The following is a 72089-nucleotide window of genomic DNA, read 5'->3' as shown; positions in this document are numbered from 1 at the left end:
ATAATCATTCTTCAATCTATTAATTTTTGTTCACAAATTCAAAAAAAAATATATTATTAAATTTTAATTTTAATTCCTGAAGTATATGTGGCTACCAGCGCAAAAACGGCCTAATCCACTAACTCCGAAATTTGAGCTGTATGATATTTATTTAATTAAATTCATTTTGTATATGTATTAATATTAATAATTGCATGAAAACTATTAATGCAGCAAATTTTGTAGCTTAAAACTTTTATTTTTATTTAGATACAAAATGAATTTAATTTAATACACACCATACAGCTCAAATTTACGAGTTTGTGTATTAGGCCGTTTTGCGCTTGTAGCCTCATATATGTTTGTAGAAATGTGTTAAACTAATATAAAAATTAAACATTTTATTTATTTTTATCACACCCCAATAGTGTCAAAAGCAATGTGTGTTTAAAGTGAATAAAAAAACTGGTTTGCAAAAGCTCGTTATTTACATCTACCAAAATTAATTACCAGTTAAAGCTTTTCAGCTGATACATAACTTTAATAGATATAACATAAGGCAATATTTAAAACATTGAATTATATTAGAAAATAATACCTTTTAGTTTATAGTATAGTCTCAATGAACGAATATCCACGTCTATTCACTCTTCGCACATTCCCGCATTTCGCATTTATGTGTCTAAGATAGGTTGACATCAGTATTTTACTCAGAAGATCTTTAAAACTTATTAATTAATATTGTAAGAAAAGTTGTAAAAATCTTAACCTCAGAAATAAAAAAACTACATATTCTTATTTGTTTGTAACCCATAATTTTTTCACACTCGCGAGCCGCCACTGCTTTACGATATAGGTAGATATTTAAATAACAGGAAATTAAATATAAATAAAAAAAAGTTTACTTATATTTTTGGAGCTTTATTCCCTTTATTTCTTACTTAATATACTGCGTATTTTTATTAAAATTGTCCATAATCATGAAAATGTTCAGTTCAGGTAGTTTATTCGAATCAGCTGTATGTAGCCCTTCTCCTACCGAATGCCATTTTTTGAAAATAAACCAACAAATTAGCTTTAATGAAGATAAAACACCAAATCATGTTAATTCAAACTACTTTTGCCGTTGCGAACTGATTGACGGCAAGGCACGAGCCGGTCTCGGCTTTACAAAATTTAAGATCTCATACATATAAAACGCCAAAAGATTTCGTTTTGAAATTTTAATGGTGCAATTATTATAATAAGTAGTAATACAAAGACGTTTAAAAAACATATAAATAAAATATGATGGAACAAGCATATTATAATTTAAATCAATATACAGGGTGGTCCGAACTGTATTCCGGAAATTTCAGTATCATATTCTGCAGATAATAATAAGTAAAAAAGATAGTATAAATGTATGTCCTAAAATGCTTAGTTTCGGAGAAACAGGGTAGTGAAGTTTCATTTTTATTTCGATTTCTGAAGTAACGTCAACATTTGCATGAAAATTGGTGTGTTTTTTTGATATGAGAAATTTGATTTTGATGTAAATAAGACTACTTTTAGAGGGTGCCACCTACATGTGTTTAAACCGGTTTGAAAAATTATAACTTTTCATCCGTACCTGTATAGAAACAATTGAGTAAGAACTATATATTTACGACGTTTTTTACGCAAAAACGTCTCTTGGTAAAAATCGCTACGATAATAGTTCTCGAGATATTTGGAATCGAAATTATCAATACCTATCAATTAAACATGCTGACTAAATAGTTAGTTATTTGACTGAGATCATAAATTTTAAATGTTTTTGTGCCAAATGTTGAAACTATTTTAACATAATTTTTTCGAAGAAAAATTTATGATTAATTTAAAAAAATAAAAAAGTTCTCAAATTTATGATTTTAGTTAAATAACTATATACCCAACAAGATTATTTTTAGTCAATAATGACATGTATTGACTATTTCCATTCTAAATATCTTGAGAGGGGTTGCTCGTAGCGATTTTTACCAAGAGAAATTTTTTACGTAAAAAATCACGAAAATGTATATTTTTCTACTCAGCTATATTGAGATTTATATTGACATCAAAATCAAATTTTTCTTGCCCAAAAAAACCCAGATACCAATTTTCATCCAAATAATGACGTTACTTCAAAAATTATTTGAAAACAATCGCAATAAAAATGAAACTTCTACACTCTGTATCTTCAAAACTAAGCATTTTAGGACATACCTTTATACGAACTTTTTTACTGATTTTAATCTGCAGAATATGCCGGCAAAGTTTCCGGAATACAGTTCGGACTACCCTGTATATCAATATATTTCACATAATTACTAATACGACATCGATTTTTTTTTATTTTTCTCGTTAAAAATTAATTTGGATATTAAGATACGAGTACTTTCGTAGAAAAACGAAACGGAAGAAACGGAAGGTTAAGGAAAAATAACCTTTACAACGACGTTGTATTATTCAAAACTCTGGATTTTTTGCAAAACCTTGGAGCTTTTTCTCCCACCGGAAACTACTGTTAAAATAACATTTCATAAATTCTTCTATTTTTATTTTCAAGTTCCGCAATTTTCCATTTGTTTTAATAAATACGTGCCGCATTAAAAATTAATCCGGCATTCCCCGACGCGGGCATTAATTAAGTAATTATAACTCCAAAAAATCTCTGTGTTGACTTCCGAATTAAAAGGGGCTATAATCAGGACTGTTCGCAGGAAATTAAATTGTATAGCAAGAAAAAATACGACCATTCGGGTCGGAGTAGGGGTAAATACAGAAATGATTTATTGTGGCGCACGGGGTTGCGACCTTTATACAAGAGGAATAGGGGTAAATGTTTAGTTTATTCAGTATAGGACTGAGAGTATAGCAATATGTATAAAATTATTGAAAATTAAAATTATTTTTAATTATAAACTACTCAAAACAATTATCGCATATTTTCTAAAAAAAATATTAATTTGAAAAACAAGACACTTGAAATTCCCTGACTTATGATTTTAAATAGTTTGGACACAAAAAAATAGTTGTAAAGGGAAATTCGATAAAATAAGCCTATGCTAAGGATAATCAAGGTACGCACTGATATGTAATTTTTAGTCGGACTATATAGTTGCAAAAGTTAAAACAATACGTACTTTTAAAGTCGATCGGCCGACTATTTGATTGCATGTGAGCGCGGCTCCATAAGGATACATCGGTTACAAATATACAACCAAATAGTCGGCCGATTAAAAATTGACAGGCAGCGCATATACTAAGGCTGTGCAATGTAATCAAATATCGAGCCGATCGGCTCCATAAGAATGTATTGTTTTTCCTTTTGCAACTAAATAGTCGGCGAACTAAAAATTACATAACAGTGCGTACCCTAATTATCCTAAAAAAACTTACAAGAGAAAGTCAGTAAAACGCATGCTTCATTTAGAAATATGTAATAATTACTTTTATTCAAATATGCGATAATTTTTTTGAGTTGTGTATTTGGTAAAAATTAATTTATTATTTCTTATAGAATGAAAATAATTATTTATATGTATATTCAGTTCAAAGAATCTATTGTTTTATTAAAGAGAAAAAATTATTAAAAATGAATTCCTAATAAAAAAAATTAAGTTATTCCATTTATGTGTAAGCTCTTAGCAATTAGTCTCAGTTTAGCTTATAGTTAGTAGTCTAGTGTAAGTTTCTAGTCAATTAGTCAGCGAGTAATTGTACTAGTATTCGTATATTAAGTAAAAAAGTAAGTTATTATAAAGATAGGTAATTGTCCTTTAAATAATTTAAATACTGTAAATTATTTATGGTAGTTTGTTTATTTTTTTAATGTAAATGATAGACAGCGATAGTGTACGTCCAGTTAGCCGGTTTTGTTAGTAACAAGGATCATTTGGTTTTATTTGTTCATTTGTTCCACCCTACACAATGCCGAGTATCATTTTTACAAATTTGGCACCACATTTTTAATCATTGTAATATGAACATGTATTAATATCTTACAGTATTATCGAATATCCAAAGCTCTAAACATATATTTTTTGGTATGGGTTTACTGCGGATTCTTAAATTCATGTGGGTGAAGTTTATTTTCAGTAATTAATTGAAAAGTAAGATTTAATTTATCGTTCGTTTATAGGAATTACGAAGTAATTATACTTAGAAATATATTTGCAAATAAGTGAAATTTAAATGTGAGGCGTTTAATAAATTTTAGACAGTCTGTGTGAAGAAATCAAATTTCTTATAACTAATAATGTTGCGAGTTAAATTTTTATACATCTTTTTAATTATTACTGTCATCGCGTCCTTCTGAAATTATCAATCATAATTTTTTGGTATATGGAATGCATATTATAAAAAAAAGTAAAAAGGCTAGTTAGGCCAATTGTTGCCTATTGTTGACTGTGCGGGCCCAATTTATTCCTGCTAATATCCTAATATCATGGTCCCATCTCAGTGTCGGTCTTCTTTTGAATTTCTTAATTCCTCGTGGGTACTATTCTGTAGTTTTTCTGCTCCATCTGTTGTCCATTCTTTTTGCGAGGTTGTCCATTCTTCATTTGAGGAATTTGACTCTGTGGATGACATCTATTACACGTCACATTACGGTCTTTTGTCGTATCCATTCTATTCTTTTACGGTTTCTCTTGATTATTTCCAGCATATTTCGTTCCATTGAGCGTTGTGCAATTTGCAATTTTCTTTTGATATCCGTTTTAAATGTCCAGGTTTCGCACACATAGGTCATGACTGGTATACACATTGGTCGAATATTTTCTACTTTAGATAGAGTGGCATTCTAGATTTGAATATGATTGAGTTTCGTCCATAAGTACTCTATGCTAACTTAATTCTTCTGTTGATTTCTGGTAGTAGATAGAGATCCCGTGCTGTGTATTAGTTGTTCCAAACATATATTCTTCTACTATTTTCAGTGTTGCGTTATTTATTAGATTGTCTTGACAATATGTTTAATCTAATATATAATCTTCAGTTATTCAACTTCCTCTTTCCTCTTTTGAATAGCAAAGATAATAGAGAGGGAAAATTATCCGGATTATTAATGTTCGAAATAATAAATGTATTACTCTTCGTGTCAGACTAAATAACCCGAACCGTTCTGTGATAAATTGATGCCGCGATAAACGCTAATACGTAGGCCCCGGGACCCAGACCCGGACCTGTAATCAGTTACGAGGCCGTCAGCCGTGAATGCGGATTGATGTCGAACAAACAAGTTTGTCGTATCAAACGATGCGCGATATACTCTGTTTAGTTTATTAAGGATTTTTTACGCGACCGGGGTAGCATAATAGGATGGGGAGAACAGCCTAAAGAATACAGGATGGAAATCTATTCGTATTAAACATGACGTTATTCCGGTGAAATTTAATTTAGCTGAAATCAAACTTAGCAAACGTAACAGCATAAAAAACTCTCTGCGGTAATACATCATTTTCTTTTTTCCGACTTAAAATAACTGAAATCAGTTACATAAAAGTATGTTTCTGCCCTACATTCTAAATTCTTTTCTAAACAAAAACAACACAAAATATCTTGAAATAAAATAAAAAAAAAATTGAAAAACATAAATACACCTGTTTTATATTTTAAAAGTTTTTCTAAACATAAACATGCAAGAAATTCCTTGCAGAAATTCATCGGTTTCATCTTATGAAAAGATTATGTTAAAATAAATTTTTAGAAATATTAATAAAAAATAATCAATATCCTCCAATGAGGGAATAAAAGACATAGTACCTTCACACTCTATTCCCCCATTGGATGCTATTTATATTTATTAATATGAACTCACACTGGGTCAGTGGACGTTTGGTAATTAACAAAAATGTAGAGAATCAAGAATGAAAGTGTTTAAATCAAAGCATTTAAATTCGTATTAAAATTATGAGAAAAAAAACAAAATCACAACAAAAAAGGCTAAAAACAAAGCAATCTGATTAGTATTAAAATTAAGAGAGGAAAAAACAGAATCACGCCAAAAAAATAAAAAAAAACAAAGGAATCTAATTTGTATTAAAATTAAGACATAAATACAAAATATCAATAAGATTTAAACTAACACACTGGCTAAAGAACGGCATTATTGTTAGTGTATACAAAAAATACCATCATCCGGCATTGTCCATGATATTTCTGTATCTGTATATGCCGGTGGAAAATTGAATTAATTTGTCATTTTGAGCGGTATGAAATTAACCTGGTAGATAAATGTCGGCGGCATACTGTAATTTAAACGACAAATACCATAAATAAAAAATAATAAAATAAATAATACAATAAAGAAAAAAAAAACAGTTAAAACAAAGCTATCAAAAAATTGCTGGAGCAATAGCTAGACATTAACCTAACTTAAAAAAAGGGAGACTATCTTGACGACATAAAAAAAAACTATCGAAGGTGTTTGTTTACGTATTCCAATTGCCTAGTGCAGTTAAAATCTTGCTATATTTTACAATATTTTATCGCTGAATGAAAAAAGTATACTTCCGCAAGAAGTTGTTTGCGCGTTTATCTTTAGAAAAATGTCTAGAATGAAAAACAGAAATTTGTTTTCATGTAACTGATTTCACCTAATCTAAAGCTGAAAAACTGAAAATTATGCATTTCTGCTGAAAAACTTTCATGGTTTCCTATTTGGAAAGGCTTCCAAATACCGAATAAACAAATATTTCTTAAATAACTAATTCCAAATAAATGAAAGTTGAACCATTTACTTTAGTAAGAAAATAGAAACACCAAAAAAATACAAATGTTTCATTCAGAGCAAATATCTGACAAAGCAAAGCAAGGATAAAATTAAACTTAGTTTGTAGAAAAATTGTGCTCTATTGAAATTTGTATAACAAATATCTTAATACAAGTCGGTCGTTTCTTAATAGCTGAAAATAGCATTTTATGTTTAAATTTATATGGTAAATATCATCGATTGTTATTTCCAAGCCTACTTGTCTTTATTTTTTTTTCTGATATGTTATCTGGAATATAGGGTTATATAGGGTATTTTGTCACTGAAAGAAATATCTTAAAAAGTGATTGTTTTTGGAAAATGCTACTGTCTTAAGGTGCCCATTCACATACAGTTTTCCGGCAGTTCTAGGGCTGTACGATTTGAACTAAACATATAAACTTTGTCAGGCCTCACACTTTTCAGTTATGTTGAACGATTCGACCTTCAGTTTTGGAACTGTCAGTTTCCGAACTGCAGGAAAGCCGTGCTTTCGCCACACACACACAAACGTTTTGTCAGTTCTAATCGAATGATCTACTGACTCTGAAGTGAATGTTTTTAAATCATAACACCAGGAAAAAAGCTAGGGGCGCTTCTGATGTTTTTTTTTATTGCGCAAGAGCCAATTACAAAGGCAAAAAATATTTCTGGGTAAAAGACTAGTTGGTGAAAAAAAAAATTTGTCCTGAAAAACTAACTCAGACAGAAAGTTGAAACGCAAATACCATAATGTAAGTACATAAATACTTATTATCTTATATATGTAACGGTTAAAGTCCCATGTCCGGTTAATGTCGACATTAACATGTTGATGTTTGAATTTGGTTGTTTTGTTGTGTGTTAGAGATTAACCGGGTAATGTCGACATTAACCAGACATCGGACCTTAACCGTAACATATATTATATGCTTCAAATGATCGCTTTCATTTTCGCACATTTTTAAGTTTCTTTCGGAAAGAAATTTTGCAAATTGTTTATTTTTTCTATACAGACACAATTATGGCATTTTTAGCAAGAGTTTGATAAAATTACAACAATTTTTCATAAGCTTTATTTTTTTCCTGTCTGTTTGAATAAACATTACGTTTAATTTTCCACAAACCGGAAAATTGCCAATAAAAATCAATAAAACCGGTTAAGTCGCATTATTAATAAAATCACTCATCTTGATAATAAAAAGACTTCCAATTTGTCTTCCAAGATGGGAACGTATGGTTAGAACTGTCTGGTTTTTTGCCATACACTTCAGTCGACCGTGAGATTCAAGCAATCTGCAGATTCAAATCTGTCGACGCCGACGGCCTGTATTTGTTCTGGACAGCCGGCGAACTGTATGCGAATGGGCAGTATTGGCACCTTTATAGCCAAACAAAAACCAACTTGTGAAACCCAACCTTTTTTTATAAAAGGGAACCTGACTCAAATTTCTGAACCGAAACTCGAGACATAATGTTGATACACAGTATATATGAATTAATCTAATTTACAATCAAATACATAAATCAATTTTAATGTATGATCAGGAATACGACGAATTAAACAATTTTTAGTTCTAACAGATTTAATATTTTTTAAATGTTAGGAAAAATACAATACTATAATTTCGCTACAAAAAAAAAGTTGTTATTAAAAAGCAAAATAAACATTTCAAACGGTGTTAAAAAACTAATCCTCTTTCAAAAAATCCTTTATTCTCTTCTGCTCATAAATAACTAGAAAATGAAATTAAAAAATTTAATTTTCAAAAGGACATAAACGGAAAAACAACAAATCAAATAAAAAATAAATCTATATCTGTCGCAGATGCTGCCGATTATTAAAATCGTCAGATCGTCAATTGTTTTTATGGCAAAATACTAGTCCTCTTTTTCACAAAAATGCGAAATATTTTCAGTCAATAGCAGTGTTTTTTTTTTGTTTTCTAGTTATATTTCAGTTGGCAATAATTCGTACCGGATTTAGTTAATCGCTGTCTATGTTTATCGATAGAAATGTATTCTCATTACATTATTTTTTTTTATATTAAAGTGTATTTTTTTGTATAATTTTGTCAGTTTTTTTTAAAGATAGTTATTTTGTGTTCAAACTCCTTACTATGGGCATAACGATTCTTTTTGAGTCGAATCACTGGACTGAATTTCTCACAATGAATCGACTCTTACGTTCAAACTTGTTCAAACTACGTACATATTTTATTTATAACAGTATAAATAGATTTTTTTGTAAAAACTTTGTTTGCATTTTATATCCATGATGTTTGTTTAGTGATTTTGTTTGAGTCTACTGATGTTTTATGACATAAATACGCTTTATGCATAATTATGAAGATAACATTAAATTATAGTTTATTTTATTACTATTATATAAAATTGGTATAATATAACATAAAATCTTATTTCGAATATTATATTTTTTTATCTATATTTATATCATTGCGTATTACCTATATTGCAATCTCTTTATTGCAATTAATTCTCACGATTTTTTGTACAAACGAGCCGCATTCTGATCCGATTCAATTCTTACGGCTCTTTTTTGTGACAAGTCCGTTCAAATTTTATGGATCCGTGCTGGCCACGATTCAATTGAACGAACCGTATTGTAAGCAATGAATCAATTCTCACGATTCTTTGAACGAACGGGTGTACCGTATTTTAAGGGGTGAATCAAATCTCACAATTTATTTTTAATACTCAAATATTCAAATGAACGACTCGCTCAATTTTTTTCACCTTTAATTCAAACAGACTCCATTGACAGGTGCTTCACGAGTACTGCACTAATTCAAAAATTAGATTATCTAAATTTAGTTCCACATTATAGCACAGTTTAAAATTTAAAAATACAACATTGGAACATGTAATTGGAATATTGTATAATACTAGAACAACTTAAAACAGAACATAAAAATCAAAAGTATTTTCAAAAAAAAATAACCAACATGTCTAAATCAGTATAATTCGCAAACAAATAAATCAAGAAATTCTAAATTTTATGTTCCCCACAGAATTCAATTTGTATTTTTTGAATCCGCAATGATTAAATGTACTAAGTAGAAAAGAAGTATAAAATATGTCATTAGTAGCAGTAATTGTTCCGCATACCTATAATTATTGCAGAAATTGTTCGGAACCAGTTCATTTCAGAGTAAAAATTACACTGGTCTTCATGAAAATCTGCCCTGACACCATTCTTGCCGATTATTATGTAAAATGACCTCCTAAATCCAACTATTACCTCCGTATTCCCACATCACCCACCACCGTTTTATGGGCGACCCTCTACCTATCCTTAGTGCTTTTTTTATAGTTTGGTGCGATGAAGTGTTAATTTTGGCATTTAACAATAATTATTGTATTAAATATAAAATACAATTTTATTTGTGAGGTACTAGAGGTATTAAGTGCTTGATTTTCCGTTTTTTTTAAGTGAAACTTCTTTACGTGCGCTGGGAGTAAAAATTCAAGATCGTGACACCACACGCGATACGACATACGACAAGCGACACAACAGGAGAGAGGAAAAGTGATAAGGACAGCTTACAGCTTAGAAAAAATCGTCCGATTCAAATGAAATTTGGTATGTCGATAAAGGTATGTCGACCAAGGCCAACTTGATCGTGTATGACACGTGTTACTGTGACAGTTAGTTTTGACGTAATAAAAATCAAAATTGATGTCGTCGACGGTTCAGAGTGACGGTGCGCACGGTCCCAGCCTGCCAAGTTCAATACGACGCGACGTTTCGTCTACATCTTCATCATGGTGGGACTAAGGATTTGATATTGAAGAAAAATGTAGGTCGATTTCGGCATAATTGGGGTCGGGCTACAGGATGACGCCTCGACGTTTCGAACCGATGCCTCTAAATGGACGAAATCATCAGGATTTTTCTTAATTATGGGTCAAATTTATTGGAACTTTATTTTCTTATTTTTATTTTTCTTTATTATGGGTCGTAATTATTGGAACCAACCTCGGCACGTGGACAGAGATACCAGAATGGAGTCCTGAGACCGACAGACGGTCATTTTATTACACATTTTGTGAAAGTGAATCAAATTATTTATTAATTTTTAATTTATTACTTTTGTCAAACTACACTTTTACTAATAATACCTACTATTTCTAAAAAAAATAATGTTTCTTAATAGTGTTCATTTCAAAAGTCACAGGGCTAATTCACATTTGATTACACTACTATGCATAATATCTTAGAAAATTAGTTATTAAATGCACTTATTTCACAATATATCTTAGTATTAATACGAGTATAAGAACATCTCTTAAAAATAATAACGACATGTGTATCTAAGCCTAATCGAAATTTTTGTATGATATCCGGAAATCGTTTGAAGTTTAATGTTTTCCAGTGGAAAATACCCTTATCGGACACGGGCAGTTATGGATTAAATCAAAAGTGAAGGGTCTCCGACGACGCTAAATCTAAATTGGACAAAATAAAACCCTGTATTTTTGATGCGATTTAGTTCTAGCGGAAGATAAAGATTTTGTTGGACTTTAATGACACTATAAAACTGTACTTGAAATATATATGAATGCATTCTTTTGTTAACCGAATTTGACAAGATTTTACAGATGTGTTTAAAAAAAATATCCACCAATATAATATTATGTCAATATTCCATGGGTATATTGATAACTGAAAAAAAAATGGCAAATGAGATTAAGAATTATAAGAAAGTACATTTCCTACGAAAACTTGAAGAGATAGTTAAAAATGGAATAATACAATTTAATGGGCAATTAAATTGTGCATCTGATTCTCGTAAAATACACAGGATGTTCCATTTAAATTAAACAAGTTATTGCCGTTTAAAGATAGTAATTATTTGAAATAAATTTTTAGACACTCTATAAGGTAGTAGTATTTCTATTATTGTAACACAAAATTTAGTATATAGGGAAACTTCAGTACAATATTTGGTTTTAAAAACTATAATACGCATAGAGAAATGAAGCATTAAAATTGTTACTCTATTTTCACAAAATCGTTAATATTTTAAAATCGGCAAGATTAAACTAAAACTAAACTTTTATTTCAATCGCAGAAACTGAAAATTTAATAATATACAAGGTGTTCCATTAAAAAAAAATACCACTTTGATATTTTTTATTTATTTGGGGAGCACTACTGTACCTTTCGAGAATAATTTTAGTAAGTTTAATAGTCTTTTAGTCTTTCACCCACAATTTCTACAAATCTAATCGTGTGGCTACAAAACTCCGTTACTTTGAATGTAGTAGACAAAAATTCAGTATATACATAATGTTGTATTCTACATAATTAGTTTAATAGTATTTAAATAATTATGTAGGTGAATAACGCTGTATATATTTATTAATTTTGTTATCGATACTATCGATGAAGACAAACAAAATATTTTCAATCTTTGATATCGTGATATCACGATGCTGCAAAAGCTGCTTCCTTGAAATTGCAACTGCTTTAATTTTTTAAGAACTAGACGTCTGACATTATCTCTTATTAAAACTCGTTTAGAACTAATACTGATAATTCCATTTTGCATAATAGCAAAATTGTATACAGGCTTGTTCACCACAGACAACACGGAGTATTGTAGCTAAACGACTATATTTTTACAAATTGTAAATTTTGGGTTCGTTGAAGGACTATTAGAGCTACAATTTAAAAATATTCTCACAAGATACAGAGTGTAATAATATACAGGGTGTTTAAATGGAACACCCTGTATATTATTTTATTTTTAGATTCTACGATTGAAATAAAGGTAAATTTGATTAAGGTTTCACAATTAAACCTTATTAATCACACTTAAACCTTACCGTTTTTGAAATATTTTCAATTTTATGAAATTGCAGTAAAAAATCTAAGGCTTCATTTCCCCAAGGGTATCAAAGTTTTATTATTAAATATTTACTGAAGATTATTTACTGATCAGATATTGTGTTCCCATAATAAAAATTATACCACCTTATACCTTGTATACCGAACGACTCTAGCATGGCAAGCTGTACCTTGTTACTCCCAAGGCGTTAAACGCTATATACGGGAGCTATTATTATATTATTATTTCGCCCAAAAAATTAGTTAATTACATACGTTTTAATTAATAAATTGTTCTAAATAAATGTGGATTTGATTCAGAAATCAATATAATAATAAGTTGAGAAAATGAACGCCTGTGTTGTTATAAATAAGCATTCGTCAAAAAATGAAATAAAATGTATAAGGCCGTTACTTTTACCACACTCTCTAATACACAAACCAAATTCAGTTTTTTAGTATTTGGAGTAATTATTATTAATCAACGTAAACAATCAATTATTGTAGTTTGAATACTGGGATCATATTAATTGGTCCCCTTTAAAAAATAAACATATTTTTATTTATTTAAAGAAATAACCTGAGTCGTATGTGGTACTCTCTATAATAGCAGCAGAACTCAAAGGTCTAATATATTTTTTCTCAAGAATTACCCTAAACATAAATAATTAAAATATCGTATCCGATAAATGAGACATTGTAAAAATGTAGAAAAGCGACATTTCAATTTACAGGCTGCCAAGCCTGAAGCGACATAATAGCCAAAGCCATTCGATCTTAAATTAACTATTGATTAAATATGACCCTAATAAGCCCTAGCTCACACTACTATGCCGTATCAGTTTAATGCTGGCCAGGCGCGACGTTATATTATATTGTGCTGGATGGGGGTGTGTACGTGTGTATGTAGGTAATATGCAATTTCTAGACGTAATTGCATAGTAATGGCCGTCGTTAGATTACGGCTATTTGTAAGAGCCGATATCTAGGTCAGAAAATGTTCGGAAGGATGTAAATCTTCGCTAGATTAATGCTAGAAGGCGTTTTGCTTTTATAAGGAAAGGATTTTCAACCGCAGCAATTTTTATGGATATTTAGTCAGAATTAAGCTTCTATCATTTATATTCTTGTAGTATCCATTTGAGTAGCGGTTTTCATTTTAGGGTAATTGATAATAATTTAATAACATTAAATATACCATATGATCGAAAAAATGGCGTCCAGTTGGCATGTAAGTGAACATCGATTACATTTCCCATATGATTTTAATATAAAATGACCGCGATCTTCATTTCATAGCCATCGTTGACGCATTTTTTTTTCATATTGTACATTTAAGTATACAGGGTCGGTCATAAAGTCGTGGTATATCAAAGTTTCATTCTTTAAATGGAACCCCCCGTATATTATTGCATATTTTGGTTCTTCCTTCAATTCTAAGCTAAAATCGAAATACACACAATGTACCTCATACCAACCGTTTCCGAGTTATTGACTTTTGAAAATAGCACTTAAACAATTTAATTTAATTAATTTCGATATGTACAGTTTCATTTAACGATGCCATTTTGCCGAAACTGTGATACCTAATAATATTTCACATTAGTTCTCAAGTTAGCATTTATAGATGTATAAAATGAGAGTATAGCAAGTCTGGAAATTACAAAATGTTCATTTAACATTTCAATTCTTCAATTTATGTACAATGTGTATTACTATTATTGTTTACAATTGAAGGAAGAATTGAAATATACAATAATATACAGAGGGTTACATTAAAAAAATAAAGTTTCATGTGACACAACTTTATGACCAAACCTGTATATTTAAATTTACTAGTAGCTAATAGGAATTTAAAATATAATTACAACAGTATCACAATTTTGGCAGAACGGCATTGTTAAATCAAACCAAACACATCGAAATTAATTAAATCGAATTCTTTGTGATATTTTCAAAACTCAATAACTCGGAAACGGTTGTTTTGGTACATTATATGTATTTCGATTTTTGCTTAGAATTGTAGGGAGAATTGAAATATGTAATAATATACAGGGCGTTATATTTAAAAAAATGAAGCTTTGATGTGCCACGACTTTATGAATGACCCTGTATACTTAAATTTATTATTCGCTAATAGATATTTAAAAATCCTATAATTTTTGTACTTAACTTTTTGCGGTATCTCCTATATTTGACCCTGTATAAACAAATATCTTGACATTGCACTATAATGGTTTTATTTTTTTCTTTAATATTTTTTAATTAAAACAAAAATATGAAAATCTGAATTATATGAGCTTGAAACAAAAATTAATTTTAATATAATATGTCAAAGTAATATTATAATATATTTATTATACATATATTATAAAATTTATATTTTATTATAATATTATATTTTGTTATTTGTAACCTTATAAACCTTTATTGACAGGAGATAAAAAATATTGTATTTATAAAGGTAAAGTATTAAATTTTATTTGCTTTTGGTATAAAGTTAATGTAACAGTTGCTAAAGTTTAACATGTAATCGAATGATACTCTAATATTATTAATAATGTATTGTATAACTAAGCTACTTTTGTTAATGGCATACGTTACGAAGTTATTTTCTCTCCTAGTCAATATAAAGAGCTTTTATTAATATAAAAATTAAAATTATTAACAAAACGTTAAACATTCAGGAAAAGGAAAATTAAAATTTAATTATAAAAATTTCTTTCAGCTAAAATGTATCTTATAAAATCACAAAAGAAACTGTTTTTTAGATTATAATATAGAAATAACGAATCCTACTATCAATACTAACATGAATATTATTTAATGTAAATTGATTAAGCACTTAATATCGTCGCTACTATTGTTGTTATAGTTGTTATTATGCCATTAAATTGTAAAGCTGTCAATATTCATTGAGAATTGCAGCAGACGAAAAATGGGAACAAATTCCACAGGTCTACCTAGATAATCTCATATAATATAGTCTGTTAAATCATCTGAGAGAGTGAATACGGACTATTAATTTTGATATTTTCCTTTGTTCTTTATTTTTATACTTTAAATTTATTTTTACTTTTAAAACCTTATAGATCAATTTTCTATTATTTATTAAATTTAGTTGTAATAAAAGTTTATAATAAAAAAGTAGCTTTTCTATGTGGTCTTAACTACGTCGTTATAAATTAGTATTTCCTGGGACGTCTTTTGATTTAACCAAACATTATATGCAATAATTTTAGACATATTTCATGTTTATTTAATTGAGATTTTAGTTATAGATTGTAGATTATATGGGACGGAATAAGTTTAATCACTGCGACCTTAGATATCTTTGTGCCCCCCTTTCTTGTATTATAACTCAGATACTGTCTCAGGTCTATGAAAAAAGCCAGTATCTGAGAGGGTTTTACAGAAGTTAGTTTATAGCACGAATGGTTGTTGTCTCGGCGCATTCAGTGATGAGGTGTTCTGGTCTTTCCTCATTTTTCCCATAGAATCCGCATTCGCCGTTATTTCTTAGTTTCAATCTACTGAAGACTTTATTGGAAAGCCAGGTTTCTCTCATCCAATTCTTTTTTTTTTCTCAGTGCTACAGTGAGCTATTTCTCAAAGTTGAACATTTTTGGTATATCATCCACTGGGAACTGGAGGAGTGTAATTTTCCTTTTGAGGGTGTTCCAAGCTCCTACTGTACTGTTTCCGATAATGACCATTCTAATAATTGGCATATCTACCGATGACAATGTGTAATGGTGTTAGGTCAAGTTATAATAAACTATATTTCTACACTATTTTATTTTCTAATTTTGTAGCTTCTCTATAAAAAATATATAGTTTGTTGTATGAGGATGTACCACCTAGGATAACGAAATCGTTGCAGAACTAATATTTTTCTCTTCTTATTAAGGCGGACTCTGACGGGTCGTGTACTTGACAAACATTTGTTATTGGCATATACTTGCCATGTTGTGTGATTGGTTTACTTGTGCAATTATTTGCCACTCATCTCGCCGCGTGAGCGCCAAGCTTGTTGATTACAAATGAAAAAAAAAATGTTCTTTGCAAAGATGGTATACTTACCAAGTAGGTACGCAAATATTGGTGTACTTTTCAAGTACACGAGTAGTCAGAGTCCGTTTTTACACTTAAATCTAACTTTGAAATTTAAGTACAATATACCACACTTACACTTTCGGTAATGAAAAATTAAATATAACTGGAAATTGGAAATAAGCCTATGTTAAGTGACAATAAAATATGTTTTCGTTCAACGCATATATTCCTTCATTATTACTTCATATTACATTCAAAATGGTAATTTGGCAAAATAGTGGTCCTACAAAAATACTAAAAACTAAATATTATGCCCCATTGTCTATGAAATGATGTTTAAAATAAAGAGTTAATGTGATATATCTAAATCAAATCCAATAACTTTATATTATCTCTACTATTACAACAATTTTATTAGTTTAAGTTGATATTATCTTAGTAGGTTTTTGAGGTAGGGTTTGATCTATGGTCATTGTATTAAAGATATATTTAGTTTATTGAATTTTCGTACTACCACATTTTCTTCTAAATTTGGAGTTAAATTAATTAATATTCTTTGTTATTTTCAAACATTCACTAATTCTGCCTGCATATAATGCTAAATTATATATTTTCGCACCAAATATTATTTGGTTTTGTGTTTATTTTGATCGAAAATATAAAAAATAAGAAAAAAAATGCACATACTTCAGTTGACCGTCTGACTTTTTTGTTGTGGATGTTATTGGTTGCGTGACAAAATTAATAACTAATAATTATATCAAGATCTTTAAAGTCCACCCACATTGATTATAAAACGCAATAAAATGGTGTGTATAACAATTTTGTTGTCATAAAGTATAATGTATTTTTTTCCTGAGATTTAAGTAAAAATTTAATTATTTTTTCAGGATGATATTCAGATAAATTAGTGATCTCGTGTGAGCCTCTGGAAACTGAAAAAAATTTACGTTGCCATTTTTCTTTTCAAATTTAAATCAAAATTGAATTAATCCGAGTCTGGTGAACAAGCGCTCGGACCTATAATAATACGAGGAAATTTTTAATCTGGCCTGTCTGGTTGGTACGTCGCATGTTTTACGCTAGGTTAAATTGCGTGAAATAAACCACACGAAATTTATCTGGACATGCCTGCGAGGCACATTCACAACAGGAACGTGTCGGCTAGAATGGCGGTCATTTTTCCTGGCTTATCTGCGACAAGCCGATAGTTAAACAATTCTTGATAGTTGTGCCCGGTACATAGTTACCTGGGCTGTTGCGTGTTAAATTTATTATTAGAAGTGGGAGTATTAAATGTTATTCAAATTTAATGCAGCTAGTATGAAGTACTTTATAAGTAAAACCACCTTATTCCTTTGAAAGGTACTTACGTTTATAGCGATATACAGGGTTCAACGGTAGTGCGTCGGGCATCTGTAGCTCCTAGAATAAAAAACTTGTGAATTTTGTTTAAGTGCAAACGTAAAGTATGTACCAAAATGTATTTCAGGAAAATATATTTACTTCTATAGGGTGGCTCAAAAAAGTGTGAGTTGATCTGGATGATTTTTTTTAATGGAACACTCTGTATATTACTGCATTTTTGGCTTCCTTTCGGATCACTTTGTACAATTCTAAGATATGAGTAAATATATTTCGATAGTTTCAGAGATATTAAAGAATATATAAAAAATATATATTTTTTAGCATTTCTTAAAAAAATATCAAAATTACAAGAACTGTTCTGAAATGTAGGTAAAACTATATTAGGTATTTACTTTAGATTGTCTGTTCTTAGTTTATTATAAATATGGTAATCGTAATTCAAACAGGATGTTCAATATTCTACGCCAAACTTTCTAAAATTCTTTGTTTTTTTTAATGGAACACCCTGTATATTATTTTTTATTAGATAGAGAGTTAAAAATTGAACATTTTTTGTAGTTAAAGTATTTCAAAAATTTTAATAATTTTGCAGATACACGCAGTATTCTTCCATATGGCGCTTTCAATGGTAAGATTCGAGAGAAAAAATATTGTGTGGTTTTGCTAAATATTTACTGTGAAAAATTCCATATGAAATATAAAACCGCGAATATCTGCGAAACCGTTAAAATTTTTGAAATACTCCTAATACAAAAAATCTTCATTTTTTAATTCTCCATCTATTAAAAAAATAATATACAAGGTGTTCCATTTAAAAAAAAACGAAGGAAAAATTAGTGTGTGAATGAGCCACCCTATAGAAGTAATTACTAATCATAAGTAATCATATTTGCCTGAAATACATCCTGGTACACACTTTAGGTTTGCACTTAAACAAAATTCACAAGTTTTTTATTCTAGGTGCTACAGATGCCCGACGCACTTTTGCCGGACCCTTTATAAATATTTTCTATATTACAGGTATATTTTTTTTAGTTAAGTTTTAAAAAAAGATCTAAAAATGAAGAAAAATAGATAAAACACTAACATGTTACCATAAATATCTTTGGAGTCTTTACTAGAATCATTGCTGCGTTTTAATAAAAAAGTGTAGATCATAGTATATTAGATTATGAAAAATATATTTTTTGTTAATTATATACCTAATAATTACAATACATTAAAATGTGTTGCATTGGTTTCAATTTTAGATAAACATTAAAATAATACAGGACACTCAAGAAAATAAGTGAACCACAAGTAATATTTTATTTTTTAATTAAAGAATAAAAATAACTTTAGTCAAAGATATATAGATATTATCTATCACCTTTGCCTTTGTCAGTATGTATTTATCTGCCAAAAAAAGTCCACTTTGGATCAGAAAAAACTTTACTTTTGGGTAATAAAGACCGTTTGCTTAGGACGTTGTCGTTCGCGGTCAGATGTGATAGGATCTAGCTCCGGCACCATGTTGATGGAACTCAAATGAAGGATCCGATCCTAATCCTGGATTATAAGGGTCGGACTGCAGAAGAATAATAAATTTGAAAAGGAAACGGGGAAAGAATGAGGGTGGTCAAGCGCCACGGCTTCTATCGAGTTAAGGTTAGCGACAACTACAAGATGTGATTTGGAAGGAATGAGTTGCACTTATATTTTAATATGGATTGGGTATATTATTCAGGGTTTAACTAAAAAGGGGCTTTTGCTAACTCTGAAACTAACTAAATTATTATTATAGTATCTATATTACTTTTAAATAAATAAAATTGTATTGAGGTGTGAACAGTTTGAAAATTGAGCATTAAATTAAAATAAAAATTCTAAATATATTTGTACCGGGTGCCCCACTAAGAATAGCTCTCGGCTGTATCTCGGAAAGTATTAGCCGTAGGGCTTACGGAAAAAAATATTTATAACTAAAGTGGCTATGAGAAACTGCTGGAAATTATTTTCAAGTTTGTAAAACGGCCGCTAGGGGGCGCAACTGCTATGGAAAATAAGAAAATAGAATTTTTACAGAATTTTGCCTAGATAATGGGTACTATATATAATAGCTTCATAATCTTCAGTAAATTTTGGATTTTCTTTATTAGAACCATTTTCCCATATCTGCTAAAATAAAGTGGTGGGGGAAGGTTAGATCTATCTTTATTTAAATGTTAATAACTCTGGAGTGGATGATCAGAATCCAACAAACGAGGGCTCGTTTAAAAGAGCGTTCCTTTCTCTATATTATGCCATAAAAATAATAATAACGTAGACGCTAGGGGCACTTTCTTACAATTTAACAAATATAGCGCGTTTTTTCCAAAGAAATTAAATACGATAGTATGTGTAATTTTAGCTGGTAGTAAAGAGTAGTAAAAGCTTAAAAATTCAGCGAAAACCGCATCTTGATATCTTCTTTCAAACCGAAGATATTGGCAAAATTATAATAAATACCAAAAATCGTTAAATTACTACAAAAATAATAATTCAAAATAAAAATGCTGTTCAAGCTCCTCTTTTTTAGGTTTTTACAATACGTACTAACTATATATAAAGAGTTTTTCTTCTACGGCACGTAGCGTAATAATTTCGAAGACCAGCGCTCTGGTAAGAGCCCTCAGCGGACTTCTTCCGGTGGCTTTTACAGCCCGACGAGAGGCACAATGTAAAATAAATGTCTGGCCGTAGTCCACCTTAAGCCCGGTCGACAATTTGACCTGTGGCCTTCGCTACGCTCTCGCCAGGTTTCTTTTAGACGTGACCTAATTCCTTCGATCTCTATCTCAAGATTTTCGTCCAGGAAATCGGTTAGTTTTCATTTAACCCCATGGCGAAAAGTACTAAACTAAATTGGGAAATATTGTCAATAACGGATTTGTACAAATTTTATTTATAATCTGTTGAGAAAAATTAAAAATATTAAGTCTATATGAAAAACAAATATATAAAGGCAGAGTACCCAAATATATAGGGTGTCCCAATATTTCGTCGACATAAAACTACTATGTATTTTTGGAATTAAAATAATTTTATGGGATACAATTTACTCCTGTACAAAAGTGCTTCGTTTGTCAGCTAGAGATCAAACTGTAAAAAAATAGATATTTCAAGAGCCGTTATTCCGATTTGTATGAGATTTTGGTCGTCTATTTTTGGCAAGTGCTTTAACGTTTGACTTTAACAAAAATCAAGAGAAAGTACGAGAAGAACTACCCCTACCCCTGCATAAATTTTGGTATAAATATTTTTCAACATCACCGACGACAGATTTTCTTTTCGTAACATGGTTTTCCTAGTATTCATTCATTTTTTGTCTCTTGCTACAAAAATATACCACATCGTATAGTTTTTGAGATTTTATTTGGAGAATATATTTTCCTAAAGCAGACCTAGAAAATATACAGGGAATTTCAATATTCCGTGGACATAGAACACCTACGTACCGCTACGTACGTTTTGCATCAAAATAAGTTAATTGCCCATAATTTACCGTTATACAAAAGTGCTTCGTTTGTCCGTTGGAATGCCATCAATCGAAAATAAACCCAAACGTTATTTAATTTAAAATTTATTATTTTTTAAGCGTTTTAGAAAAAAATATTGTCAAATATAATTTGTGATACTAAGATAAAAATCCATATTTTTGACAACTAGATTATTAGAGCATAATTTTTTATTTTATTCGTCGCCATATCTAGATGTGACAAAAATCATTTTTAGGAAGTCAGCTTTGAAAAAATATTTTTTTTCCTCAAAAAGTATGCGCGGTGGAGTTTTTTTGCAAGAGACAGAAATTGTAGCTAATACTATGGGAGCCATTTTGCAAAAAAAAAACGGTGTCGGTTGAGTTGGAAAATATTTATACTAAAATTTAAGTAGGGGTGGGGATAGTTTTTATTCTTCCCGTACTTTTTGTTGATTTTTGTGAAAGTAAAATGTTCAAGGACTTAGCAAAATATAGACACCCAAAATCTCATTCAAGTCGGAATAACAATTCCTAAAATATCTGAAAAAATGTGGTTATTTTTCTTAAGTTTGATGCTGAACGGGGAAAAACGAAGAATTATTGTATAGAGGTAAATTGTGTCCAATGAACTTATTTTGATTTCAAAAATACGTAGTAGTTCTATGTCCACGGAATATTAGGACACCCTGTATATATGTAACTCTAAATTATACCGTATGATTGAAGAAGAAACAGCGTCAAAAACCGCTTAGGAATGACAAAACTACCGTAAAACTATAACGGTATATCTAATTTTGTTTTATTATCCAAAATAAATGAAAGTTACAGGGGTAAGCCACACAGGTTGATCCAAACTGTATTCGGGGAACTTCGGCAGCATATTCTGCAGATAAAAATAAAGAAAAGAGTTTGTATAAATGTATGTCCTAAAATGCTTAGTTTCAGAGATATAGGGTATAGGAGTTTAATTTTTGTTTCGATTTTTTCCAAATAATTTCTGAAATAACGTTTTTGACATGAGAAATTTGATTTTGATGTCAATATGACTCTGAATTGTAGGAGACGCTTATTTTTATCTGCAGAATATGCTACCAAAGTTTCCGGAATATAGTTTGGACCACCCTGTAAACAGAAATCATATTTTCTCTTTATTTTTATGAGTTCAAAATGACCGAGTTTGTTTAATTTGAAAATAAAAAAAAATCTTTAAATTTTGAGAACCACTGGATCTTTTCTGGGTTTTCTTTTTTGTAAATTTAATCCACTACCTTCCCTCGAACAAGGAATCAGACAGGGGTGTATATTGTCTCCTCACCTATTTAACATATACGGAGAATACATCTTGAGAAGGTCGCTAGAAACATAGGAAGGAGAAATTTAAATAAATGGCCAAAAAATAAATATTCTACGCTTTGCAGATGATACAGCACTACTCGCCACCAGTCAAGAAGAGTTAATCAATTTAGTAAATAGGGTAGAAAACGAAAGCAATCGGCTCGGTCTGGAACTAAATACACAAAAAACCAAAATCATAATAGTTAATAGGCAACATAACAACCATCCAAATATAAGTAATATCGACTGCTTTGAAGTCGTTAAGTCATACGTATACCTGGGATCACTATTGACAAATACAGGCACATCGGAAGAAGAGGTGAAGCGTAGGTGCAACATGGCAAAGGTAGCTGTTGGGAGACTGACCAAGATCTGGAAAGACCGTCAGATTTCAAGAGCCACTAAAAACCGGCTAGTCAACTGTTTGGTACTCCCAATATTGACGTATGGCTGCGAATCGTGGACTCTCAGGCAGGCGGAACGTAAGAAGATCGATGCTACCGAGATGTATTGTTATAGACGTATGCTCCGTATCCCATGGACTGAACGCCGTACAAACGTTTTCATTATAAATGAACTTAATATTACTAACAGGCTTTCCTGTAAAATCCGACTAAAACAACTAAAATATTTTGGACATATAATGAGGATAAGTACGGACAATATGGAAAGGCTCATAATTCAAGGCAAGGTGGAGGGACGTAGACCACGTGGCCGCTCTCCAACTCGATGGATAGACCAGATCACGACTAGCTGTCGCAAGCCAATGCACGATGTCATCGAGATGACAAAAGACAGAGGCGAATGGAGAACAATCATCCATGATATTACGCTGTCCACTGCATGGGGTTTTAGACTGAAGAGAGAGAGAGAGAGACCTATGCTGCTATACTATTAAGATATTATGTATTTAACTAAAAATAGGGCCAAGATCTCTACAACGAACAACCTGTTGGGGAAGCTGGCAAGCTCCACCTGGGGGGCTAATCCACACACACTAAGAACTACTGCTCTTGCACTCTGCTATTCTGTTGCCGAATATGCCGCACCAGTTTGGGAACGCTCCTGCCATGCCAAAAAGATAGACCTGATGCTGAACCAATCGTGCCGTCTAATCAACGGATGCCTTAAACCCACATCGGCCCAACAGCTACACCTCCTCAGCGGGATAGCTCCACCCCACATAAGGAGACAAGTTTCCAGCATGAAAGAGAAACAGCAAGCTCTTTCCGATACCCGGCACCCGCTCTTCGGACAACACGCCGCTGGACCCAGGTTGAAATCCCGAAAAAGCTTTCTTTCTGCCGTCCAGCGCACGACATCCGCAAAGAGACTGGAGTTGTGGTCAGCAACTTCAACAACTCCAAATGAATTTTCGCTATGGCCAAAAGAGAGCCTACCACTTGGCCCGGAGCAGCCATGGCCGGTGTGGAGAAGTCTGAACCGTTTGCGTACTCAAGTTGGCAGATGCAAGACAAACATGAACCAGTGGAGCTACCTTGACGGATCTGTATCCTGTGAATGCGGAGAGGAACAAAATATGAGGCATCTTCTCGTATGCCCAAATCTCCCAAACATATGCAATCAAAGTGATCTCGCGGAGGGATATACCAACGCTCTGGAGTTTACCAAGTACTGGATATCCTGTATATAACTGTGGTATGCATATACATTTTTTGTAGTTTGTCTAATTCTGTACAAGTATTATTCCTATTTATTTTGATTGTATAACTATGTTTTTTTTAATGTATGATGTGCTTTTTTTATTAATTTAGCCGTTTTGTATATTTTATATATATTTTTGTGTTTCTTCATTTTTTTTCTATATACTGAGTTGGACACGAGTAAATAAATAACTAAAAATTCGATTTTTTTTAGATTCCAAATTTTTTTAAATTCCAAATTGTTTTCGAAGTCGAAATATACTACCCCTAAAAATATTTGCGCTTATTTAAAACATCCTCTGTATAGTGTATTCTCTCCATAAAGTATTCCAATATTTTGATAAACAAGTACAATTTTTAGTAAATATACTGGATGAAATTTCACCTCGGCTTTTGAAACAGGAAGGATAAATTAATTTTAAAGAGTAAAGGTGGTCCCTTAATTAACTTAAAGGGACGTCCCGTTAAAATTGCGGCCCGAGTGATAATAATTTAATCAAAATTTCAGATTCGTGAAAGTCGGGCCGGGCCGGTAATAACCCCGCGTAAAAACTTCGAAGACAATGAGGGCTTATAAAAGTTTCAGGGGAAGTAATTTAAAACCGGCGGCGAACGCTTTCCAAAGGGAAACAATGACACTGTTTTCTATTTAACATTCATAATGGCCTTCTATAGTGAGGAGACGTCGTTAATAAACCTCTAACAATGGGCGGGTCTAGAAGGACCGTTCTTTATCTTGTGCGAAAAGTTTAACAACTTGCTCCCATTTATTCGCTTGTCTTCTTAAATATTAAAAAAATGTGCTGCGCGCAAACTCTTTCAACTTTCTTACTAATGAGAAGAAGAAAACTTATACAGTCAAATAAAAGTAGATGTTTTAAACTGTAATTAAGGTAATCGAGGTATCCAGGGTTCAAATTCAACAAATATATATTTCTTTACAGCGGCCGGTAATGGCAAACAAAATACGCTGTAGGCCTGCGTTGGTTAATTTCTGGGGTATGTTCTTTTTTAAATTGTGCGCGAAATACCCGACCGTATTTTTTTTGACATTGTGAATGGTTGTAAACTAAAAATTGTTTCAGTAATTTACACACTAGTTTCGAGATTCTGAATGAGACTTTAGTTTATTCTTTTTATAAATATTCAAAGCTTCAATTCAGGCGATAATACCCTGTTAATCAGTACCATATGATAACAGCGCCGAAATTTCCAGTGGTTTATACGTCATTCACACCGTTGTGACCAACGCACTTTAGACGCTTAACACATACTTATGATGTTAGTGTTACACGAGACCTACAGTTTATCTCCGAATCCAAACGGCATTATTTAAGAGGTCTACTAGGCAAATATAGCCAAAGTGGTTTGCCATTGCCTCCTTTGAAGTTGTATCTCGCTGGTTGCTCAATTTAGATAGATAAATATTTTTATTTAAATTAATAAAGCGAAAGTATTATCTGGGAATCGAACCCAGTATGTACAACTCACACAGTAGTTTGACAAACTACGGCTGTAGCCACGGCCGGCCATGGTATGGCACGAGAACAGCTAACTAGAAAACTATGTAAGAGTTATTCTTTTTTATCACGGTACAAAGAAATATAAATTTTTTTAAAATTAATGACCTGAATTTTTTATCCTTCTTTCTCTATCTTAACTTTCCATCACTCAGAGTATATCTATAATATGTCTCTAAAACTCTAAAGATACTCCCAGCTTCTTAAAATATTCAAAATTATGCAGGTGGTTTATTATAATTTTCTCCTACATAAGCAATTGATTTTTTTATAGAATCACAAAATATTTTTGTAAATCATGAAAACTAATAAAACTCAAATTTGCAAACAATTATTTGTTTGCAAATTTTTTTTTTCATCCATCGAAGGCACTACGAAAGGCACTCCACACTCTGCATTTTAAAGTTTTACCTAGTTTTATACTAGATATATTTAACATATTCTGTCTTCTTCACCTAACATAATCAAGCATTTTTTTATTGTTGACTAGTTAAAGAACGTCAACTTTAACATAATGATGAAAGACTTCTTAATGTTTCCCTACGAAGGGTTGGATTTCTCCTTTAATGCAAAGACGAGATTTCCGTAAAAGTCAACATTTCAAGCATACGACGCGACGCCGACGGTGGAAACATATATGCATTGCAGGACTCTGTCTTGCAGCAAGTGAGTTATTTTGGCTTTTTATTGGAGAATCTCTATTATTTAGTGCCGAGAGGGTTTAAGAGTTAATAGTAATATGTGCTATGTATTGACAGTATTCAAACTAGCTGAGGAGGCATCCAAAGAAATATTATTATTTTAAAATTTTATATCTAGCTCTCATGCCCTCATTCTTTCTTCTAGCTTGAAGCTTAAGGAGGCTTCTTGGTGTATCTTAAAAATCATCCAATCTAAATAGGTCGTTTATTTCATAGCGTTTTATTTCAAAGATAAATTGTATTTTCCGTCGTTTTTTGGGATGTAGTCTATCGAAATTTTCTGAAACTCGTTGAGCAGACTTCTACATAAATATTTAGTGTTTTTAACATTGATCGTCAACTAAAACACCACAATATATTCATAAAGTTACTGATTTCCACATTATTATATTTTCCACAACATTATTTAGAAAATAAATCAAAGAATAAAGAAAGAATATACATTCATTTTTCAATTCATTTTTTGTATATTTCTCTTTTGGGGAATTATCACTATACACCTTTCAATAATTAAATCTCTCCCGAATAAATAAAATTATTTCGATCAACACAGTCTGCCACGCCAAATTCAGACCATTTTCAGAGAACCATTTAATCGGGAGTTTCTCCAATGTCAGATAATTCTTTTCGGCATGCCAGTTGCGTGCCTTCCATCACGCCCTATGCGTGACTCCAAATTGAAAACCTGTTTTTATTCCTCTTTTTTCTTTATTCTCTTTTTGGGCAGGAGAACGGCTAAATAATCTTCTAATAACATCAGATTTTTTTATTCCCAAAAAAACCTTACATGGAGACTGATTTTAGTTTGATTTAGCTAAACAAACATTTGTTAAATTATTAAATATTCCTATAAAATAATGATATATACATCTTGTGTGTGCGTTTTATAAAATTATTATGTATCTTAAGTTTTATTTGCGATTTAATTACTCCATTATCATCAGTTTAATAAAAATCTTACTTTGAATATATAATGGACCTCATATCTTAATCAAATTTTTAAACTCATTGGAAAGGAATGCTATATTTAGGTTTTAATCATTTTAGTCCTATTTTATTTAACATTAAAAGTTTTAAGGTAATAACATACTACCCCTAAAGATGGCAAAACCCCCAATCTAAATTGTGGGAAGCTCTCGAGAAAAACTAATATCAGCATAACAGTAATTAAGGCTGTCCAAGAAGTTTATCAGAACAAAACTAGCCAAGCAAAGAAAGGACTAACAGTATCAACGGGATTGAACATAAACAAAGGTTTCAAAAAGGGTTGCTGTTTGTCCCCGACACTGTTTAAAATCTATTTGGAACAAGCCCTGGAAAAGGAAGAGCGAACAGATGGGGATACCACTAAACGACTCGATACTTTACACTCTTTGTTTCGCTGATGATCAAATAATACTGACTCAAGACTACGAGGACTTGAAATATATAACCCGCAAACTAACTAAAGAATACAATAAGTGGGGGCTGGAAGTAAACCTTAAAAGGACGGAATATATGTGTATAGGGTGTGAACAACAGAACTTAATCCTAAAACAACAACAGCAAAAGATAAAACACTGCCAAAAATATAAATATCTTGGAATGCACATTTTCAACGATGGTAGCCTTGATGAAGAAATTAAGTACAGAAACAACCAGGGAAGACAAGCAATACAACAACTCAACAATATTCTATTGGGATGAGGCAGTATCAAAACACAACAAACACAACATTTATAACAGCATAGTTAAAAGCATCATTAGTTATGGTAGTGAAGTATGGCCTTTGAAAGAAAAAAGAAAGTCACTCGAAGCTATAGAAATGGACTTTTGGAGGCGCGCGTTCGAAACTGTATAGAGTAAGAAATGAAAGAATTCAGAACATCATGGCGTTAAGCACAGAATAACAGAATACATTAAAATGAACCAACTCGGGTGGTACGTGCACGTACACATAATGAAAGAGAGCAGAATCCCAATGAAACTACTCAATTAGACACCACAATTAAGGTAAAAGAAAGAGAGGAAAACCTAGGCGGAGTTGGAGAGAAGGAATAGGCTGGGACATCAGAACAAGAGGAATAGACGAAAACCTCTGGACAGACAGAGACCAATGGTCTGGAGAGTGGAAATCATAAGACGGCAAAGAACGTTATGAACTGATTTGTATTGATTGATTTGTATATACTCTACTACCTCTAAAAATATTTGCATTTATTTTAGACTCGCGCTGTATATATTTCTCTCATTAATTCTGACAAATATTTTTCACAATAAGTTGGTGTAAAGCAAACATCACCTTTACAATATCTTGGGGAGCTATAGTTCGGTGCTGCAGATTAAGAAGAGATAGCTCACGTCTACTATATTTCTTTAGGGAAAGACGCTTTGCATTTTATACAGACGTATTCGACGAAGTATATACACACAAACAGTGTGCAATATAGGGCAGACGTGTTTTCCTTCTTTTAAAATTTACAGTATCTCTACTTTTCGTGTAAATATTTTACCTAGTGTAACCTACAAATATTTTGATATATTCTTTCTGTGAATTATGTATTAAAAATATGTTCCTTCTAGCCAATTACAAATTATGTCAAAGTACACAGTTTTTGTAAACCAGATCGTCACTTATAATGTATTTTCTACACTAAAGAAAACTTAATTGTAACTGTTTCATCATGACCAGTAACAAGAAAAATTATTATTGACAAATATTTTTTATGCTTCTCAGTAGAACAATTTAATATATAGAATATCTAAATGAAATTTGAGTATGTTTTATAATTAGGATATAGAATTATAGTTCTGTCTTTAAACAAACTGTGCGACTTCTTGAATGGCAAATATTACTCTACAATTTTTAACTTAATTTTGCTAGAAAAATACATGATTAGCTTAAAAAATAAAAAGTTCCCAAATTTATCATTTCATTCAAATAACTATCTAGTCAAAATGTTTATTTTTTGTTAATAATGGCAAGTGTTGCACAAGACAAGAATTCTTGACTTGAAAATCTCTCTCAATTTCTTGTTTTGTCTTGAAATTCAAGACAAAAAAAGTCTTGTCTTGCAGATTTCTTGAAATTTCATGTCTTGAAAAATTTTACATTCTAACAAAAAGGTAATAATATTTCTATATTTTATTTCATAGAAAGCGTCGTATACAAAATGTAATACGGAAAAATGAACAACAACGATGCTAATTTTAGCAAAAAAAAATTTAACGTACCGCAAACGGACTACGACAACTGGCCCGTTTGACGAAATTGGAGCCATAACCAAATAAAAGCTGAATAAGAATAAGTAAGGTTAAGTCCATTTTTTAGTTCTAGTTGTTAATTCTTGTTAGTTTACTATGTTCTATTTTGGTTACACGTCTATTACTTTTATTTGTTATGGTATTTATTTATTTTTTTTATTATGGAAGATTGGTTGGAAAAGTTTGGATACAGGGTGTACGGAAAGGTCATGCTAGAATGTACTATATGCGCTATTTGATATTACTTTTTGTTCGCGGAGCAATTTCGTGCATGAAAAGTGCCAAACCAAATAGCGTACTCCACGAACCCACCATTAGTACACCAACTACCGTTAGTTTTTTTTTATACCATTATACCAATATAATTTTGTGTATAATACCAATTACCAATATACGGTTTGTTACCTCAACTTTATTTTATTTCATTCTCAACTCATAAAACACCGACTATGATAGAAAAAAAAATGAACACAACATTTGCATAAGTCGTAATCATAATCACAGTCTTAATTATCGTCATAATCACAACGCAATTTTAATGTGCGTTTATAGAGCATTTTCATAATTATAATTTTTATATCAGTAAAGGTGGGTAACATAATTAAAGGCTAAGTTCATGGTAGATGTCAACAGGTTTATAGGCAGCGGATAGTTTAACTTTTATGATTATGACTATGATTGTGATTACGACTATGTAAATGTTATGTAAATCCGGCATAACTTGCGCAAACACCTAATTATCACTTAAAAAAATGTGATAAAAAAAATCATTTCTAACTTTGAAGAAATCTTGAATTCAAGAAATCTTGCAAAACTCTTGAAATTTCTTGCATATTAAAGTCTCGTCTTGTCTTGAAATTCAAGATAAAAAATTTTGAAAGTCTTGTCTTGAATTTCTTGCAAGAGTCTTGGTCTTGCAAGACTTTTTTAAGACTTTTGTGCAACACTAATAATGGCATGGATTCCAATAATACCATGGTATCTATTCCCATTGCAAATTTCTTCAAAACGGTTGCTCGTAGCGATTTTTAAGAAGAGACATTTTTTACGTAAGAAATTATGGTAATATATATTTTTAACACAGTAATTTTATACAGGTAGGAACGAAAAGTAATTACTCTTCAAATCAGTTATAAAAATCATGTAGGTGGCGACCCCTACCAGTAGGTGTCATATTAACATCGAAATCCAAATTTGTCATGGCAAAAAACTTCCAGACACCAATTGTCATCCAAATATCGACGTTATTTCAGAAATTATTTGGAAAAAAAACGAATAAAAATGAAATATCTTCACTGTGTACCTCCGAAACGAAGCATTTTAGGGCATAAAGCTGGATTTATAAACACGGCAGTTGAAGTTCAGTTGAGGTTCAGTTGACTTTCAAAATGTTCAACACTATGAAATGAATGCGCGTATTGAAGTTTGAAAAATATAAAAAGTATTTTTAAATTGAAAGAAAAGAGTTCGAAATTTTCACAATTCCAAACCTAACCTACAACCGAAACTGACAGTTTATAAATGCAAAAATTTTGAACCACAACTGCCGCAAACATCCAACTGCAACTGAACCTCAACTGAAAGTCAACTCCCGAGTTTATAAATCCAGCTTAAGTTTATACGAACTTCTTTAATTATTTTTGTCTGCAGAATATGCTGTTGAAGTTTTCCGAATACAAGTCGCACCCTCCTGTATAACACATACCAACTACAATCCGATGATGTCAAAAGAAACCAACACATTTAATCTTCCAGTCGTGCTTTAATTGTTTCGCATTTGTATTAAATTTAGGTTAAAATTCGCTTCGAAAATTGGCTTTTATCTCCGCCAAATTCACCTCAGGTTACACTTCAAAGTATCTTTTTGGAGTTGCCGCCGCCGACGCTTGTCAACGGCAGACCTTACCTGCCCCTCTACTCATTTTAATTCTTAATCGGGTACAGAGGGGGCGCCACGTTGTGGTATTGTTTCATTAAAAAATGAGGTCGGGCCTTTGTGTAACTGACTTGGTTTTATTAAAGGTCTCTGTTTTTTCAGTATTTTACGGATTATCCAATTGGCCTCGAGGTAGGCGCTGGATCGGTTGGCAAAGGCGAGGTCGTCTTTGATATAATTTTTTGCTTTATTCTCTGTTAATGTATCTGTGTTTTTGGCGTTGGAATGGATTATGAAAAAAATTAAAATTATGTTTTTATCTTGTTATAAAATTTCGTTTAACAAAAGAAACTGTATTACGTAGGATTGTTTTTTAAGTAAAAATCTGTTTTTTAATTATCAACTGTGTTTTGCCTTACCTCCAAGTATTTGTAGAATCTAGAATGTATGGCAGGGAGATTAATCACTGTGACATTACAAATCAATTGTGTGTCTTTTTTTCTTAAGTTATAATGAGTCAGAACTCATCATACAGTATTAGGGCTACGACAAAAGCCAGTATCTAAGACGCCTTCACAGAGGCCAGTTCTCCATCTCCGATGTCAGTCGTACCAAAGTTTGTAGCAATTGGTTATCGTTTCGGTGCACCCAGTGATGGGGTGTTCTGGTCTTTCTCCAATTTTCCCACAGAATCTGCATTCGCTGTTGTTTCTTAGCTTCAATCTACTGAGATATATTGATTTTACGCCATCATCTCAATATAAATTCGATTATAGCCTACAGAACAGAAGTATTTTGGAATGATAGTATATATTAGATTATTATAATTAGAGAGTATAAAATAATTTCTAAAAAATAGATATTTGTCTCTTTTAGGATTTTTTATAACATAATAATTTATAGAGAACTGAAAGTTATAAACAAAGCATTACTAATGGAAATAAAACTATAAATTAGGAATATAAGCAAAACCGACTATGTCGGTTAATAAAACCCACTAAGCGGCCACCTCGCTTTGCAAGAATAACAAGAGAAAGCCCACAAAGCTAAAAGCTGGAATTATTTAACCCATTGTTACTGGTTAAATGGTTTGGCACTCTAAGTGCCGGATAACATACATATTAGAATTATCGCCATTAAGGATAGCCATTTTGGCATTCTCTTCAGTTAAAATGAATGTAAAAAGGTAACATTTTGAAGTAATTTTATTTTGTTTTTGCTATAAATAGTAAGCTATTATTCCATGATAATTTTTTGATAAATTATTTATTTAGCATTTTTCAGTTGGATAATATTATAATTATCTAGTTTTTAAGTGTTGGTCAATAAGGACAGAAAAAATCACTCCTTAACACCTCTGTTTTTCGACATAATGAATGAAATTATAAAAAAATTGATAAGGTTTGAACAGCCTTTATGTCAGAGAAAGGAACGCATTTTTCGAATGAATTTAACCAAATAATGGTCAATTAATCTACAGGGTTGTCCGAACTCTATTCCGGAAACTTCTGCAGATAAAAATAAGTACAAATGTTCGTATAAATATATGTGCTAAAATGCTTAGTTTCAGAGATACCGGATGTAGAAATTGCAGTTTTATTTCAATTTTTTTCAAATAATTTCTGAAGGAACGTCAATATTTAGATGAAAATTGGCGTCTAGGAGTTTTTTGACATGAAAAATTTGATTTTGATGTCAAAATGACTCCTACTTTTAGAGGGCGCCACCTACATATTTTTTAACTGGTTTAAAGAGTAATAATAAAAAACAAGAAAGAAAGAAAAAGAGTAGTAATAATAAACTTTTCGTGTGTACCTGTATAAAACTACTAGGTAAAGAAATATACATTTACGATGTTTTTTTTACACAAAAAAGATCCCTTAGTAAAAATTGCTACCGACTAATGGTTCTCGAGATATTTGGAATCTGAATTATCAATACATGTCATCATTGACATAAATTAAACATGTTGACTAAATAGTTATTAGACTGAAATCATAAATTTGAATTATTTTTATACAAAAAGTTCAACAGAAATTGTTTTATCATCATTTTTTCAAAGAATAAAATATGATTAATTTAAAAAATAAAAGTTCACAAATTTATTATTTTAGTCAAATAACTATCTACTCAACATATTTATTTTCTGTCAATAATGACATGTATTGACTATTACCATTCTAAATATCTTGGAAATGGTTGCTCGTAGCGATTTTTACCAATAGGCATTTTTTGCGTAAAAAATAATGGAAATGTATATTTTTTCACTCAGCAGTTTTATACAGGTACGGACGAAAAGTTATTACTCTTCAAAACACATGTATGTAACGTCTTTTACAAATAGGAGTCATATTGATATCAAAATAAAATTTCTCATGTCAAAAAACTACCAGACATTAATTTTTATCCATATATAGACGTTACTTCAGAAGTGATTTAGAAAGAATCTCAAATCAAATCTCCGAAACTAAGCATTTTGTAACATACATGTTTTCTTATTTTTATCTGCAGAATATGCTGCCAAAGTTTTCGGAATACAGTTCGGACCACCCTGTATTACTGCATTAATTGAGTATCTTATTTGCCTATGTTGATTTATATCTTAGTGATTTAATTCAACGCCATCATACATTTTTGGAAAGTAAAAAACGTACTACCCATTCAATAAAATTGGTTATCTTGAGCAAGCAGATATTTAAGACAAAAACAACCAATAATAACATTTATTTGATTTTGTTTGAAAAAAATGAAAATGCATTTATTGCATCTAAAACTATGTACGCGTATATATTTAAATTATTTTACTTCTCATCTTTTTTCATCTTTCACACAATTTTGACTATTTCGAATGATGTTAAAGACATCAATAAACTAAATTGAGAATTTTAAAAATACTGAAATCCCATCTACTGTAAATCCTCTTATTCCATATTTTCACCTTTTAATAAGTACTTTATTTCTATACAGCTGTTGGGGATATTGAGATGCAACCATCCATTTTGTCTGGACGTAGTCGATTTTGTCGATTCTTCTGCATATGTATGTGAGCGTGTGTTACAAATTTACACTGGCCGGTTTGGAAAACCGCATATGCCTGTTCAGCTTTTGCGAAATTCGCGAGCAAAGCCTAATTAAAGATAAAGAGGAAGAACAAGAGAGCGGAACTTGTGCATATTTTTCTTTTACTAGCGGAAATTGCAAAAAGCTATAGCGTCCAGTTTTATTAGCTAGACTTGGTTTTGCATATTATTCGTAGGAATAACAAAAATCTCTTTATACATTCCCTTTCAATTTTGTGTCGGTTTGAAACTGGATAGTCTGCGTAATCGGATTATACTTTTAATTTTGACCGACGCGACGCAAAGATAAGTGAAAAGAAACAAATTTAATTTCTAATATTCTACCAGCCAACTCTATAAATCGAATTATCTTGATTATTTGCTAGTGTATCTCTACATGCCTACCATAATACTATATCGACGTATATAGGGTGATTCACGGCAATGGCACTTTAGACGTCTGTGGTATTACACTAATCTATACCTATCTCTAATAGTTTTGTAAGACGTTATAAATTAACAAATAATACACAGAGAGAGCAAAAATATTATTTATTTCCGTTTGTTATAAAGTTATTCAAATCTTTGTTCTTTTAAATTCAACTCTATTGATATTATTCAAATAATCAAAAGAATAATAAAATTGCTTTTCAACAATATATTCCTATACATAAACCTTACTGTTTCTTAAGTAGGGTTATTTAAAAAGTAATAATTCTATCATTATAGTTTCATTTCAGGAATGTCGTTACCATGAAAATTGTAGAAATTTAGCACGTAAACTGTAATTGATACTTATAATTTTTGAATATCTGTCATTGCAACGATTTCCTTTAAACTAAACAATTATAATAGAATTATTTTTTTTTAAATAGCCTTACTGAAGAAACCAGAAGGTTCAGGTATAATAACATGGTATATCGTTGAAAAGTAATTTTATTTGGGTTTGGATTTTTTAATGAAAATGTAATTATATAGCGGGGGTTTCATTTAAAATAACCAAGATGTTATCACTTTTAGTATGACTGGCAACACTGTAACGCTGAAAATAATTTAGACAGATGGAGTAGGTGTCTTTATGCAAAAATCATCGGTCCTCCGTTCCCTATAAACATGTAACGTGCCATCGCCGTGAATCACCCTGTATAAAATATATCGGTAGCTAATACAAGTATCATCATCATTATTTTCAGCTTATTCAACAATTTCCAATTATGGTGTAGCTTCTCTCACATATTTAGATACTCTCTTTGTAGTTATAGTGGTGTTCATTGTTGTTTATTGATGGTTACGCGGGCCCAAATTATCCCAGTTAATTTCCTAATATCATGGTCTCATTTCAAGCTTGATTGTCCAGCGAATAAGCCAATCATTCCTAATTTATGTCATATACTAGCATACCAAATCTCGTTTATTTATCTGAAAAAATATAAAAAAACTATGAAAAGTTATAGCGGTTTCATTTCACCAAATAAGAAAAAAATAACAATATAACTATATTTTTGAATAATATTAATAATGAAAACCAACAATCTAATAAAATAAAATTAGACAGCATGTTTTCATTTCAATTTATGCAACTGGTAAAAGAACAGGCTCAAGTTCTTTCGCCCTTAATTATGCCTCACTTGCTGATTTTGTAAAAGCCAGGCGAGACATGCGGTTCGCCATAGTCGGAAAGCGTAAATTAGGAAAACACACCCCCATGAATATTCAAAAGCTTCGAGGAGAATGACAAAACCGGAGAGAAAGAACAGAGAAGTGTCCCGACTCCTCAAACCATGTCGTCGTGTCGACATGGAGCGCTTGTTAAAACAATAAACGTTCAATAAATACAAAAATTTGAATACAAATAATAATCAATATGTTATAATAATAAAAGACACTACACGTCACAAAAGTATTAATTTTTGCGACGTGTTTGACAACATAAAAAAGTAATTTAAACGCTTAGGCATAAAAGGAAAGCACTTTTACGCCTAAACACAAAAGTACGAAAATATATTAAATGGCTGATTAGAGGCCGGGTGGACAACTGAAAAGGTACAAGGACATTTTCCACGAAAAAAGGGATTAACATGCAGAATGAGTGGGAAGAAGCAGCTCACAATAGAACTCAATGGAGAAGAATTGTAAACTCAGTTATCAGCGACAACCAAAAAGTAAAGATGCAACAAAGCAATGAGATTTTTGAATGTCTGGAGCGCAGTAAGCAGATAACATCACGTCGTATGGGGCTTTTCAGTCACAGAAAAGCTCATGAAAGAAAACGCCTTGCGTGACCATCTTCTGATGCGTGTCGAATACTCGTCAGCGAGTAATGGCAGTATGGTATGATATATACGATCAGTTAACGCCACTTAAAGGATCATCTATTTATGTGGTTTCCTTTATTTGCTGAGATTTTCTAATCAAAAATATGTCAATAAATTTAAATTTAAACTTACTAAACGACTAACTCGTTTTAACAAATAAATGTTTAATGTGTAAAGAAGAATAGGCTTTAACTAGAAGATAGCTTTAACAACAAGGCAAAACAGTGCAATTTTGTGATATTTAAATCGAGATTTAAATATATTTTCTAAGCTTTAGTCGCTCTATATTCACAAACGTTAATTAAAACTTAGCACTGAAAAGTTGTATTTAACAATCTAATTAACTTATTTAACTTTTATATTAATTAGTGATGTAACTTACTCACGAATGAACAAACGATTTTGCTTTGAATTTGTTCTAGATTTTTTTTACTTTTAATTAGCTTAGAATTTAGTGTATGTTGACTGCATGTTTTATATTATAGTGTCTTATCTATGGTTGACTGACAGGCTAATGTGTCTATTAGATTGGCAAAATAAATTTGAGGTACAGCAACAATAAAGCTTTATAACTTTTTTATAATTTTCTACACAACAGATCAACGGTGGAGGCGATCTTTATACTGCGTCAAATAGTGGAGAAATCCATAGAGTTCAGCAAGCTATTATTTTTGTGCATTGTTGACCTGAAGCAGGCATTTGATAGGGTTCGTCTGACAGATGACTTATTACCCTTTTTAAGAGATACAAATTTTTGAAATAAAACTTTCGTAATGATATAAATTGTACAATAACAGTATGGAACTGATACGGAACGGAAGCTTACATATAGCGTCAATACAATAAAAATACGGAACGGATATGGAATAGAAACGGAAGGTATAGTGAGAATCAACCTTAATAACGTCGCTAAACACTGGAAACTCTATTAAAATTAAAACAGAAGACGGCCTTTCTGAAAATATACCAGTCTCTGTCGGCGTGAGGCAAGGGGACAGTCTCAGTCCTACTCTCTTTAATATCATTATGGATCAGATGATCAAAGATGTGAAACGTTTGAGCATTGGATACAAAATGGGTGAGAAATCCGTTGAAATTGTATGTTATGCAGACGATGCAGTGCTGAGAGATGCAGTGTTGAAATAATTAACCAAGTATCCCAATTTAATTACTTGGGCGTGAATATGTCTGGTAACTGAAATCTCTCAGACGAAGCAAGGATTCAAGCAAACAACGCAGCACGAATATCTGGCTACTTAAGAGATACCATATGGAGAAATAAATTTATGTCAAGAGAAAGTAAAGTTCGCACATACAAGACTTTTGTTAGACCAGTTTCTTACCTATGCTATAGATACTTCAGCTGAAACATCAGAAACAAAGACAATAATCAGAACAACAGAAATGAAAGTATTAAGAACAATACGCGGAGTCACTCTAAGAGATGAATGAATGCGAAATCGCGACATCAGAGAAAAACTGGGAATGCAAGACATAGTGAGGTGAGGAAGATCAAAAGGCCTCATTGGGACAACCATATTAAAAGAATGGACCACAATAGAATAGCAAAATGGGCGCGAACACAAATACCCAATACATCCAGACCACCTGGCAGGCCACCAAAAAGATGGTACAAAAGTTTTACATCCGGTTCACAAGAGGCTTAAGTAGTAAAACAATTACTTAAGCCTCTTGTGAATCGGACAGATTGTGATACAGGATAATTTTTTTGTCGGTAAAAGTTGTTTTGCGGTCGATTGTTCTTAGCTTTCAATGGTAATTAATAATTTCACAACTCTTTATTTCAATTCCATGGTTGAAAAACTTGTTTCATAGTTGGAAATAAAGTTGTAGTATAAATTTATGATCTAAAATTAGTAAAGTTTTAGTTTAACTATACACATATAACTTATAAATTGGTTTTTAAAGTTATTTATTGCCCGCTGTTCTATAAATGCCCGTGTGGGTTTTAGCATATTATTACTAAAAACTTTTATTACAAAATTTCTCAGATCTCCTCGCTAAGAAATTTAGTAATTTCAAACTTTATAAAAGGCAGTTTTATAGTACTCTTATTTATTTTTCTTTGTTTACTTAAAATAACGTTGCTGATATTCATAATGGCATTTTATTATACATTTTTTATTCGTCTAGACAAATCATAATTCCTTATTTAAAAAAAATCTTCACTCAGCTTTATATGAAACCATTTCAATTACTTAAAAGGTGTGAAAAATATAATTTCTTTAATAATTGACAAACAGAATAAATGTTTACTTGATTTTTATTGAAGTTTAAAAAATACAATAGGTATTAGTGGGTATTTTGCTACTAAAAGAGACATCTAAACAATAAAGTTAAGATTTTTTTTTAAATCATGTTGGGATACAATCCAAAGGAAAAAAAACATTCCAGTGGCTGTTTCCTTGCAAAAAAATGCTAAGCAACAAAAAGCACTTCAGGATTCGTGGCGGTTTATCTCTCCCCGTTATCTTAAGCATGAAACAAAAAATTGTAATACTATATGTTAGATACTAAATGATAGATTACCAACTATCTTTAAAGAAATTAAACTTACAACTTTGAATAAACACTTATTTTGGATTCTGGGACACACATGCCAACGTAGCTTTACTATTTTGTACCAAGCCATGGACAGAAAAAAATATATTGCAAATCGTCAATATGATCATACTAACATTTTTTTCAATACCAATTTTATGTAACTGTATAAAGTAAAGAAGTGTGACAATGCAATGATCCAGTTCCACAGAAAGTAGTTATATTTTCTCTGATAAAGACTGAATTCCACTAATGTAGAACGAATAAGGGGGGGGGGTAATCACTGCGATCTTAAAGATCTATTGTGTCCCCCTTTCTTGAGTTATAACTCATCATACAGTCTATAACTCATCATACAGTATATAACTCATCATACATGGGGATCTTTCTGTTGTAGGGGGATAGGATATTTCCCATCCTCTTCTGACAACAGACGTTCATCCTCCGAGGAGTGGGCATTTACCTTCTTTGAGGGTATACACCTTTCCACGGTTGAGATTTAGCCCTCCGTGCTTTTCACAGTCAAGGAGTTTGTCTCCGGCTGAGGTACCGTACGCCTGAGATACAGGTTGGTGGATCTGTCTCCATTTTCTCCATCTCCTTAACTTGGTCTCCCCTTATTCCTAATACAGGTGTTGTCCCGGATCTACAATATAGTATATATCTCTCTTTCTCTATTGCCTCATTTGATTTGAGGTCAATTACACCGCAAGGGTTAGTCGGTCTCCTTCTACAGAGGCCCCGCATGTAGAACTAAGGGAGACGAGAATACAGTGGGTTATACTGTTAGGACACCCCACACCCTCTGCCCGTAATACATGACCACAGACAGTAGAGGGTGCCTGGTATGACGGACAGGGTAGTCCCATCCGGCATCGTTATACGTCTTGTTGCAACTCCCTGACTATGACACTATAGCCAGGGACAGGGCAATCAGGCTCCTTAGACCCAGTCAAATTGCCAGAGTTGATTCCCCCTAGCACCTAACTAGGAGGTTCCCCACCAACGACAAGAGGAGAGGAAAAAGAATCTCCTAGAGGAAAACATTCCACTAAACTACGAAATATTTTGACTATTGGCTGATGCAGAATTTTCTTTTTTTTTTGGTCTGATGGATTCTATGATATTTATTTTTCCATTTTCCTCGAATACACAGGGTGGCCCGAATTGTAATCAGGAAACTTTTTCTTCTTCTTCTTCTTTTAGAAGGCGTATCGCCTGTTTAGTTCCGGTTTCCTTCTCGTCTAAGCAACTCTTGCGAGGTTGACTGCCAACTGTTTTGCCAACCTTTAGGTGGTCGTCCAGTAAGTCTTCTGCCATGGGGTACGTTGTTGCGAATTATTATGGCCATTCTGTCGGGGCCCATTCTATTGACATGCTGGTTCCATTCTCTTCTTCTCTGCCTTATCCATCTGACAACGTTGACGTTTGTTTGGCACTTTTCTTTTATGTCTACATTTCTCTGTCTGTCCCTCAATGTGTATCCAGTTATCATTCTTAAGGTCTTCATTTCAGTAGTTCGTAGGATTCTCTTTGTTACTAATGTTTCAGCTCTGGTTTCCGCACCATATGTCATCACTGGTCGTATGCAGGTTTTGTATATTCTGACTTACATTCTGTACTCAAATGTTTGTTTTTCCATATGGGATATTTAAGATGTCCTAATATTGCGGCAGCTTTATTGGCTTGTTTCTTTACTTCTTCTTCCAGAAATCTTGAGCTTGTAATTTTGCATCCGAGGTATTCGAATGACATTATCTGATCAATAGTTTTGTTTTTTATTACCAATTTGCACCGTAGAGGCTCCTTTGTAATGATCATGCATTTGGTCTTATTTGTGGAAATTTGCATGTTAAGTTTTTCTGCCTGTCTATTAAAAGCCTGTAGCATTCTTTGGAGGTCGTCCTCTGACTCTGCAATAAGTACTGCGTCATCGACATATCATAATATGTTTACTTTATGCATTCCCATTCGATATCCTAATCCAGTATTCTTGACGGTTTTTATTACTTGATCCATGATTGTGTTGAATAACAGAGGGCTGAGACTGTCGCCTTGGCGAATACCAGTTGTAGTTCGAAGATGCTCCGTTAAGGTAAAGTTTGTTCTTATTTGGGTTGTTGTGTTTGTGCTTAAGTCCTTGATAAGTTCTGTGAGTTCTTTAGAGACATTACTGCTTTCCAAGATGGTGATGATGTCTTTTAGTTGGACTCTATCAAAGGCCTTTGTTAATTCTATAAAACATAGATAGGCTGGAGAGTTATATTCTAAGGATTTTTCAACCAGTTGCCTGAGTATGAATAGTGCACCGGTAGGAAACTTAAGCAACATAATATTCTGCATATAAAAATAAGTAAAAAAGTTCGTATTCCGATTATACTTCCGAATTCTCTGTATATTGAAAAATATAAATTTTTATCAGACAAATGTGTCTTTATGTTTATGTGTTTTCATGTATTTAGTGTTTATTTCTTCAAAAAATTAAATTACTTACAAAGCTCAAGCGAGTCTTGGTGTAGGTCTTGGTCTACCAAGTGGCCTTGGTCTTGTATTTGATCATTACTACTTCCTACACACCTCTTATAAAATGCAATCATTTCTGATGGACAAATGAAGGAAAGCGTAGCTTCTACTATCTTTTTGTTTTTGTTTTGGTCTCTGATATATTCCATGCCCTTTTCACTTTATAGCACATACAGAGTGGCGCCTCTCATACGGCGCGGAGGCTCCAAGGAGAACGACAGATTGTATTGAAGTGACATTTTGTGAGCATATGTATGTTCATTCAGAGCACTTTTTAAAAATATAGAGAGTTCTATAGGGTGTCCCCAAAAAAAGTTACATATCAAAGTAGTGTTTTTTGTAATGGAACACCTTAGATATTAATTGATTTTCGGATTCTGGGAGAAAAATAAAGGTGAGTTTTATAAGAGAAGTATATGACTAAAATAAAGATCAATTTTTAAATTATAATAAAATTATATTTTTTTAAATAATTATTTAAAATGCTTTCAGTTAACGTACATATGCTGCCAAAATTTCATTTCGATATAAACTATCGTTCTCCTTGGAGCTTCCGCGGCGTATGCGAGGCGCCACCCTGTACAAAGACTTATAGTATACACATGTCATTTACATTGTCACTCAAACCGTATAATTAGTGAAAAAGTTTCAATTTTTGTTCAAGCAAACTTCTTAACAGTTGAGTTTCATTTTACACACCTGCAATAAAATTTTATAAAATGCAGGATTACAGACATAAAATAAATCTGTGGTCAGCCCTGTATCAGAATGACAATCCCAATTATTCAAAACAGGAATATTTAAATAAAGCGTCTCGGACAAGAAGAGACGGTCGTAAGGGAGAAGTCGTATTAAGCCCTTTGAGTGGAGCGTAGCCGAGGATCCGGACGTTGCGGAACTTAGAGCACACATTTGCTTTTAAAACTTGCCGCTCTATGAAGTTCATCCGTCGGGAAATAATAAGATTGTGTGTGAAGTTATGTTTTAGCGAGCTAAATTGTCTCGGACCCGTTTTGGTTCGTTTGCGACCATAAATAAGAATTCGTTATGTTGTCCAAGTGTGTCAACAGTAGCAAAGTCGGACTGTAACGGTCGGTTTCTGTTAAGTTTTCCGAAACTTGACCTCAAATTTAGAGTTTACTGTAAAAAGAGAAAACTTCCTTTTCTGGAATGGTTTAGAAATGCTATTGTTTGATTTGTGGGTAATTATAGCAAAAACAACTTTTCTCCCTTTTAATTACCCTCTTTGAGTTTTCGCTATTGAAATAAGAATCTAAATAGGTAACCTTTGTTTTTATTAAACACAATTGCATAGAATCCAAATGGAAGCTAGCTTATTAACACTTTTTTATTCGTATAACAAATTTGCCTAACAAACCAATAAATTCTTAACTTTTCAGAAGGTGTTGTTAAAAAAATTAGAATAGATGTGCTACTTAAAATTAAACTACTCAGAGACACTATCTCTTAGTGCGAAACATTTAGGCTTTTTACATGATCATGTTACAAAGGTTTAAACTAGGGTGCACCAAAAAAAACTTTCATTTTCCAAAACTTTTTAGTTACTGTGAAAATGTCGTTCAGGATGATGAAAAAAAATTCTGGTAAAATTTGAGTTTTTAATATTAAAATTAAGAGGTGCCTCATCGTAATTTTTTTGAACACGGGTAAACATTTTTTTTTCTTTTAAATTTTATTGCGTTCTAACAAATCAGCGTTTAGCAGAAATCCATGCATATATTAACATATAATATTAAGTGATAAAAAAAATTGGAAGTTATCATATAATGAAGTTGAAATTTAACCTTCAATAACTTTCAAACGAGTCAATTAAATGAAAATTCATATCAGACCTTTTTTGAAAACCGTTTAATTTCTTACAAGAATATGTATTGATTTTTGCAAAACTCTGATTTGTTAAAACGCAATAAAATTAAAAAAAAGAATCTGTTTTACAGATTCAGAATGAAGCACCTCTTCAAGCTCAAACTTTTTTACAAAATTTTTTCATCATTCTGAACGATATTTTCACGGTAACTAAAGTTAAAAACTTCAGGTTTTATCCTAAAAAGTACCAAACTGGATTTTAACATTAATATTACCTCAGATAAATATCAAGCCTAGAAGTTTACATAGCCTTTGGCATAACTTTTGGCTTGAAAGTTGTTCAGTTATACAGGGTGAGTCTTAAATAAGTGCAAATATTTTCAGGCCTAGTAGATCTCGATAAAAGAAATATATTTCCTCTTTACCGTTTTTCAAATATCTCCAAAATAACCAAAAATTAGTAATTATATTTATTATAGAGTTATTTTACTTCAAAATTTCCAAAAAAAAAATTTTTTGCTTAAATTTTGGAAACCACCAGATCTTTTCTTAGTTTTCCTTCTTGTAAATTTAATCCACTACTTAAGTTGCCATATTATCAAGAAATTATGTTTTTTAACTAAAAACTAAAAAAATCCATCAAAATTTTCAGTAAATATAATATAAAATTACGTATTTCCATGTGCTTTGGAAATTATGACACATTGTACTATAAGATAGAATGTTAAAATCTACTCCCTTCATTATCAGTACCCCGTCACATCACAATATCAATAGAACCTAAAACGTGACGCAAAATCTGACACGATCAATCAAAACATTGATAGAGTCAACTCGGGGTGTAAATTAAACTCGAAATTTCTGCGCCAGCCCAAGCGATAACATCTCCAGCATTAAAATTAATGAATCTACCAGACAGGACAGTGTTATGCATCGAATGATGGTAAATCATAATGACCGGCCTGTCCATCGCGGGAGACCGTGTACAGATACACTGCAGGGTGTAATTTCAATATTTTACAGTGCAATAGGCCGTCCGGATTTCGGGGTATAAATACAAGCCCGACGGGTGGTCTCTGTTGGATAACGGACGCGAATATGATCGAATTAAATTCTCATTGCTTGTTAGGAAGACGTTAACGTAATGGAAATGATGGAAACTGTCGCACGACATGTCGTCAGTATTAGAGGGTCTCTATTAGCCATATTTACGTTGTGTTTATATAATTAAACCAATCGAATATTGTCAAGACTTCAATTTAAGCCGACTTGGGTTTATATCAATTTTGGAAAAGACAATGTAAAATATAATTCCAGTAAACCAAATTATTAATATGCTTTTAAATAACATTGAACAATTAAAATATAACAATGGGGTGGGTGCCGGGTGAGTGGAATTGGAACTCTAGCTTTGACTAAAAAAAGTTTCGGAAAATTGTTTATTACAGAAAATAGAGCTAATGTAATGATGAAGAGCCTATTTTATTTATTAGTATTTTAATAAAACACGCTTTTAGATGTATCAAATTTAATGAGAGTAACTTTATCTCTACAGGATGTTTCTTTTTGTTGGGCCTTTTTAAAGAGTTTACTAACCGTCTAAATACACTGATCAATATATCGATATAGTTCATATCAAATAAACTTTTAGTCACGTGATTAAGCTTGGCCGGCACAGCGTTGCACAGATTTACATATTTTCTTTTAATAAAAATATTTTAGGTTACAACAAAACTCACCTTTTTAACAGCACTTAATTATTAAGCTATCTTGTACACTTCGCTCTAAAAAAGGTTCTAAAAATAAATGAATGTTCAACTGCAAGGTCTGCTAGTAAGTATTTTTAAGCTTAAAGTAGCACAGCGCTATTTAGAAATACTTCAAAAACTGTTAAAATTATACTATATTGTTGATAACAGATTGTTTTATAGCTTATCATTTTTTTTAATAAGGCACAATAACAAACTTTTTAACTATTTTAAATTTAGCGATTATCCATTTAGAAATAAAACCATATAAACAAAAAAAAAAATATGTTATATATCCTTTCAACGCTTAAATATTTCTATTTAATTTATTTTAATATACAAAAATGCACATATTAAATAAAATCTGGTAGTTATTGACTCTGGTGTCTTTCAAGCGCCACACGAGTACTTCCGTTTGTAAGATATACCCAGTACTTGAAGGTTAAGGATTGTGACTGACATATAATTGAAACGGAGGCTGCAATAACCAGGCAGCTCCACTTTTTTTCGAAAATGAGATTTTTAATGAATTGCCCTTTTAAAAAAATGGCCGATCGTTTCCTGCCACAATCAGTTCTCTCAATATTACAGTACATAAATGGCGACGTTAGTTGGAGCTGCCTTGCTATGGGTTTGCAGCAAGAACCGAGCAGCTCTTTTTCGATTTCCCACAAATTTATTAAAATGGAGCTGCCTGGTTATTGCAGCCACCCCTTCAATTGTAATTGACATACAAATACCAAACCAACTGCTTTAATTCCAATAAACTTTGAAACATTTATTAAATACTAAGATAAGGGTTAGAACATTCGAATTTGTATCATTGATTATTTCCACTTAAAACGTCTCCCATTATCCCATTTTAATTGCAGCACGACCGTTCTTAATCAAAAGAATTACGTATCTACCTACTCTAATTCATATTTATCTCGTAGAGGGAATACGATTCGCGATTTAGTATTCAGCCACTGGCTTCGAATAAATTTTATAATTATAGAGCGTCTCCTTTACTCCTCTGATCAGTATACATGATATGAATAGGTTATAAATTTACCTGGGCCTCTTTCTTAACTCCGTTCAAGAGTATTATGGGGACACGTTACGAAGTTATTAAGTGTTCAGAACTGAACTGGATCGGAGGTAATGTGTAATAAATCGGGTCACTAAATTGAGAAAGCAATTAGTCAATAAGTTGGAAAATTAGCTCATCTGTAGATATGTGTAATGGAAATAATAAAACTAATAAACAAGGGTGACTTTAGTTAAGCTTATGACATCATACAATAAATAACTTCATGAGAGCTACTATTTTATTTATTTTTATTGTATGTATACATAAATAAATAAATCTTCGTTTTAAAGCTTCTAGCTTCTGCTAAATGTTAACAATACGAGTTTAAAAATTAAACAAAATTAACAAAAAAAATCTATTCTTATACAGGGCGTTCCAGAAATAAGTGCAAGTATTTTAACTGGTAGTATAGTTCAACCCCAGAAACACGTCTATGACGTTTTTTTCGCGAATTTTTTTTTGAAAATTCGATTTTTTTTTAGTTTTTAGTTAAAAAACATTATTGCTTGATAATATGGCAATATAGGTATTAGATTAAATTTACGAGAAAGAAAATCCAGAAAAGATCCAGTGGTTCTCCAAATTTTAGCAAAAAATCATTTTTTTTGGAAATTTTCAAAGTAAAATAACTTCGTTATTTTGGACTTATTTTGAAAACGATAAAGAGAAAATTATGTTTCTTTTATGGAGATCTACCACCCCTTAAAATACTTGCACTTATTTCTGGGACACCCTGTATATAGCGTGAGTCTTAAATAAGAGCAAATATTTTTAGAGGTCACAACCAAACACGTCGATGAGGTTTTTTTCGCAAAAAAAAATAAAATTTGGAATATTTTAAAAAAGTTTTGAAATTTTTAGTTAAAAAATATATCTTCATAATATAACAAAGGTATTAGGTTAAATTTATAAGAAGGAAAATGTAGAAACGATCAAATATGGTGGGGTGAGTCTTGAAAAAGAGCAAATATAAGCGTTTTTAAGTCCAAAATCTGTTAATGATCAGAGATATTTTACTTCGAAAATTAAAAAAAAATTGCTTAAATTTTAAGAACCACTGAATCTTTTCTGGGTTTTCTTTCTTGTTAATTTAATCTACTACACCTATGTTGGGATATTACCAAGATATTGTGTTATTTAACTAAAAATTACAACCCCTAAAAATTTTGCAGTTATTTACAATTCAACAAATCCAAAAAGATTCTGTAAACATCAGCGTGCGAAAACATTAACAAAAATATGTCTCAACGACAAGTGACATATACATATAAATGATTTGTCGAAATGTTATAAAAATTATTTAAATAATATATGGTGATATGCAATACTTTAAATTGATTCTATTTATTACCAGTTCTGATAAAATATAAAAATATGCTGTAAAACAATAAAATGTATTAAACTTCGTTTGTAGAATATAAAGAAAATGCATTGAAAAAAATGTTAAATCACAGTTGAATCATTAGAGTTTCATTATAAATATTTTTCTTTAGAAATAATTCTTAGTTAAACTTTATAATACATGTATTTAAAATTGATAACATCTTTTAAATTCCGAATCTATATTATGAATTATTTCAAGAAATTATTTACCTATCCACAGTTAATTAATTAGTTTAAAATATAGTTTGATATTGACAAGAAAATAGCGATAACTCGTAGTTATTAGGTGAATCATATCCACATAAATTATGAACTATTTTAGACTTATTTGAAATATTCAAGGATAGGTCTAAACAGTCAGACTCGCTCTCTATTTTGCCGATAGACTTATTTTAAAAAACTTTGGATCACGCTTTCAGCTTAGCTAATAAGAAGGTTAAAGTAGAGTGTTTATTTTAATTTCTTATATACAGGGTGATTCTTAACCTACACGCATAAACTTGGGAAATTATTGCTAATGACTAATAATGAAAAAAAATGTTAGTAAAATATTTTTAGATTCTGAAATAATTTGAGTTTTTTTTACAAAAATTTATCAACTTTATCAGTAAATGCACATTCAATTTAATGGAATTTCCTTTTTTTGTTTTTATTTCAAATAGTTTGTTATCTCCGTAAATAAAAATATTTTACTAATTTTTTTTATTATTAGTCATTATTTGTCATCAGCAATAATTTCTCAACTTTATACGTATAGGTTAAGAATCACCCTGTATAGTTTAATCTCTACTAATATATAAAATCCTTAAGTGACTGACATACTGATTAATCACGATCCTGCTCAAACCACTCAACGTAAGAAGCTCAATTTTGGCATACAGGTTAATTGAGTTTGATTTATAATTCTAGGGTGTAGAGGTTCGATAAGAAAGGATTTTTCGAAATTCCAGTTCCAAGAGGGTGAAACCACCTCTCAAATATTACAATATTTTTTATTTAAAAAACCGAAAAAACGCTTAAACACGTATATTTTATTTTGATTTTTTACATATTTTAAGATTTTTTAAAAATGTATACAGGGTGTTTCGAAAAATCTGGTCATTGATTAATCATGATCCTGCTTAAAACGCTTGACCTAAAAAGCATATTTTTGGAAAACAATTGACTTTAGGGTGCAGAAGTTCGATAAGAAGGGATTTTTCGAAACTCGAATTCTAAGTGGGTGAAACTATCCTACTATAAAAATATTTTTTTTTAAAAACCGGTGAGTTTTTCGGAAAAACTCTTAAACACGCATATTTTATTTTGTTGCTTTACATATTTTAAGATTTTTTATAAATTTATACAGGGTGTTTCATAAAATATGACCATTGAGTAATCACGATTCTGCTTAAACTGCTTGACGTTTAAAGCTGATTTTTGGCAAACGGATTGACTGTGGGGTGTAGAGGTTCGATAAGGAGGAGTTTCTAAAATCTCAAATTCCAAGAGAGTGAAAACGCCCCTCGAATATTACAATATTTGTTATTGAAAAAACGGTTAGTCTTTCGGGAAAACGCTTGGACAAGCATAATTTATTTGTTTTTTTACATATTTTGAATTTGTTTAAAAAATCATACAGGGTGTTCCAAAAAGTTGGGTAATTTCTTAACCATGATTCTGCTTAAACTGCTTGGCGTAAAAAGCTTATTTTTGGCAAACGGATATTTAGAAAGTCAAATTCCAACGAGATGAAACTACCCCTCAAATATTACCAAGTTATATAATAATATCGCCATATTGTTTTTTCTCATACTGACATAAATGTGAGAAAATTTTATCCAGTTGTATGTTACTGGAAATTCTTGCTTTGCTTTATCATCACCATTACAAATTATTAATTCGACGGGAACGAAGTCGCTGGTACACGCTAGTTACTTACTAAATTTACTAAAAAAATATTATATACTTTTCTTTTTTTACACTTCTTTGTTAGGTTTAATTTGTTAATCTTTCATTCGTAGTTTCTGCAGTACATAATATAAAACAGTTAAAATAAAGAATAAAATATGAATAGGTTATACATTTACATATACCTCTTTCTTAAGTCCCTTCAAGGATATTATAGGGACCCGCCAAGAAGTAATTAAGTGTTCAGGACTGAAATGGATAGGATGTAATAGGGTGTAATGTGTAATAAATCGGGTCACTAAATTGAGAAAGCAATTAGGTAATGAGTTGGAAAATTACCTAAGGTGTAGATATGTGTAATGAAAATAAAAACAAGGGTGACTAGAGGTAAGCTTAGGACTTCATATATTGTTAAATATATTCATGGGTGGTACTGATATATTTAAATTTTTATTTTAAATATTATTACATAAATTAAAAAAAATATTTTAAAGATTTTAGCCACTTTGTAAATGTGAGCAGTAGCTATATAAAAAAACGCGAAAAAGAAACTTCGAATATTTGGAAATATTTGAAATTTTTTTGTGATTTTTTAGTTTTTAGTTAAACAAAATAATTTCTTGATAATACGGCAACATATGTAGTACTAAATTTACAAGGAAAAAAACCCAGAAAAAATCTTGTGGTTCTCATAGTTTAAGAAAAAAATCACTTTCTTGGAAATTTTCAAAGTAAAATAAATCGGTTATTTTGGACTTGAAAAACGGTAAAGAAAAAAATCTTTAATCGAGATCAACCAGCCCTGAAAATATTTGCAATTATTTAAGACACACCTTGTATATAAATGGTTGGTGGAAATGCTATAAAAATTATTTAAATAATATGCTGATTTGTAATACTCGATTCTGTTTATTAACCAGTTCTGATAACGCACAAAAAATAAGCAGTAGAACAAATATTTTATTTCAGAACAAACATTAAACAAGAACTTACAATTAAACTTTGTAAGAAAATAGCGATAATTCGTAGAAAGCGCAGCAAAGTTATTTTGAGAATCATATCCACATAAATTATGAACTATTTGAAACGTATGATATACAAAGATAGGCCCAAAAATTCAGTTCAGTTTTGAGAAATTTTGTTTCACAATTTCAGGTCAGGCAGTAAGAAAATTAAATTGCAATGGTTATTATAGTTTCGTATATAATTTAGTTATTAAATTTACTAAATAAAAATGTCATTACATATTTTTCTTACTTCTGTTACACTTGTTTGTTACTTTTTAACAATACATATATATATACAAAATAAATAGGCTGGTAAATAGCTTCATGTACAAAATAAACAAAAAGCAGTAAATATCTACAAGTTGCCATAAACCAAGCTGTAAAGCATTTCATTTTATTCCAGTCAAATAGTTATAAATACCAAGATTCCGTACTCCAAATATATTTAAATTTTTCTTAATTATCAAATAGCTATTAGTTCTTCTCAAAATAGCTCACAAATACATTGTTATACCTTCCTAGGTAACTTTTGAAACATGAATACTGTAAGGAGATATAGCTTATAATATTTTATACCAATAAAGTTAACAAGAATACGGAAAAGCCGATCGAATGGGTGAAACAAAATATCCAATTTTTCACCGACTCAGCTTTAAAATAAAGCCAGACTTCCTAGCTGCTCTGCCTTAACTGTCCCTCGTTTCGCGAAATATAGAGAGCAACAGAGTTTGCCGAGATTTCAATTCTTCTAGACAATGCATATTAAAATTTATGCTGACAAACTCCGATATGTTGTGACCTTTTTTTGTCCATCGGACCTTAAGATCTGCTGGATCATATAGAGAATAAAATAATAATGATTCGAATATGCATATATCGCATATACAAGGAAGTAAGATGCTGAAATAATGATATGCTTATCGATGGGATTTTCAGAATAAAGAAAAAGTGCAGTATAGGAAAATAAAAATGAAGGCTTGAATTTGCAATTATATTTATAAAATGTTTACAGAAAAGTTGTAATAATAAAATAAAAACAATGGCCATTTTGATCATATTTTATTCCTTTCATTTGCTAATAGAATATTTCACTAATAACTATATTTCTCTACCAGAAAAAAAATATCTACATTCTTTCATATACTATATTTTTCTTAAACGATATAATGAATAAAGATTCACTATATGTGCTCAAGAGAATAATATGTTTCTATTTAATAATTTAAGATTTAATAGCTTCTTTGATTTTAATGAACATAACATAAATAAGTATAACATAAGTAAAAATTAAAAACAAATCAAAAAATAATCATACAGAAAATTTGAGGTTTTTTGACTTTACCTCATTAAGTAATTATTACAAGCTACAGCTTGTGTTAGGCTTCACGAAGATACTAACAACTTCTATACAGAAAAAGGTGTGAAACCATCCCCCCAAAATTATTTAATAATTTGGTCCAATACATGTGCCAACCCGCCTATGGACGATTGAAAAATCAATGCATACTGCCTGTTCTAACGAATGGTGCGGAGACGCTAACATTAACCTGTAACTGAAAAAAAAATGAAAACTGTAACCAAAATCAGAACAACGCAAAGAGCAATGGAAAACTTGCAAAATGGATCAATGTTGGGGATATCTTTGAAAGACAAAGTACCGAATATCGAAGTACGGGGGGGCGGGGACAGAACAAAAATCATAGATGCCATAGAGAAAATAACCACTTTGGAATGGAATTGGGCAGGGTACATTGCAAGGCTAAACGATGACCGATGGACGCAGAAAATTATAGAAACTTTATTTTGTAGATTTTCTTCAGCGGCAAAATACCCATAGGCCTTTTTTAAGAGATAAATCCGCTACAGAGGTATAGACATTATTTTTAATTCAGTTAAATCAAAATTACAAACAACTGAAAGCAGAACTGCAGAATCTGGAAGAATCCATCCGTAACCTGGAATAAGTGTCCTCCAAGGGACTAAGACACTCGAAAATGTTCCTCAGAACTAACGACCGAGAAAACATTTTCCTTGATTTAAGTAAAAACAACCTTCGGATTGTCATGAGGTTTCTAACAGGACACTGTCTCCTCAACGAACACCTCAGTAGGCTGAAGCTGAGAAACAACGGGGAATGCAGATTCTGTGGGGAAAATGGGGAAACACCAGAACACCTTATCACTGAGTGCGCCGAGACGACGACTGTTCGTGCCATGAATTTTGGTACGGCTGATGTCGAGGATGGAGAGCCGTCTTAGATACTGGCTTTTTTTAAAGCCCTGAGACTGTATGACGAGTTATAACTCGTTATAACTCAAGAAAGGGGAACACGCAATAGATCTGTAAGGTCGCGGTGATTAACTCCCCTCTTAAACATTCTACATTATACATTCTAAATCAAAATTAAAACTTAGTTTTATTTATTAGAGGTAATGACTTACAATTAAGTAAAACTAATGTATTTCAACACAAAGCTTTTAAAGTGGAACAAGCCATATATATTGCTGTTGCATTATACTTACAAACCCAAATTATTTTGTTATACTTGTGGAAACTTACAAACCCAAATTATTTTGGATACTTCTGTTGAAATACTATACCAACTCTAAACTAAGTCGTTATATTTTAGACAAAAGAAACTCACTCAAAAGCAAAAACTTTTCTTCGCTAGTCCCAAGACCAGAACGATAAACAACAAAATACACACAAAAGCAGCAAAGGAACTATCCGAAAAACTCAGCCGAATAAATGAAGAGCTAGAAATTATATTTAGCGCCACACCTCCGAGAATGAACATGAGATGATAATAGAGAGATAGAGAGCTGGCCTCTGTGGAGCCGTCTCAGATACTGGTTTTTGTTAAAGTCCTGAGACTGTATGATGAGTTATAACTCGTTATAACTCAAGAGAGGGGAACACGCAATAGATCTGTAAGGTCGCGGTGATTAACTCCTCTCCTAAACATTCTAGATTCTAAACCAAAATTAAAACTTAGTTTTATTTATTAGGGTAATAACTTACAATTCAGTACATCCAATATGTTTTAACACAAAGCTTTTAAAGCAGAACAAGCCATAAATATTGCTGTTCAACTATACAACAACAAACCCAAATTATTTTGTTATACTTGTGGAAACACAATATTTCTGTTGAAATACTATACCAACTATGGACTAGATCGTTATATTTTAGACAAAAGAAACTCACTCCGAAGCAAAAACTTTTCTTCGCTAGTCCCAAGACCAGAACGATAAACAACAAAATACACACAAAAGCAGCAAAGGAACTATCCGAAAAACTCGGCCGAATAAATCAAGAGCTAGAAATTATTTTTAGCGCCACACCTCCGAGAATGAACTTCTAAAGGAGGTACGGCGATTTATCGCAAGTGTTAGTTTCAATTTATAGACGCTGGAGTGCACTAGGTGAAGCTAATGGTTGTTGTGGCCCCGTATACCGATAGTGGCAGGCATAAATCAAAGATAACGGGCAGTATTTTTTTCCTGATAGTAGAGTTAAAAACCTTATAAAGTCGATTTTGTCTAATTATAATAACAGTTAATCTAAGGACATTAAACAAATTGTAATGAGTTATTAAAGACTTTAATGAGTTAAGTCTTTAATAACTCATTACAATTTGTTTAATATCCGTAAGTATTCGATTCATTTTTCGAAGGTTGATATAAGACTTGAGTGAGTGAGTGAGAGGCGACCTTAAAGATCTGTTGACATCAGACTTAAAATTTAAGTAATTTTCAGAATGATCAGGATGATTTGTGATATTCACAGATAGAAAAAGAATTAATTATTCTGATACATTTTTAAAACCAGCATTTCTTTTTAAACTGTTATATAAACTGGTAGATAAAAACGATTAGACGATAAAAGATAACACTCAATACCACTACCAAATAAAAATATTAATTTTTAAGAACCGGTTTTAATTATTTGTTGTGTTACGGGCGTGCGTAGTGTGTGTCTGTTGTTTTTTAAGTTAATCAAGGAAATTACTTAGCATATACAGAGTGTCCCATTTAAAAAAGTCATCCTGACACACTCGCACTTTTTTAGATACCCTGTAGATGTTAAAATATTCTCCTTAAATACATCCTAGTACATATACTTTAGGTTTGCACTTAAACCAAATTCCCATTTTTTTTTTTTTTCTATTATTATATTACTATTGTCGGACACTGTATTGTGGGTGGTGACAATTTCGATGCTCAACATTGGCATCTCAGAAATTACGAGAGATACGAATTCCGTTAAATGGGACAAAAGTTGCGTAATTAGAAGTTTGACAACACCTATGAAGAAAACCCCGGTATCCTGATTAGTTTTGGATTTATGTCAAGAAAAATGAAAAATACGTTTATTTTAAATGGCAATATCTTTCAGAACTATTGTATCATTGCAATGTAAGTTGGTAGTTTTATACTTATAACCTCGGCCAATTAAATGCCATTTTCAGAAAATTTCTGTTTCTAGATTTTGCGCAACAACAGTCAAGTTTTTGTGTTCTTATGGCCGTCATTTTGAATTTTTATCGTATTAAATACGGTGGTGTATCTAATTTTTGTCTATTATTATGTAAATACACTAAAAAAGTAGATTTTTTAAAATTCGTTAAAAGATCAAGGGCCCTTGGAAAATCCAATTTATACTTTATATGACGCGAAGTTATTTTTTCTTTATCTTTATTATGTCAAATCTGGACGTACAAAATTGTATAGTTCAATACAGGTCAATACAGAACCTTAAAATTTTAATGTCAAGAACACGTTAAAAGAATATCTTATTTGTGGTCTGGTTTTTCTAATTAAATGGGGATTTTCTTTTGCATAATAATGTGATTTTTTTTCTGTTAAATGTATCAGACTTTGTAAATAAAGATTCAGCCGTCTATAATATTTTTCTAGAAAAAAGGGGGCTCTCTTGAACACCTTCACGAAACCATTTGCAAAATTGTAATATTCTCTCGTGATCACCAGCATCTAAAAAAAAATGTAAATTTGGTACACATTTAAATTTAAAGTTGTGATATCTGTGGTTATTGATAATTTTCCGTACATAAGAGCCACTACCCCCGCGACCAATTTTACGGGTAAAAAAGTAATTTTATGGTATAAAGCAGAACCTACATAAATAAAATGCATGTTCCCTCAAACAAAAAGCAATTGTTTTTAACACGGTATATAAACATTACGATGGGTCTTATTTTATTGAACGATAAAGAAGCGGATATTTTCCGAAGCAAAATTGCAGGGTACATTTCATGGTATAAAACAACCTTCAAATAAACTTTATATTTACCATTGAAACGGGTAAAAAACTTAATTCTTTCGCCATAAACTTCCCTGTTTTATCTAGCCAATTTTCTTTAATACACTAACATATATCAAAGAGGAAGTTGTAAAAGAAAAACTATTCTTTATTTAAACTGCGCAGAATATCTCCGGGCGCACATCTAATTTTTATATTTTACGATACCAGACGTATCTTAGAAGAGAATGGAAGATTTTACAAACTCAGGATAGTATACGAAAAAATAAAAAGAGAAACAAATATTAAGCTATCATTTCATCTTTATGATATACATAATATGCTCTAATGACTTCATTACTGTTTAGTTTAAATATTTGATTAATATGATGATTAATTATTGAAATTTGATATTTACGCGCATTTTTTTTTATTTGGCACCATAACCCAAACCGGCTAATTTAGTTATCCACCTGTACAACTTTTCATATTATCGATTTTGATTCCCAAAAGCGCATATAGCGTCACGCACGAGTAGTCAGTGTTTTTCTAAGCTGTTAAAAATGTCCAGTTCGGATAGTGACGAAGAAAGTATTGGTACCCCTCCAGATATAATTGAAATAGCAAATGAGGCTACGACGTTTTACTCTACGATAAAGTTTTTAAATTTAACTTATTGTACAATAATCACTTTAAATGTAGAACAAATGCTACACAGTGGTGAATTCTAATTTTGGTAGTTTTTATTCATGAGAATTTGTTCTTCATTTATTTGAAAAATCAAAATATTTTTCATTATAACCTTTAAACCAACTAATATACCGTGCTTTATTTTAACTGTGAACATAGGCGTAACAGAGTGTGCAATGCTATATTGCTAAGTATAAATTATTTTAAAGAATAATATTATTTGAATGAATATTATGCAACCAATACTCACACAATATATTTTTTGTTTTAAAATATTTTTTTTGTTTAGCTAAAAATAGTTCTAGACCCTAAATGGTACCTGATTAAAAAATATCAATATTTTTGAATTTATTTTACGCCTATTAATTTTTCGGCGAAAAACAGTATTGCCTCTGGGTTTCACGAGGGGCAAACCGCTAGTGGTAATTATTGTACAAGCACTTGGTAATACTGGTATTTTTTTGGTACTTTTGATACTAATTTGGTATTTTGGTACTAATTTGCATTTTTGGTACTAATTTGGTATTATTTGGTAATAAACTGGTATTATCTGGTAATAAACTGGTTTATTTTGTATTAAACTGGTATTAAACAGGTATTTTGTTGGACATCTGACAACGCTGGATTAGACGCACATGGCGACGGCCGGGAAGCCGATTGCATCATTTCTAGCCCATTTGCATTGAAAATGAGCCGCCTTCGCGCTTCACACGATCAAAAATTTTTGGTGTTGACCTATTTTATATGAAGTATTTTAAAGTTTTTATATTTAAATCAAATTTTTTTTTTAATAATAAAATATACCTCGTACATACATGTTTAAGAATAATTACTTGTGTTTCGATGTTAGGTTGCTGGGCTATTTGAAAAATAGGTTATAATTGCCAAGCTTGCAATTTTTCAATGCATAAAATGGTTTTTACGCAAAAACGGTACATAGCGTCATAATGAAAAAAATATCAAGAAATTAAAGAACTCGCATCACGGAAACATAATATGGATCTCGTTAGAATTTCTTATTTTTCTTGTGCATATAATTATATTTTTCAGCTTATAAGTAACAAATAGCGCAAATAATAAAAAATTCTATTACTTTTTATGTCTAGTTTTTACTTTATAAATTTTTGAAGTATCCATGTTAATGGAACCGTTAAAATGACTTTTTAAACGTGTCATGATATTATCTTTATTCGATTTCCCAAAAAGTACGGTTCTGGAACGGTTCAAAACAATGGCACAATATGATTGTTTGCAACTTTTGACATGAATGATTGTCGTAATTAAACTGTGCGATTGTTTTAAACCGGTCTAGAACCGTACTTTTTGGAACTCGAATTAAGCTTTTATATGTTTTTCTGACCTAATTATAGTAGTTTGACATGAATAGGCCCTAAAGCTCCAAATATCTTAAATTCTTTAGATACTAAAAAGAATAATACTAATTTGGTATTTTTGGTTCTAATTTGTAAATAATTTGGTATTTTTGGTACTTTTTTCCAAAATTGGTATTTATGGTACACCATTTTTGGCAGCGGCTTGCCCCTCGGGGTCTCACAAATTACAATGATTGACGTGTTCATGTTAAATAAGCGACTGTATAGATCCTTTATATGTCCCAATAGGTTAAATTGAAGATCAGGTTCGTCATTTGTATAATAAAATGTACGGCATTAAAACACCAGTTGGACCTAGCAATATACTTTTATTAAAGAAATCATGCAATAATATTTTTAAGTACCCATTATTCTACCATAGACTAGTGTTCATCTCAGAGCTGCAATTTGCCTTGGCAAAAGCCTAATAAAGCGAAATGCCTTATTTTACATTAAACCAGAAAATTAGGCTCGATATTCTGCGGTGCGCTATCCTACGTTATGAAACAACAGTTTTATACGCGTTGCCGAAATTGCCGTACCGGAAATAATCCATTTTGATAACCAGCAAGAATATTACATTACTGCACAGTGGAATATACGGTTTTGCTTTGATCTTTAGATTTCATAACGCTAGGGGACAACATATTTTCAGTATTTTAGTTTTATTATTCTCTTTAATTTTAAAAACTTAAGCTTCTTATAATTAGTAACTAACTAACTTTATACATTAAAGTATAAAACACGCTCTACAATATGCGGAGACCTCTTCGAAGCAGGCCAAGATCGCTTTTCCTCGCCCAATTTTAATGTTACTTCGGTTTGTTTCGACCTACTTTCGATTCTAAAAACTACTCGTGAGAAGAGCTAGGTTTCTTTTCGGCGTTTTTGTCGCATCGTTCAATTTTGTTTCGTTTTGAACCATTTCCAAAACGTGGCGGTATCTTTACCCGAGGCAAAGGACTTTTATTTCACAAATCTTAGTGAAATAAGTAAACCTTAGACGTTTCTAAATAGCGGTATTGTTACGATGATATTTCGTTATATATATATATATATATATGTTATTATTATTATGCTATTGTTATTATGGTTATATACATATATATGTTGTTATTATTAAGGAGCATATATATGTATATATATATATATATATATATATTATATATATATATTATTATATACATATTATTATTATTATTATTATTACATATTATTATATACATATTATTATTACATACATACACATATTATTATTATTATTACATATTATTAAAAAAAAAAAAAAAAAAAATATACATACACATATTACAGCTACATACAGTTAAATATTTTTATACACATACATATTATTATTATTATTACATATTACATATATGTTTTTCATCAGAAATTTTAATTTAAAAAAAATGTTACATATATATGTTACATACATACATGTTCATCAAAACCACTGCCTGAAACACGCGTCATAATATATGAGTAGATATTTAAGAACAAAAACTCTTCAATTCAATCCGCTGAACATAACTAAACATAGTTATTATTTAACCTTATCATTATGAATCAGTTACAAAACTGTATATGTTATGCTCTACTACGCGGCCTTAATTACGCGTCAGGCAAGTATTAATAATCGTTGAATTCTTCTGGTGATTAACACATATTTTTTAATATTATCTAATAAACAGGCTATAAAATTTTAGAATGCCTAAAGTGTATTTTCCAGGTATAATTATTAAACATATTGGGATGGTCACACGAGCCGAAAAAAATGTCTGGCACACTTATTTCTGGGTTAAATAGATGCTAAAATTTAAAAATAAACAAATTCCAAGTTGTCTAAGTAAAGGATATGTTTTGATTTATTTTTTTGTAAATATGGTTGCGCGGTAGCAAAATAACCGCAACCCACCATTAAAATTCAAAATTTTATAAAAATACTCATTACACTTAAATGCTCTATCTAAAAAGATAAAAATTATTTAAGGAAGAGCGACTTTCACAAATATAAGATTTGTCAGCATTCATGGGACACAGGGCACAGAATAGGTTTCCTTTTAACACTGCAAAATTATAAAAGAAAGAAGCGATAGCCTCTAAAAGAAAAAATTAAAAGAGGCGTTTTAATAAAATCAAAATAAATGTATTTATTGCTCATGCATCTGTAGATGTTAGTAATGTATGGCTATCGCTTCTTTGACTTTTAAAGAACATACCATAAATAAACATAACATACGTAAAAATTAAACACAAATTAAAAATAATCACACAGAAAGTTTGAAGCTTTTTGGTTTTTACCTTATTAAGTAATTGTTAGCAGGTAGTAATTGTTAATTTTAAGTTTTATAAATAATTAAAAAAAACTGTTTTTTTTTATTTTTAACAGAACGTCAACGGTTTTTGTAGACGTATCTGTTTAAAAAAAAACTAAAGTGTTCTCGAATAGTTGCATTTAGATATTTTTTAGAGTTTTTTTCTTTTTCTCTTTGTATATTCTTTTGCTTCTGACGACGGAAAGAGATAAAATTTCCGAAACGTTAAGCATTTTTTGTCCATTATGCAAATTTCTTTATAGTAAGCCACTGCTGACAGTTAGTCTCCATTGGATTAACGCAGCAGTGTTTACAAAAAGTAACTACTTTATTTTGTAGATTTTATTACAGTGGAGTAAAGCTTGATTTTCATCCATCCGTTATACGTTGATACGATGGTCCGACCGTGCTCTGATTGGTCATAGCGTCTTCGCGCCACTTTTCATCCGTAAATATTTTACTTCAGCCCGTCAACGGACCCGTTCATACGATAACGGACGTTTTGACACTTTTTTTGACAAATTTAATCTAACCTTAATAAAAATATAAGTAAAATAGCAAAATCGTTATGGAAACAAATATATAAAATAACACCAACGTATATCCGATAAACGGGGGCATGAAATTGCAATAAATTTAAAAACTGCGTTATTTTCCAACCAATCAAAGTCTTTAAATTCTACCAATAAAATTAATATCGTATCAACGTATTGTCGTACAACGGATGCATGAAAATCAAGCTTAGATAACCCACAGGATTTTTTTTGAGAAATGAATCCGCCACAGAGGTATAGACATTTTTTAAAAGACCCATTGTAATATTATTTAGGGCAATCTCATTACGACCCTGTCAATTGACCACTGTCCAGATGAGTCACTGTGAGTCGAATTTGTCGACCTTCTCGTCTCTATTCCAGTTCGTTGGTGGACGCGGCCGGTCCAGGGTCCCGAGGTTAGTTAAGTCCTTTTGTCCGTTCATAAAGACAAATGAAGGGATTTGCAGTTATTTTATGGCGTACGTGACGTTACACGACGCCGACTGTTTGTTTTTTATATCCCGGAATTTATCTTTATGGCGAAGGGTCGGCGAAGGGAAGGATGGCCGATAAAAAGGTCGAAAGGGTCATATTAGACGCTATGAGATGATGGAGGTTATTTTCCTGTCATTTGTAAATCAATAAATTAAAACCAGTAGCCTTTACGGTCAACAGAAAAAAGTTCTAGCTCTATACCAGGTGCGTTTCAAAAGTGGCTCAACCCTATAACTTTTTTATTTTTTCAGATAAAAAAAACAAATTTTGTATATTAGATTTTGTATACTGACTATGTCATTTAAAAATCAAAAGCTGTAGTAATTTCCAGTGAAACAGGAAGTGACCAAAAATAATTGAATACGTCAATCAATACTAATTTATGTCATACTGGTTGAAGCCTGGCGCATCCGCCACGACATCAGGAAGAAAAAACACTTTTTATTTTTTTTTAATTAAATGAAAAACAAAAATTCCGGCGACGACAGTTTTTAGAAGAGCCAATTAGCTATCTTTTAGTAAAAAAAAAGCAACTTTCTAGAGCAAGTCGTTACTTCATTAGAGACGAGACAGATAAACAATAGCATTTTATATTATGTAGATACTAACAAACGAAATTTTGTTTTTTATTTAAAAAAATATAAAAGGTATAATAGGGGTGAGGCACTTTTGAGACGCACTCGGTATAAATTTATAGTTATTAAAACAAAGAGTGAAGTGAAATAAACAGTAAGATGCCGATGTCTATGTATGTATGTAAGATGCAGATTGTTTAAAAATGCAAATTGAAAATCTTTCATCACATACAACGAATTTAAGTAATACTAAATTATAATAATCCGTTAGCAAAAAAAAAATTATCAATATACAGTGTACTTCGAATTGTATTCAGGAAACTTCGCCAGCATATTTTGCCGAGAAAAGTAAGTAAAAAAGTTCGTATAAATGTATGTCCCAAAATATTTAGTTTTTTCGACGTTAGTTTAAAAGCTATTTCGAAAAAATCAAAATAAAATTTAATCTTCTACACCCTGTATCTCCGAAACAAAACATTTTAAGACATAAATTGATTTTAGTTATTTTTCTCTGCAGAATATATAACTTAAGTATTTAATGCATGATATTTCTATTTAATTAATATTTATTATTTTAGTTATACACTTTAGTGCACTTTTATCAGCTACTAAAAAAATGGGATATTTACTAAACAAAAATAATAATAGAGCTTGCTCTATTACTCTAATAACTACCTCGACGTTTATTAAATCTGTTCAAGACTAAACTTCCACAATAACTCTCGAGTTGGAGCTAATAAGAGTCCATGTTAACAAGGTCTATACCAAAGTCCAGATACAAGTAATGCTGATTAACACAATAAGGTCAGAACTTTGAGTTAACAAAGTGATTTATGCATTAAAATATTACATAATACTAATTTATTTAATTAAAATAAAATGATTAGTTTTATTAACAACAATACTCTATGAAATTATTGTAAAGAATGGACACTAAGCTGATTCATAGGAAATTCGTTAAAGTGGGTACAGATTCAGCGAACGAAGGCAAACGAATGGTTGCGATCGAATTCGTTTGGATTATGTGTACGTACGATATCATCGTTGATTGAAGAAATAAGACGATATGCAACCATATAGGCGATTTTGTGGAACAAAACCTGTCCGAGATGTAGCTGGCGTTACCGGCAGCCTATCCGAGATTTATGTCTGAGTTTTAGATCTGCGCCGCTGCGCGCCGATAGTCGTTTACAGCGCAGCGGATAAAGAATACTGTACTGTAGTTCTATTTTGAATCGATGAAGTGTGGTTGCCGGAGGCAGTCTTGCCAGAATTACTGATTAATCCGTAGATTTATGGATTAATCAGAAAAATTCGACCAAATCTCTTGGACCAAATTCGTTCACCTTCGTAAGACTTTACAATCGTTTTATAAAATAATTTATTCCATTTCTAGTTATTACTAGTGAATTCCATATATTAGTTTTCAACCAATAGTAATATACGTAGAATTATTTGTGAAATATTTTCATTTGAAAAAGACAGTTAGGTACATAGTAACTCTTGTTGCTACTATAATATAACTATATTAATATACAGTCCACATAGATATACAGTTGTTAGCACATAAACAATATCTGCTAAGTTATGTATAGTTCTATGAACGAATGAAAATATATGGCACATTATTTTAACAAGATATAGATCTGAACGTAGAAGGTATGGGAGTGCTTCTAACTTCTCATCGTTTAGACAGATCTCTCTCTCCAATCGTTCCTCATATCTGATGGTCGTGACTTCTATGAAAATACTTTTTGTTTTATAAGATCTTTCCAGGCTAATCTGTCTTCAGCTCGATGGATAGCTGAGTGTAGGGGTAGACCCGTTGTTTATCTTACTTGATCGATACATCTTGTTGGGGACCGACCTCTACATCTTTTTTTCTGGACATCACTAGTTATAATAATTTTTCCATGTTGTTGGCAGGTCTTCGAGCAATGTGTCCAAAGTACTCGAGGATACGTTTCAGACAGTTTGCCGACAGCCGGGTGCTTATGTTGAGCTCATTAATTATTGATAGATTAGTTCCAGCTGTTTAAGGTATTCTCAGCATACGTCTGTAGCACCACATCTGAAAGCTGTGTATCATGCGCCGTTCCAATGCTTTGATGGTCCAGGATTCCACTCCATAAAGAAATATTGAGAAGACAGTTGTATGCAGCAAATTCTTTTTTGTGTGGGTTGTTATCTGTGCTCTGTCATATTCTTGTAAGAGGCGTTGTGGCAGTTTTTGCTAACTGTATTCTGCGTCTAATTTCTATTTTACAATTGCCTTCGTCGTTTATGTTTGATCCTAGATAAACAAAATCATGAACCATTTCGATACCATTAAGCTGGAAAGATTTTTGTAGGGTTTTTCCTCTGTCCACGAACATTAATTTAGTTTTTTGGCGGTTGATAGTCCCATCTCAGTACTTTCATTTTCCACTCGCAGCAGTAGACTCGCCATTTCTTCTTCACTGGTCGCAATTAGTGCTGTGTCGTCTGCAAATCGCAAGTTATTGATTTTAGCTCCTCCCACACTAATACCTCCATCCCAGTCTTCCAGAGCTCTCCGCATAATTTTTTCCATATATATATATTAAAGAGGATGGGTGAGAGTATACACCCCTGTCGGACGCCTTTATGTGTTTGAAAGGGTTCAGACATGTGTTCATTCACTTTTACCATTGCTGTGTTATTGGTATATAAGCTCTCGATCAATGCTACAAGATGTTCTGATATCCCCATTTCTCTTAAAATCCTCCAGAGCTTTATCCATTTGACGCAATTAAATGCTTTGATGTAGTCAACAAAGTAAATGACAGCTGTTACATTAGACAGATAGTTGGGTCTAAAGATAGATAGCCGTGTCGTTCTTGAACAGTATGAATTAAACCGACAAGAAAAGTTAACCTATGCTTGTTTTATTGATATACTACCGGTCTGAAGGCAATAAACTATAAGTAGTAATAAACTATAACTAGTAAAAGCACAGGTTATTGGGTGGTAAGAGTTTCAGTCTAATACAATTATTAAATATTGTTTATTTGAAAATAGTTTGGACGACGGTTTGTAAATTATGAAATAAAATATCTTCTTCGTCAGGCATTGTCTTTGATTCGAAAATTTTCATTTGTGCACACTTGTCATCACAAATGTTTATGAAGTAAAACTAAACTTACATCACTAAGGCTAGTCTTTGAATGCGAGCTGAGATCACTAACTCATTTTAATAAATCTACTTATAAAATCACTATACCAACAACTCTTCTCCAGCAACCCTTATTTGTTTCCGCCGAAAAACTGACGTTTTACGTATACCTTGTTAGAAAAATACTCTGATACAATAATTTTCTATTCTAAATGAAAAATAAAACAAATTAAAAAAAATATATAAAACAATAGATAATGTTAATGTATTTGCTTGGTGGAAAATTAATTTCATGTCTTGTATGCCCTTGAATAGTTTTATTTAGATATTTTGAATAGTTTTTTCTTTGTTCTTTGTGTGTTTCTTTTTTGCTTCTGACAACGCGAGGAGATATACCTATTAAACTTTAAGCATTTTATATTGGTTAAGAAAATTTATTTTCCTAGTAAAAATCAACTAAACAGCAGGTTTATATTTGTATTTTACGCATTGGTGTTTAGAAAAAATAACTTTTTTATTTTAAATATGCCCTTCCAGTGGTGAAAAGTCCAGAATCCTTTTAAAGAGAAGAATATGAATGCTCAAAACAAATTTCTTATTACTGAATCACACAATATTAGGAATTTATTGAAGTAAAAGAAGAACGGAACGCGTATTTGTTATTGCTCTGATTAACCTCAAATTTATCAAAGCATTCTCTGTTGATACATAAATATTATCTATTTCCGAACATTTCGAAGAGACGATTTACTAAAATCTTATCTAATGAATAAACATAACTTTTGCTGACCAATCGTGGTGCAATCAAGATGGGGGCCTAAACCCATGATTGCTAATACAATTCGTCCCTACGTGGGTCAATATTAAACAAGATTTTTGGCGACGAAAGCAAATATTCTTGATTTAGCTTTTATGTGTGACCCCAGGGTCCAAAAAGAGAGAAACGAGGGCGACATTTCGGGGAATATTGGGAAGGAAGGCTAATCCGCACGACAAATACAAGGTTGCAGATATAAGGGAAAATTGAATAATACGGAATTTCAGCTTTGCTCTTCTTTGTTTACTTATTTGAGATATTATTGTGAAGAAAGACGCAATAATGACGCTATTTTAATAATGAAAAGCAAAAATAATTTAATCATCTTATTGATATAATTTGAACAAGTACTGATAGTAAGAAGTTTTTGTAATATGATTATGTTTTCTGGATCCAAATTAGAAAATTATATTTGCCTTTATTTAATGACACATCATTAAAACTTCAACAGTAAAATGGATAAATCTGTAAAACAGAATTGAAGTAAGTACTCTTGCTTTAGTCAGAATTTTCAGGACTTTTTTGGCTTTTGGCGACGAAGTATACCGGGTGCGTCTTAAAAGTGGCTCACCCCTATAACTTTTTTATTTAATTTTTTAGCTTCCATTCCTGATGAAGTCAATAAAGAATTGACGAAATATCGAGATATTAAAGCAAATTAGTTTTAATAACTAGCTGCATACCTGGTAAAATATTAATATATTACTAAAGTATTTTCTACTAGTCTTTTCAATATGTAACTATACAGACAGAAGTCTTAACAAAAAGATATTAAAAAAATGTACTAAAGTTCTTGCTGAAATAGGGTTAAAGCTTAGTTCATTTAAACTTAGATTTCAGTCGATGTTTCTGGTACAAGGTCGTATAATCCGAAGGAGTTTTCCTATAATTACATGTATTCGAAACAAAAGGGCTAAAATCTAACTCGCTCTAAGTTAGTTTTCAGTTAGATGAACAATATTCCTAAGCCGGAAGCGTGTAAATTAAACAAACAACATTTGCATGTTCGAGCTATAATTAAACAAGGTATTGCGAGGTATGAAATTATTCAGTTACCCATATATTTTTTTCTAACGTTTCAATTTAACTAAATCAGGGTTATTTGTAGAGTTTTCGTGGAAGCCTAGCTTCTATTTAGTGGAGAAATTAATTTAGATGTCAGTTATTAACCGTTAAACTGTAGGTTCATGCCTTGTTTATATAGTGAATAATTCTATGTTTTCTCTTTTTGTACGCCTCGAGACGTCAGAGAAGGTGTAGAGAAAAAAAATAAGCATGAAAAATAACCTGTTTGGTTCTATTTTTTGGGTCGCTTTATTGTCAGATAATGTTTTATGTCGAGTATGAAATTTTTTAAGAAAATTATTGATATTTGGTAAAAGAAATGTTTTATTTTAGATGACAGAAAAACAGCTAACTGCAGCTGTCAAACTCGTGAGGAATATGTGTGTGGAAAAACCAAAGCTACTGCTGGTAAATAATGTAAGTTAGTGGCTTACGCTGTAACTTAATAGATACAATTTTAGAGGATATTGATAAAATGCATGTTGGAGACTGGGATGTCGATCACAACGCAATGGTAAGAATTTGTAAAGTTTTATTTATATTAACCTATTCCCATATTTAATTATAATTTTTTCTACATGGTAAGCCAGTATATAGGAAAAGCTCCTCGTTAGTTTTTCTATTTCAAATTGTCATTCCAGCCTTATTTATAAAATATGCGAGAAATAGTAGCACATATTTTTCAAAATATTTTCATTGACCCTCAGTTCAAAAAATAAACGTTTTCTTCAAAAATAAACATACTAAAACAGACAAATTTGTTTGATTTATACATAGTAAGACAAAATAAGAAGTGATAATTTTTCCCGCTAATTTAAATATTACAAACTGTTTTTCACGTCATAAATCAACACGATTTTTATCAAACATTTTGCTTAATTAAGCATTAACCAGATAAAAAATGTAATAAACTGCTAACAAAAATAAAGCTTTTTCGGATAACTTGGTGACGTTATAATTGAAAAGTACAACTTACCTATATTTACACTTAGTCTTATATTTCATCACCATCATCGTTATGTGTCCAGCTTATTCAACATTTCCAATTATGATGAGCTTGAGGAAGGAGCATATCAAAAATCTTAGGTCCACCGCGATGGGACTCAAATATGCCCGACTTAAATTCCGGTTTATCAGTGCCGTTCTAATTTTATTTAAAAAAATTTAAAACTATGATGTAGGGTAGACGTGGGGTAGACTCGATAATTTTTTTTTATTTTACGTTGTGAATAAATGTTGGGAGTTATTAAAATTGTTATAAAAACATATTATTATAATAAAAATAGATAAGTTTTAATAATTATTTATTAACACAAACATCCAATACGCTACTGAAGTAGGTAAGTCAAATTGACGTATCTAAATTCTTTGACATCTAATCTTTGACAAGTAGTAAATAAAAGCAAAAAATGCAAGAAAAAATATATAATTAGTTAACTTAAGTGAATTTCATAAATGATCGGTTTACACTATGTATGTATATTATATAGTCACTTACTACGAAAAAGTTGTTCCATTATTTTACTCGATTTTGCCGAGATCTACCGCACGCTACACAACCAACTAATTTAGAGTCTTTTTTCGATAAATCGCGATAGTGTCACTGTTAATTTAAGTTCTGCCACAATTTCCATCTAGATTTACTACCTTTATACAACTATCAGTAGTATAATAAATAATAAATAACATAAAATAAGCTCCGTAAAGACTGACAAATACACAAAATTTCAAATCAAATTCAAATGTGTCAAATGAATCGTCAAACAGAACTGTTAAGGATCCCCGAGTCCTTTTTCCGCCCACCATGCATGAATACATGGATAGCATTATGCTCCTTCCTTAGTCTTCTTATTCAGAGCATGTAATAATGTATCGTGATAGGAATAAAAATCCTAGTTTAAAAAAAATTGTTTTATTAATTTAAAACTTTAACATTATTGAACATTAAAACATGCATAAATAATTATTGTTATGACAACTCTAAAATTAAAATAAAATCGTACCATCCTTAATATTTTTAATTTGGGATTTAGACGTCGCGTTGTCATGACTAATTTCCCAACTCAACTACACATGGGGGGGGGGGGGGAGCATCCCCCCCAACACCCCCCATAGCTTCACCACTGTTCGTTAGTATTTGGTAAATTCAGTTTGAGACCTGCTTTATTGCTAGTTGTATTTAGTTCGTTGATTTGTGTTTGTAGTTATTGATTACTATTGGCAATTAAGCCTATTTCATTATCGAATCTTAGATCGTTAAAGTATTCTCAATCTATTTTTTCAATCTTTTGTTGGTCTAGTCTAGTTTATGGACAATTTCTTTTAGTGCTGCTGTAAACAGCTTTGACAATCCCGCATCTCCCTGTCTTTGTATATATTAGTAAGATTTTCTCTATAAGGCCTATCTGTAGCTTGTTATACAGCTACTTATATGTTTATATTTAATAACTAACTCTTACTTTTTATAATCATTAAACTACACCGTTTTATTTATTGTGATAATATTTTATGATGAATGGTATGATTAATATTTTCTAATTATTTTATCCTTTTTAGTGTTACATGTACTGTGGTTTAAACATGTATAAATTGGTAAGTAATACATTAAAAATATTAAGCAATATTTAATCAGTTTCGGCCAATTTGAAGATAGATAAAGACAACAAATTTGACAGAAAATCTGCAGAAGCCCAATTAGCTCAGTTGCCGGCTAGTATGCACGAATATGTCAATAAGTGTATGGATCAATGCGAAAATGCCGGTAAATATTTTTATATGCACTCAGATGCAAAGAAATGCGACGGACAATTTATTAAAAGTTCTGTGTGGACGGACAACTTTTTAAAAATGCGTCTGTTGACATGAGTCAAAAAAAGAAAAAAGAATTGTGAAGGAGACATGGCTCTGACCGAAAAATAATGTTTTAGGAAAATTTACTCACGAAATTATTGCATAGGGTGTTATAAAGATAGGACAAAAAACAACTCTTCGATTAATCTTGTAACTCAAATACTAAAGTTTATAATAATCTGAGTTTACGAATTAAGGTTGATATATTTATATACAGTTTGCTAAAAAATCAAGGAAATAAATAAAAATAAAAAAATCGCTTTCAACTAGACCAAAAAAAATCCGTTGCGTTTTTTTGCATTCGAGTATATATTAAGACGTTTTTTTAATATCTCACACGTTATAGTTTAAATTTAAAGTATATTAAAAGAAGAGCACTAAATTTGTAGGATTTGTTTTGGATCGACTTTGCATTAGAAAATAAAGGACATAATTCTAGATTTACTTTAATGATTTAATTGTATTTTTCAGCTACAAGTTTTGACGATAAATGTCACTCGGCTTGGGAATATTCTAAGTGCATGTATTTCTGCGATCCCGAAGTAAGGAGTCATTATATTATACTCAGAAATATAATTTATTCTAATCCATATTTTTTTAGAAATATTTCCTGCCATAATTCTTCCTATAAACCAAAGCATACAATAAACAACAAATAAAACCAAAATATCCGGTGAAAATCGACTATTCCAGTTTGCAGAAATAGGAAATAACCAACATTTTTGCCATTCGCATCGCATGTATTTTTCTTTTGAAAAACACAAGGAAATAAACAGCCATTAGTTATTTTCCCAGAATGTTTTATTTTTTTACCGAAGGAAATCAATAATTCTTTTGCTCAAAAGTGTATTTTTTACTACAACTAAATGCGATAAAAGATTAAATATAGCTGAATAAAAAAAGGTTTCATTAACGTCACTTCTACAGTTATGCATAAATGTAAAAATGTTATACAGGGCGGTCCGAATAGTATTCGAAAACTCCGGCAGCATATTCTGTAGATAAAAATATGTAAAAAAGTTCGTAGAAATTTATGTCCTAAAATATTTCGTTTCGTAGATAAAGGGTGCAGAAATTTTATTTTTATTTCGATTTTTTCCAAATAATTTCTGAACTAACTTCGATATTAGGATGAAAACTGGTGTCTGGTGAGTTTTGATATGATAAATTCGATTTTGATATCAATACGGGTCCTACTTCTAACGGGTGCCTTACTTACATATTTTCTAACTGAATTGAAGAGTAATAACTTCTCGGCCGTACGTATATAAATCTACTAGATGAAAAAACAAATATTTCCACAGTTTTTTACGTAAAAAAAGTGTTTTGGTAATAATTGCTACGACGAATGGTTCTCGAGATATCAAGTCATTAATACAAAAATTGAACATGTTGACTAGGTGCTTACTAGACTGAAATAATAGATTTGGATTTTTTTGTGCCAAAGGTTCAACAGAAACTGTTTTCATATTTTCATAACTTTATTTAGAAAAAAGTATGATTAATTTAAAAAAATAAAATGTTTAGAGTTTTATTATTTCAGTCAAATAATAATAATTATCTAATGAACATATTTATTTTTGTCCATAATTACATGCATTGATAATTTACATTTCAAATATCTTGAGAAGGGTTAGTCTTAACAACTTTTACCAAAAGGCTTTTTTAAGTAAAACGGCGAAAATGTATATTTTTTCACTCAGTACTTCTATACAGGTACTTCTATACTCAGAGAAAATCCGAGAATATAGTTTGCCTATG

General features: G+C 31.3%; 1 pseudogene; it reads left to right on the top strand.

Moving 5' to 3' along the window:
• Window positions 1-28312: 28312 nt before the first annotated feature.
• LOC115887938 lies at window positions 28313-71112 on the top strand (annotated as a pseudogene).
• Window positions 71113-72089: the final 977 nt, after the last annotated feature.

The sequence above is a fragment of the Sitophilus oryzae genome, unplaced genomic scaffold (genome assembly GCF_002938485.1).
Source record: "Sitophilus oryzae breed Bouriz unplaced genomic scaffold, Soryzae_2.0 scaffold_1166_pilon_pilon, whole genome shotgun sequence".
NCBI classification, from domain to species: domain Eukaryota; kingdom Metazoa; phylum Arthropoda; class Insecta; order Coleoptera; family Curculionidae; genus Sitophilus; species Sitophilus oryzae.
The sequence above is the reverse complement of the archived record's forward strand: the minus strand, read 5'-3'. Positions and strand labels throughout refer to the sequence as shown.